The 72089-nt window shown below is 25.4% G+C and overlaps 1 protein-coding gene across 1 annotated transcript; it reads right to left on the minus strand.

Moving 5' to 3' along the window:
• Positions 1-9411: 9411 nt before the first annotated feature.
• LOC145835235 (retroviral integration site protein Fli-1 homolog) lies at positions 9412-37725 on the minus strand. The gene is made up of 7 exons (XM_082942796.1): positions 37634-37725; positions 36848-37008; positions 12200-12322; positions 11808-11978; positions 10227-10316; positions 9791-9892; positions 9412-9464 (listed from the first exon to the last, which is right to left on the minus strand). The coding sequence occupies exons 1-7, from the start codon at positions 37723-37725 to the stop codon at positions 9412-9414; spliced, it is 792 nt and encodes a 263-aa protein (XP_082798922.1).
• Between the last annotated feature and the right edge of the window lie 34364 nt (positions 37726-72089).

Genomic DNA, 72089 nt, shown 5'->3' on the forward strand with positions numbered 1-72089 from the left:
TTCACAATGTGTAAACTTCGTGTGTAATGAATTTGCTGAAGTCGTTCTATTTCTATTTTGTTTTTATGCTACATTTCGATTACTTCTTATTCTAAACTAATAACAAAATTAAAGTAATAAAATTCCTTGAAAATATATTAACAATACAGATTGCAACAAATTGTTTTGTTTTATTTAATGTAGTTTTAAATGCAACTTTTTGTTAAAACACAAGTGCTGATTAAATGGACGTTTATCTTTTAATTTAATTTCTTAGAGTTCGAATGACTAATAATGATTTTTTTAAATCTTTACGTTCAGTTGAAAATGTCTTCAGCATTTTTTTCTTTTATTTAGGTTATTTTTCTTCACAGACTCCGTTTTACACAAGCCGATTGCTAAAATGTGTTGTCTATGTTGTTTTTATTTATATGTCTTGATAAAGTGTTAGCTATATTAGTGATTTTAATAAATTTCACTCTAGTGTATACGTGTTGTCTGTATATAAGGTGAACAGTAACTTAAAAAGAAAGTTTGGATTTTTCTATTAATAGAAAGTAAATAAAGTTCATAGTAACAACTAAGTGTAGAATATTAAATTTTAGGAAAAATAAATGTAAACCACTTCATTTTACATTCTTAATCATACTATAAATGTTGTTATTTCACATTAATAAGTAAGCAAAATTATAATGTTTATAATTTTGGTTATTGAAACAAAAACAAAGTTAACGCTAGTTAACGTTTTTATTTATGTGTGAAAAGGTTAACATACTTGCTTTATGACGTAACAAAAAGCATGGACCTCTTAAAAATAATTGTCGACTCATCCTCATCAGACAGGCATGAAGGCAGTCAAAATAATTAAAGTTCATGGAATTAGTAAAAAAATTGTTCATCACCAAGACATAGGTAGACCATTTCAATCATTGACGAACCTAATTGTTTTCTTTTAGAGTTAAAAGTAGCTAGCAATCTTAGTAAATAAAGTAAATAATATGATAATAATAATAAATAAAGTAAGCAATTATAGCTTACTTTAAATTTACAAACTCTTTGACTTTTATAGCTTTTTTCTTTCATTATACTCTACTGTCAGGTATTTAATTAAAATTACCATTAGTTGTTCAGCTTAGCAAACAAGCTTTTTCACTAGTGGTTTATTTAAATTACTTTTTAGTTGGACAAGTTAACAAACTATGCTGATAGATCATTCTTATAAGAGAAAGTTTTGTTCAATTTAAATATTGATTTTTTCTGCATTGATTAATCTCTTCTAAGTAGAAAAAATAAGTGTATAAAGATTACAGAGGATTTTACAAGTCTTTCTTATTTTTCCAATTGGTACAAGGCTGTTTTTTATGTCATTAAACACTCAAGTCTTCGAAAAATTAGCGTTTAAAAACTTTTAATAAGCTATCTTAATTAGGCAGTTCTACTACATATACAAACCAAATTTATCTTTTAGTAAACATAATTCATTTTAAATTATAATTAATAAGTCTATAAGTTGCATACTTTCAATAAGTAAATCATTTCTTAACTAAAATAGTATATATCAGATTAAGAGTTCTTGTTATCAGTTAAAGTTTGTAAAATATCATTCACCAAGCAAATGTTGTTCACAAAGTTATTTTTATATAAGACCACTAAAACATTCTCCTTGATTTCAAAATTTTAAAACTCAAAATCTAGTCGAGTAAACTTAAGTTTTTTTTTAAAGTGTTTTGATGAATTGAATTCTAATATAAATATAAAAGCTTTGTATACAGTAGTAATCAAAAACCTTGCCCGCAGATCGAATCTGACCCGACCGGAACTATGTGGCTTGTGACGTATTTTTAGGTTAAAAAATGTTAATGAAAATATTACAGTTTTATCGCATGTTTGAAAAAATGCTTCTAGTGTATCAGTTATTTAAAAGATAATAAAACTACAACAAACAGTTTTTTAAAAGATGTTTTAACTACAAGTTTGCGTCAAAAAATAGTCCCATTAAAAAAAAAGGTTTAAATTTACATTGTTATGTGAGTATTTTTTCTAAGAAAAACTGTACCGTAATCTACAACAATCTACAGACGCTGACCTAGATCTAGTCTTATAAAAATATATAACATCTTATAAAAGAAAATTGTCAAATATTTATAGAAAAAATATTAAATGCTATGACTGTGAAAATTATACTTAGTTTTTAACAATTTGTTTTATTATCTCATAACTTATATTAAAACTTACCAACCATCGCGCAAGCATTAACTTTTTTTTTTGTTGTTTTTGTTTAAGGCTTTATAAAGTTTATTAGTTTATTTATGATTTCGGTCGGTCTATGTTAATTTTCGTAAGAAAAGTAAATGATAATAGTAAACATTTTTAACACTTTTCTTGTTAACTTTTTGTTTTCATTATTTCAGACATGACAAAAAACGCTAAAAGTAAATACAATAAATTTAGTTTAGGCACATTTAAAACTTTTGAAATTTATCTAGTAAAGGGTTTTCTAGTTATTATAATTATAACACGTATCAGTTAACTTAACGTATATCAAATTATAATCTACATATGATATATATTGAATGCCAAGTTGTTTTTTTTTTAATGAATACAAAACTGATGTTTATACTAATAAAAACTTATCAATATTTTTCAAGCCGTGTTAGCCTCCAAGCTAAAATACAAAAAAATCTTATTGATACAAAGCTGTACAATTTTTTTTATAAGGTACAAAGCTGTTTGCCCTTTCATAAATTAGCTATGATCTGGCTTGTTATAACTGCAATGAGTTAGTCTGTAAAATGCAAGCTATAAAAGAAAATACAGCAGGCCGTTGATTTTAAAAATAAAACCATCTTTTGTTATAAAAACATTAATTTCATTGAGGTTTTTACGCAAATGTACCGAAAAGTTTGGGGAAATCACCGCCCGGTTTGAGAATATTCCCTGAATCGAAACTTTATATTTAAAACTAATGAGAAACTATTCATTTAGCACTAAAAACGAAAATAAGACTTATTATCGGCACTTTTGCAAATGTTTAATTTCTGATTAAGTTTATATATTCTGACGGATATGTTGTTACTTTTAATGTACTTTAGATGTGACAGCATCTGATTGTGACTAAATAAGTTATTCAAAACTCATATGTTGTTTGTAAAGTGCTTTAGAATACGATTTTAACAGCGTAAAGTATTACACTACTATTTGAATTATTTATCTTTTTGATACTATTTGTCTAATTCAAATAGCATACACGTTTAAAATACTTCTTTCAAATGTTTATAAAAACACGTACATTCCAAAAATTTACTATGCTAATTAGGTAGTTCGAAAAAATAACAACTTTTGAAATTAAAAAAAAAACTTTGAAAATTTTTGTTTTTAAAAACTTGTTGTAGTTTGTAATACAATTTAAACCAAGTTTAGGAAAAATTGTAAATAAATTTATTAATCAAAATTTTGTGCACCCTTAAATGAGTTTCGCGTATCCTTAAAATTTCGTGCACGCCATAAATAGTTTGAATTGGACACTGGTACACTAGTGTACACTAGTGTGCACCAGTGACACCTTGACGGTCACTGGTATAGAATATAACAGAATTAAAAAAATAGTTAACGTAATAAGATCTAACTGCGTACTAAACAACTTTAAATTTAAATACAGCAAAAACATTTCCTTTTTCATACTTTATTTTAGCGTTTTTTGAATTTCAATTAACCTTTAATTTAACCTTTAATATTAATTTATGTTGAGCAAACATGTGATAAAGATGTAACATAATTAATTTATAATCGTACTAAATTTATTTATTACATTTTACTGCCGAATATAAAGATTTGTTAATGAAACAGAAGCCATTAGACAAAAAAAAAACCAAATCATTAATTTTTCTTGCTAGAAGTGGATAAACAAAAAGTAAATGTTTATATAAAAAAAACAAGGTGTTTGTAGTATAATAACGATGTTTTCCGATCATCATGCAAATATTAAACTTAGATCATATTTATATCTTGCTAAAAATTAGTAAATATGCTAATAAGAAAAAAAATTGTTTTATTTAATATGCATTTATATAGTTTTGTAAACTTTCAATTACTACTTTTAATAAAATTCAGTTTTTTTTTACACAGGTTGTAATTTATTGTTAACATAAATATATACAACATATAAATGTGCATTTTACTTTGTGTTAGTTTTAAAATTACATGTTACATTTTAACGAACACAAGTGATGTACAATATTTCAAGTATAACAATGACAAGTTATAAACTAGTTAAGAAACCAAATACTTCCATAAACAAAAAAATCAAGTTAAATTCAAGTTAAAAACTTAGATTATAAATCATCGACAATTGAGTAAATTAATGCTTAATGCATGGTAACAAAAACTAGTAGAAGTTATAAATGTTTTTCTGTATATTTTTTGTTGCAGTCATTTTTATCTGAATAAGTATAACTTTTTACTTACAAATTTATAAACATAAAATTTAAAAATGTTTAACAGTCTAGCGCTTGCAACATTTATTCAGTCACCTTAGCTTTTAATGACATTTTTTCGTACAATTTTTTCAATGTAGTGTTTCGAAAAACTGAATACTTTTGTTTGGAACAGTCAATAGAAATAGTGCAATTGTTTTTAGTTTTCAAGTAGCTAACTAAGTATTTGAGTGCTTCAATTGCTGCATCTTTTCTTTCATTTGGAAGTGTCTCTAACATACCATCAAGGTCAAGATTTGTCATTCGATTTTCCGTAGCTGCATTAATATTTCTATCAGCACAATTTATTCTTGCAGAATTTGCTTTGACTTTTAATTTTGTTTCTGATTTCTTAACATTACCTTTTACTTTTAAAAGTACATTTGAATTGGATTTAGCTAATATTTTCCGGGTATATTTTTTTCTTGTTGTTTCACCAATAATGGTATTTTCATCTTCATTCGGAATAATGTCAAATGATATAGTCAGATTGTTTTTATTCTCTATGAAATCAATTAATTTGAGAAGCCCTTTAATTTCATCATCTTTTTTAACCGGAAGAACATCTTCTAGATCATCATTAATAAGCGGAGCATCTACAAAAGTTCGATTTTCTTCTGTATCGTCAGATTGTTCAGAAAAGTCCTCTTCTAGACCAGAATTTCTGTTAGCTACTTGTAGTTGATCAGTATTTCCTGATAGTTTTTCTTCCTCTGAAAAGATTGAGTCACGAATTTCATTCCACACCTTTTCAGCATCCTTATAATGCTCTGAATGTTTATTTGGTAACATTGCAGCTTTATATTCAGGATCTTGATATGAAAATCCATCCATTCTGTCCAGCAGTCGGTAAAACTTTCTGTCGGAAATTTCGGCAAATATTTTGTTTGATTCTTTGCACTGCTCATCTGAAGACATTGCAGAAATTTTTGTTATTTCAGAGTAAATGAAGATGCTATGAAAATGTATGGACTGTATGTAACTTTTGATACACAAATAAATAACTTCAAAAACGTTTCAAAGTAAGTCAGTAATATAAAACAAAAGACATACCGGAATTTTATCAGAGCTATAAAAATTTCAAATAAAAGATCACTCTTTTATTGAAATACTATGGTATTGAAATCTTAAATTTGACAAATATATTTAACAACAAGCTGTTTAAGCATCTTTTTGTAAATAACTGAACATATCTTATAAATAAACCAGAGTTTTTAATTTTATTTAAAAAGTAGCATTCATTATTTAATTGCATTAAAACCGTCTAAAATTAGACTAACTGTTATAATATTCTATGAGTTAGTTAGTACTTTGGTCTAAACTAAACACTACTTAAAGTGTTTTCAACTTTATTATTTTTCCGTGCCTAAAATAGTTAAATTTACAAATACTTGATCAAATGCATAACTGATAACAAAACTGTTGAACCTAGAAATGAATTACAAATTAAATAAATAAGTCTTTAGTTTATTTTATAAAATAATAAAAAGCAAAATTTAACAACACAAAAACTATTTTGTTGTTGTTTATTACCCAAATGATTTGTAATTTTTTTTATACAAAACTACTATTTACCTAATGTTTAAGAAATAAAATTTTAGATACTATATTGATTATAAAGTTGAAGTATAGAGTGATATCAAACTATTTATTTTCCAAATGATTTTCATTAACTGAATACAACAAAAACAAATACTAAAAACAATTAAATATATTATCTAGACTACTTTAAAATGTATAAACGTTTATACTATTAAGTTTATGTAACTAAAAACAACATTTGCACTATGCTATAATGAATGACGTACAGTTTGTTTGTCTAAAGCCAGGTTTCTGTAGAATTTGATAGTTTTTAAGAAAACATTTAAATACAGATTATTTTGTTCAAATTGAACTGTTTATAAACGATTGTCAATTTTTAATTAAAACGGAATAACCCATCCGTAGCAAACATTTAAGTGTTTGATAGTAATAATAAGTATGTAAATTCACTTTTAAAATTTTAAAAAGAAAACTAATAAAACAATTAAAGAAAGACGATGTTTGTAACGTTATGTAAATGTCAATAACTCGTTTTAAATTTTAGTAGGTAATTAAATTGTTGTACACTTTTAACTGCACAAATTTAAAAGTAATTATTTTGTATACTCTTATAATGTATTGAAAAGAGGTCACTCCCTGGGCATAAGAACAGTTATTAACAACCAGGAGCATCGCGTGGGATAGAGCACGTAAAAAATTAATAAACATAATTATAATATAAACCTGTTATTTTTTTAATAAACGCTAGTTTACAAATGATTTTTAGTAAGTATATTATATCTGTTATTTTAGATTACTTTTTAAAAATACAAACTAAGGGATTTTTTTGATAACTCTAAATTTTTGCACTACCTAACAAACACCAAGCGTTGCTACTATAATAAACTACAATTTTATTGTCGTTTAATATATACTATAAATTATTACATAGTTTTTATTTGCCTTTCGTTCTAACTAACATTGTTTAATATGTTCATATGTATCGACGGGTAGCTGTCAAATTTGTATGAGCGTACAAAATTTTACGAGGGACAAAATTGCTTAGAAAATATTTTTTACGAGTTGATTTTTCTTTTTTTTATGTTTAGTTTTTTTTTATCATCACTATTAACTTTAGCCCTTACCCTCGTTCGATAACTTATTTTTAAATGTTTAATTTTTTTTACACTTTCACTGATACCTCTAACCCTTACCCTCGATCGGTAGCTTTTGATTTCTTTTATTTAATTAGTTATTTTTTATTGTTTTTTTTTATTAATAATATATTTTATTAGTTTTTTTTTTAATTTCATTTTTACTATCACTTTTACCCCTTACCTTTACCCTCGATCAGTAACTTTTTTTCTTTTTAATGTTTTGTTTATTCATCTTTTTTTTTACACATATTTTCTCTCGTGGAAAAATGACCCTCTGTGCAAATTTGTAATATAACAAATATAACTAAAAAGGAAAATTCTATATCATTGAGAAGTTTAAAACATTATAATTTTCTAAAGCTACATTTTGTAATTAGTAAAGTATTTCCTAAATTAAAAAATTGACTACTTGTGATTTATAAGTCTTTTTAAATTGGCCTACTTTTAAATAAAGCATAAACTTTTTTGAACACGTTTTCAAAATATTCAGCTAATATCAGTTGTATTAAAAAGTTGTGGGTAAAATGTACTGCCTTCCATTAACTTCACTTGTCCTCCTTTAACTCCTACTTGTCCTCCGTTAACTCCTACTTGGTCCCTACCTCCTAAATGGTCACTTTCTACTCTAGGGAAATACCCGTATGAGTCTCGGAAACCACTTGGTTTGAAGCCTGTTGAAAAATTTATTGTTTCAGTTGCAACACTGAAAATAGGGTTGTAGAAAACCGATACACGAAGTTTCAAAATTAAAAAAATATATACGTACCTGCAGACATACTGCTTCTATTATAACCTTGAGAGCTCGCTAATAAGGACTGCTTGGCAAACTCATGATAGTTGTAAGAATTAATATACGGGTAATTGTACATGTTATCATGATTGTGTTGGTTACTAGTATTCCCACCAACAGAAGGTAGCACAAATATTGTGTTGAAATTGAATTTGTATGTGTACCGCTTTCTGGTTACTTTCGTCATAATGCCTTTGTCGTAGTAGTACCTGAAAACATTTTTAGTGCAAATTTTATAACGTTTCTATATGCTTTATGACATTACAAGTTGTATGTTAAAGTATTAATATCTTTATATAATATAGACATCTGTATAAATTAAATATAACTAGTTTTTTTTTTAAGTTTTGTTCAACAGCACTAGACAATTTGAATTGGAGCTAAGTATTTATTTGGTTATATAAATAAACAATAGGTTTATACCACCGTTTCGTACATGAGATACATTACCTCATATACTCATCAGTAAAGCTAAAGTTTATTAACAATGTTTAACAGAAATTTAGAATTAGAAAATTTTGTTAGTATTATGACGTAGTAATAATGAAAGTTTTTGTACAGCAAGTTAAGTTTGAAAAATACACTGATCTTTGAAAAGTATTGAAAGATTGTATTAGAAAAATTATTAAACTGTTCGTGTGCGTGGTTTAATTTTAATTAAAACACTAAATCAAAATAAAATTAAGCCGCAAACACATAAGTAAAACTTTTCTGATGAGTACATAAGGTAATGTATCTCACATACGAAACGGTGGTATGAACCTTTTTTTATATAATTTAAATATATATATATATATTTAGTTATATATAATCTTGGTTAATTAACCATTTTTTTTAAACTGTTTACACAGTAATTAACTTCATTCAAATTTACAAAACATCTTTATAGGCTAGATCGAACAAAAATATAATAATTAAAATAAAAAGTGTTGACAAATAATAATGAAAACTAAAAAAGTTATTTTACTTTTAGGGTGTGATTTTTATTTGCAAATAAAGTGAAAATTCTATAAATTTATTTTTAAACAACTTTGGAAATCTACATAAAAATTATAAATATGTATATAGTTTTATATATTTTTACAGCTCAAAATTTTCTATGAGCATAAAACTGTTGTAGATTTTTATTGTTAAATTTTACTTTGATCAAAATTTGTAAATAGACAAAGTTCTTCATTAACATGTTTATCTTAGTTTTGCAAAATTTACATCAAAAATAATTTTATAACTTTGTTATTTCCTTTTTACCTCTAATCAATTTATCATCAATCAGTTAATACAACGTTTGTTCACTAAAATATATCATACATAACAAATGTTTACCTTATATATGATCATATAAAATTAGCTATCTATATTGTGTACGTTGTATACATTTTTGTAAAACAGCAGGAGTATCACCGATTATTATTACAATATAAAGCTTATATGTTAACCTCAAAGCTCTGCTAAGCTTTTCATAATTCATATTGGGTTTTTTCTTCTTCTCTCCCTAACTTTTTGCAACATCCTCAGGATCATGTATCTTGAACTCACCGTCTATTCCTGTTTAAATAAAGAAACTAAATTAGGTAAAAAAAATTTAGAAAAAATATTTGGATCTGATATCTTTAATTGTATGTAAGTACTTGTGTAGTTGATAAACTTTAGTAAAATAAAATTAAGTTAGCTGAAAAAGAAATCAAGATTAGACTATTAGAAAACTTTTTCAGCAAAATAGCCTACATAATAAGAGGGTATTTAAAAAAAAGATCATTGTACTTTTAAAAGGAAAAAGAAATAGAAATAATGTCGCATGCACTTTTATGGAATTTGTAAATAAAAAATAGTTGCTTTAATAATAGTACAAAAACAATCAAAAATTTAATTACCTTCCCAAGCTATAGAAGATGAGTTAGACGGATCGCTCAAAAGTTCCAGTAAAAATTGCCACAATTGTATCTGAGCATTTCCTTTGTTGCTAAATCTTCTATCTGTTTAACAAAATTGCTTTCTTTATGTTTTTGTGCAAACCAAATAAAACAAATCGTCAAAATGAACAAATAATTTTATCATCAAGTTCAAAGTAAGATTTTAAAAGTTAATTTGAGATTTTAAGTTTAAAAAAGATAAAGAACAATAATTATCTTAAGTTATTTTATGCTCCTATCGCTATAGAAAAACTATTTTTTTTACATACACCGTATTTATTCAAAAATAAAAGTAGTTTAGTTTTAACGTAAAAAATTTATTTAGACAGCAAAAAATATTTAATTAGTTATACAATTTTATGGATTTTTTAAAGTAGTCTTTTTATATCAAACATACCAGTGTGTTTGAATTTAGCGTAAGCATCAACTTCCAAATCCTTGTTCAACAAATTTGCTGAACTACATTTTGTTTGTTGAGCGGTATTATCTGTTACAAAAAACATCATAAAGTGTGTATTGGCTTTATTACATTATGTAGTTTGTTTCATTTAAACATTTCCACTTATGCAGACCACTTGTTCAATAAATCCAAAAAAAAAATTAAAGTTACTGGTGTTTTAGCGATATAAAAAAACCCAACTCAATGTGAAGCAACAAGGCACTATGTTTTTTAAAATGGGTTACAACTTGTGTTAAGTAGATATGGAAGGCAATTTATAGTTTGAACATTAGTATAAAAACAAAACCTTATTAACTCAGAACTATACTAAGTAGAGTTCAATATATATTTTAATTTGATACAATGTTAGATAGATGTGTGTATATAACAGGGGCGTGTTTTGACTGGTTTCCTGTGAACCCCCTGAAAAAAATGAAAAAAAATGAAAAAACGATTCTTAGAATATCACTAAAAACGTTCTTTATTGACTTTGGTCGGTTTTTTGATAAACTTTGAATAATGAATGTTGAATTTATAACACTTAAAGGTTATAATTTTTTATAACAAAAATTCTCGTTTTTCCCCAGCTAAAATCGATTTCAAATAAAATTTTAATTGTGACGTGATAATAGGTAAAAGTTTTTAAGTACCATATTTTTTCTGGAAAACTTTTTATTACGATTTACTAAGTCAATCATTTGAGAAGTATATATTATATTTCTACATAAGTTTGTACATATATACTTCATAATATTACTTTGTGTTTGTTAATTAACTCAGTTTAGCTAAAAAATGTAAAGGCTTTTATTTTTAACAGTTTAAATTAGTTTATTTTACAAGTTTTAGTAAGTTTTAATTTTAAAATCTTTTTAAAAACTTTGATTTTTATATTGATCCATTGTTATAAAATACATCTTTAATTGGTTACAAATTTAGAACTTGGCTTAGTTTGTTAATGTTAATTGTTATTAATTTTTCATTTGCTCTCGTTATAATTATTAGCTTGACTATTTTGACTGGAACTATTTAACTAGGTAATTTGTTATCATTGAGCATACTTTTCTATTATTTAGACAAGTTTGTTACTAATTTTAAGTGGTTCTATTTTCTTTAGTATCTTAAGTAAAAAAGCTTTCATTCCACATGTTAGCTCCATAATGTAAGGAATTTTTCTTACATTGTATATAATAACAGCACAGAATTTTTTTGTTGATGTATAAATATATTTTTTTTCAAATATTTTAGTTGTAAAGTTTAATTGTCTCATTTTAGATAGAATTTTTCATTTTAGAGTCTAAATTTTGACTGTAATTTTTTTTTTCTTTTTTTTTCATTTGTAACTCATTATAAATTCGCAACTCAATGATCGAGAAGTCTTTTTGCGTATCCAGGTCCTTAAACCAAAACATTTTGAGCAATTTTTCGTTTTTGCTCAATAAACCACTACTGTCCATTAAGCATTTAAAAGTTTTTCTGACACACAAACAAAAACATGCGGATTTTTTATTTTTTCGTATACGTGTTATTTAAAACACTAACTGTAGTTTCCATTGACCACTCTGCTTCTCTCTACAGAATTTTGGTAACAACTTAGGGAATTTCCCTTGCTTGAAACCGGTGTAAATGCGCTAAATCTCCGCTCAACTAGACTTTGAAGATGTGAAATTGCAGGTGATGAATTTGGAAGAAATTGTTGCTTTGTTGTTATATCTTAAACAAGTTACATTTTGTTACTTTCTTAAACTATTAAAATGCTACTACCTGTATTTTTATGCAAACTATCTAGTTTATATAATTGTACAGTACAAAAGAACTTTTGGCTACATAACAAATTTTTTCCTATTGGAAAAAAAAATCTCAAAAACTCTTATTTACACATTTGCACATTAGAAGCTAAAAGTTATTAATTTTTAATTATAACTACAACTTACTTGATTTCTCAACTCCTCTCAAAAAATTCAGATGATCAACAAAAATTCTTCCCGACTTCTCATCTTTGGTGATATCAATAAAATCTTCTTTTGTCAATTCGCACAAACTCTCCCCGACAAAACCTTCAAACAATTGTGATGTCAATTAAACTTCAGTTGACTATGAAAAGAGAGACTACTAAAGTCTGATAGATTTTTTTCAAACAGAGATGGCCATCTAGAAAGAGTTTTTTTTTACCAAAACCTGATTTAAACACTTTAAACGGCCAAACTTTAGAACTTAAAATTAAAAATGGGAATCTGAAATGAGAAACAGTGATACCCTAAAAAAATATTTTTTTAAATGCATCTAGCCCCTGACCACTTAAAGGGTAAAGTAAAAGAAATTTTAAGTTTAGATATTAATAGTTTCAAACACCATTGCAGAAATAATTGTTATGCAGATCAGCACTACACAAAGGAAGTAGCTAGAAATATGAGCTGTAGTAATTTCAGATATAATAAACAAAGGTCTAAACCAAACTACTTTTATAAGAACCAAGGACATATTGATCCAAACCAAAATACTTTCCCACATGAAGGTAATAATAGAACAGTAAAACACTGTAATTTTGCAAACAAAAAAAACTTTTTCAGTTCATTCAACCAGAAAGGCACTAAAATTCTAATATGGCACTAAAATAATATTGTAGCTAATGTAAGTGCACATTACAAAGAATAGATTAAGACTAGTTGTAATATGCTGACAAGATGTTTTAAATAAAAAATTAAATAATATTATTACATGAAGAGAAAATATTGAGTTTATGAAAGTTCTGGTAGCTCTAACAAGTAAGTTGCAATGAAGGATTTAAAAGAAAAGACAAGCTTAAATAAAATTAGTGAGAGTTATACATGCGATAAAACTTTAGGAAATTTTTTTTTTATTTCCAACTCAATTTTTTTAATTTTTTTTATTAAGTTTGAAAATGTTAAACATTTTTAGACAAACATTAATTATTAACTGTTTATATATTTACTAACAATAAGTTCACTGCAAAATTTATTTCATAAAAGAAAACACATTTTTAGTTATGAGCGGTTTATGTCTTTGTGCTAGGATAATTTTTTATTTAAGCCATACTTGAGTTTACAGGTAGCTGATTACTTTTATTTGAAACATTTATGACACAATAAGAAAGGCCATAATTTTCAAAGATGTAAATTGGTTTATATGTATACTAAATAAAAACATACCAACGGATAATTAAACAAAAAGGTTCTGTAAAATTTTTGAGTTAAAATGCAAGTTAAAAAACTCATACAACAATTGTCAAAACTATGTATGAAATTATTTAAATAGGTACAAAAAAATTAAAAAAAAAAAATGGCAATAAGTATATTTTAAACATTCGACAAAATAGTTACTTAGTTTTGCATTTTTATAATTTATTTGAAATTGAAATAATATCAGCAAAAACTAAAAATCTGTTACATTTGCTAGGCAAAACTTAGTTTTGTTATAAAAAATGCTCAATACTTCTGTAAAATAGAACAAAATTCATAAAAAACAAAGCTGTAATGATAACAAATTTTGAAAAAATAATAATGTTTGTATAATATAATTGAACAAACTAACTTTTTCCCATGGAAAAATACAATGTTCACTTGTTGGTTTAATGGAAGTATTTTATACCTGTGAGTAATTAGCATATTATTAGATTAATTTACTTAAGTAGATCTCACATTAAAATATGAGCAGAAAATTTTAAAACAAATTAATATTTAAGTAGAAACAATCACAAATTATTTAATATTTATAATAGCAAGCATGAAAATTTTACTCTTATTAGTAATATTTTTATTTATGTAAAAACTTTTTTGAAAGTCTATATACAAAATCTTCACCACAAAAAAGTAAGTATTCTATGTTGTTACAAACTTTAAAAATGTTTAACTTTCAATTAACATATTTGCTACACTTTTTTTGCAACAGATGATGCATGAAGTATTTTACAAATGAATAGTTTTTTAAAACCATTAATAATATAACTACCTACTGATGCGTGTATAATTAGATTATATTGATATCCTACTACAAAAATAAAACACTAACATAGAAAAGTATTGAACATGTAAAATAATTAAAAATATTAAGTTTTTTGATAATTTTTTACTTTAGTTTTTATTAACAGCAGATGGTGCATGAACTTTTTAATAAATGAATAATTTTTTAAACAGTATAAAATTTATTTACCTACTGATGTGTGTATAATTGGATTATATTGATATCCGACTACAAAAACCAAACAATAACATATTAAAAGAAAATGTAACGGAGTTTTTTGTTATAAAGATTTTCTTATAAACTTTATAATGGTTTAAACGTACAAAAAAACATTATTGTGTAAAACAGGAATTTTAAATTCACTGCATTAAGTAATATGATAACCTTATTTTATATTATAACTTGTAAATCTTATAGCTTTTGATACAATTTATTTAAACAATGGTCTATTTTGTATATTTATAACAATTAAATTAACAAAATAAACTAAAGATTAAGCGTTAAAAAATGTGTTAAAACAACAATATTTTAGTTGAAACTAAAAAAAAAATTGCACAAAAATTTTAACATAAATACTTACCAAAGTAAAATTAAAATAGCATTAGTGCACTTTGAAGACTACAAACTAATATTTCTTTTGTCGGATTGATTTTGTTATATATAAGCTACGTATATGGTTTCTCCTTATAATCTCTTTAAACTTTTTTATTATTATAACCTAAGGGCTTACTATAAAAAGTTGAACAAATACGGCTATAGGTAATGATAAGAAAAATACTAAATATATATATTTTTTTCTTCTTTTATTTTTCATTCAACTATTTATTTTTATCTTTAAATAAGTTTTTGTGAACATACAATAAAAATCTTTGAAAAATAGCTTATGAAAAGTATAATACTCTATAGTTTGCTGTAAACTAAAGGCTTACACAGCTTTTGGACGTTGGTTTTAATTATGACGAATGAAGTACATTTTTTATTTTGTATTAAAAGTTAGCAGCACTCGTTAGAACGTGTACAAAAAAACACTGTACAATGTTTAAAAAGTAAAATGTTAATTTTATTATAACTGTGCAAAAAAGGGTGTACTTTTTATATTTATAACAACAAAAGTAACAAAATAAACAAAATATTAAGCGTAAAAAACAGTTTAAGTTACATACCAAAGTTCAAGCTTAAAAAATAGTTAACAATTTTTCACAAATATTTTAATGAAAGCTTATAAAAATAAATTTGATAGGTTTTACATAAAATAATGGTTACTTAGACATTAGGAAAAAAATCTTAAATAAGACTTATTTCAAAACTACATTACATTATTTTTTTAAGAAGATTTTAACTCTTTGTATACTGGTAATACTAGTAAATTAAGTTTTAAAAACTGTTTTAAAACTGCACATTTAGGTATTAAATTTAAAATTTAATAAGTTTTTTTGATTTAATAGATTACAGTAATACTAACAAATAAGGCTCCAAGTATATATATTGCTATTTCGTAAACAGTTTTAAATGCTGATGCAACAACATATCCTAATAAAAAAGTAAAGAACTATTGAATTTGTTTATAAGTGTTTTTTATGTATAATAAATGGTCTGGTTACATCAAAGCGAAAAAAGAGCAGTAGAAAATAAAATACAAAACTTAAATAAAAAATTTCAGCTAATGTAAGTGCATAATACCATAAAAATATTAACAGAGTTTTGATAATCTGACAAAATAATTTTAGTAAAGAATGAATCAATAAGATTACATGAAGAGAAAATATTGAGTTTTTGAAAGTTCTGGTAGCTTTAACAAGTAAGTTGCAATAAAGGATCTAAAAGAAAAGTTTTTAAAAACGAAGTAGTACTTTAAAACTGCAGTAAGTAATTTGATAGATTTATCTAATAAAAGAACTTGTAATTGTTATAGCTTTCAAAACAACTTATTTAAACAAGATTTAATTTGTATATCTGTAACTAACATAACAACAAAATAAGCAAAAGATTTAGCAAAAAAAAAACAGTTTAAACAACAATAGTTTAGTTCAAGCTTAAAAGTTAAGAAAAAAATTTTACAGAAATCTTTTGATAAAAACCATTACTAAAACACAAGTTAAAATAGCACTCTAGCATAAGAGACTACAAATTAATAAAGTTTTTTTTTTGAACTGGTATTTTTATATAGAAGCTACGTATATGGTTTCTTATTTCATCAGTTTATAAGCTCTATATAAATTTTTATTATCACTACCTTTGGGCTTAATGTTAAAAATTATAACACCGCTTATGGTAATGATTAAACATTTTTTTTTCTTTTCTTTTAGTTTTCATTCTATTATTTATTTTTAATTATTAAACAAATTTTTATGAACATATTTAAATGATTAAAATTACAGTGTAAGACTTAGAAAAACACTTATTGTAAACTATAAAATTCTATACTTTGCTGTAAAACAAAGGCTTATGCAGTCTTTGAAACTTGGTTTTAATTACAACGAATCAAATACAGCTTTTGTTCATCAATAAAAATTAGTAGCACACCTCAGTACATGAATATAAAAACGCTGTATAATTATAGATGGGGAAATAATGCTATAAGTACACAATGAAAATTATTGTTTAGTAACCTAATTTTACCATATGTACGAGGGTTGGAGCCATGAGAAAATGATATTGTCTATAACATTAGCAATTTAAAAAAAATAAAAATAAATTCCGTTAATAATTTTTAAGTAGAGTTTCTTGATAAAAATGTAAACAAAGTAATAATTTTTCATTTATTTAAATTACTGTACTTTTGAATTTATTTATAAATATTTATTATAAATGCACTAAAATTAGTTTTTAAGTAAAAAATATGTATACATCAACGTTAGTTAATGAAAATTATCAACTCAAACTTTCGTTTTTTTAAACGAAGAAAAAAGGATTATATTTTGTTCTAGCATGGCTGGAATGCTACAAAACTCAATATACCATGTATATTTAAAAAATTCTTTGAAAAGAAGTATTATTTATAACGAATTTTGGTTACAATTTAGTGCTATAGTTCAAATTTCTGTTTTAATTTAGTATTAATATTGGCAGAAAGAACATTATGACACAGCAAACAATTACAATTTACCATGATATCTACTACTAATGTATCAAAATAAGTAGTTCGGTAAACTAAAAAATAAAAACTCTGCCTTCTGGTTTCTTTAAGAATATCGTTGAAGATGCTGGTATTGAGTAAACTATAAATTCTTAATCAATGTAAGTTATTGTCATTTATAATTTATAAAATTTTAAAGTAAGACTGATTAGGTAAGACACAATAAAAAAAAAGAACGAGCGTGTCAGGTCAAATTGTATTGTTAATGGATATATTTTTCGTTTAATATTTTGCAAATATTTTTTTTTACTTTGCTACGGAGGTTGGGGAAATAATATAATCCAAACTGATTCGATTTTTTTATCAACGCTCAACATTGAATTTTTTATTTTAATGAAATCATTTTGAAAAGTACAAAACATGTCTCCAATGACTATAAAGCACAACATTCTAATAGATATTATTTGAAAAATTAAAAACTAACGGTTTTCTCATAGCTATCAACCAAACTCTGCAGACAAAATATTTATCCTTAGCATGTTCAGTAATCAGACTTACACATAAAAAAAAAATTATAATATTACCAACAATTATTTTTAAGGTAAAGGTTGTTAGTATCTTTGAAAACTTTTTGTATATCGCACAACAATCTTTAGAATTTATTAAATATTAACTGTCGTGCTAAATATGGCGTTTATTTGATTTACTTATTTAACTACAAAATTTGTACTAACTCGAAAAACACTTTGCCTATAATTAAAAAAACACAAAAAAAATTCAATTTTTTTTGAAAATGTATTAAGCAAAAACTCAAATAAACTTAGTTTTATAACAAGTTTGAAAAGTTTACCTAAAACAAATTTTAAAATACCTAGCAAAAAGTAATTTTAGAGGTTTTTCATAAAAATGTATACTTATTTAATTAGAAAACAAACTTGATCAGAACTTTTTAGAAACTACATTACACAATTAAAAAAAAATGTTTCATGTGTTTCGTCATTTAAGGTTATTAGTAAATTAAACCTTTAGAGTTTGTAATACAGCCAAATAGTTTATATTTAAATGTATAATTTAATGAAGTTTCTTTTACTTATTAGATTCTAATAATATCAATAACGCCTAAAACTAACTTTTAATATTTGTCAAAAGTTTTTAATACTGATGTATCAGTTATATTAAGAAAAGTTAAGAAATTGTAAAATATCCTCTTTAATGAGATACATAATGATCAGATTACGAAATGATCAAATAACAAGCTTTAAAGCGTCTGGGAAGCTCGAATAAGGATTAAAATGAAATATTAAAAAAAAAGAATAACTGGAAAGAAAATCAGTTAAAGTTAAAGCCTTGATAAAATTTTGTATAGTTTTTTAACTCTAATATCAATATCATGAAAAATTCTTATTTGGTTTATAAAGTTCCATAATTTAGACCAATTTAAAATCGTAGTTTTGCAAATATTTCCAGACAATAAAATCTTTGCATAAAATTCGTTTCAAGAACCTCTACATTCTAAGTGATTTAGGGGATTTGTGCAAAGCTTAATTTTAATAATGACTGGTAACATAGGATAATGATAAAATAGGTGGGTTTACAAGTAACTTTATAATTTTATTTAAGACATTTATGATAAAATGAAAAGCAAAAATTTTAATAAAAATAAAAATTAGTTTATCTGTATATAAAGCAAATACATGCCTCAATACTTCAATCAAGATTGTTTGAACTTTTTATGTAAAAAAAAGTTAAAAAATAACTCAAGCACAACGTTTTCTGATTATTATAAAACTAAATTTAATTAGTACAAAAGTTTAGAATAGAATAAATCATAAAGTATAATCTAAACACTTACAATATAGTTAGTTAATTTCACATTGTAAAAGTTTATGTTAAAAGAAATGAGCAAAAAAAAAATTATTACATTACTTAACAAACTTACTTGTTATAAAACTCTTATTTATTTTTATATTAAAACATTTATTATAGATTCAAAAACTAACTTTTTATTTCCGAGATTAAGTTGTAATTATCTCTTGGTGTGATTGAAACAGTATTTAATTGTGAGTAAAGAGCTCATTGTTAGACTATTTTATCTTTAATTTACTTTAGATCTAATTTTCTTTTCTTTTTATCAACAAAAAAGAAAGTGCTTGAAATGTTTGGTTCTGAATCCAGGTGTACGAAAGACATTTTGTTTATTGTTCTATTGGATACGTTTCACTATCATGACTAGGACAATGATAATAGAGTATAAGCAGAAAACTTTAAAACCAAAGGTATTTAAGTAAAAATATCGAACATTTTTTAGTACTTTTGAATTTCAAACAATATTTATTCAGAACTCCAAGCATCAAAAACTTTTTGTTATTAAAAACTTTTTTATTCATGCAGTAGATTTTTTTAGGTTTATGTGCGAAGTGTACAATACTTTAAAAAAACATGCATGTATTATTGTGTTTAATTACTAACTTTGAAATGAAAACAACTTGAAATTCACAAGTTATCTAGTTTTTTTTTTATAACAGATGGTACATGAATTTGTTTTTAAATAGCAAGTTTTTTAAATAATAGGCAACTTAATTTCCTTGTGGAGCATTTATGACTAAATCTTTAACTACAGTCACTAACATGAAAAAATACTAGACAGGTAAATATCTTTGAGAGTTTTGCTTCTTAGTTTTATAATAATTTTTGCCTACAAAAAAATATATTGTGTAGAGAATTTTAAATTTTACTCAAAGCAGTAAATAATTTGACAAATTTATTTATAATTTAACTTGTAAATCCAATCAATTTAAATATAACTTATTTAAATAAAGATGTATTTTGTACGTTTATAACAGTTAAAATAATTAAGTAAAAAAAATAATCTCACTTAAAATAACAATTTAAACAAAAGTATTTAAATTCAAGCTAAAACTATTATTAAAAAATGTGACTGTTTTTTAAACAAACACTTAATAAAATGTAAATAAATGACATAAGTGTATCTTAGAGATTAAAATAATTAACAATGATTGTTTTTTGGCCAGTGTAATACATATATAAGATAAATAATATTCTCCGCACATCAGTTTCTAAGCTCTTCAAGTTTTTTTAGTAACATTACTTGAGGGCTTTCTGATAAACATTCCAACTAATACCACACACGGATTTGATTAAACAAATTTTAATGATTAATTTTTTTTCTTTTCTTTTTACTTTTATTTTGATCATCTATTTTTAAGTTTAGAGTATATGTTTTTAAAAAATATCAACAAATTTATATCAAACTAAAAACACTTTGAAAAATAACTTTAGTAAACTTTTTTTCTGTATTGACTGCTGAAAGTAAAATTCCTAAAATATCAAAATCATAAGATGCAAAATATTCAAAGTTACTAAAGAAAGGAAAGTTATTGTTGTACTTTCAGCATTTTTTTTTATTTCTTATACTATTAATAGAAGTATAAACTAATTTTATGCCTACTTGTTAAGGCAAACGTAAAATATTTATAACATTTAATAAATATAAAAACAATAATTGCAACTCAAATTTTTTTTTTAATATAATTTATTAATTCTATTTAGCTTATTAGACTGATTTAAGTGATGAGGGATTGTAAACTTTCAAATATGCAAGAAAGGACACTTTTGCACGAAGAGACTTTTTCGTGATTACAAATATACACTAGGGGTTATTTACGCACAAGGAAAATTTTTCCACAGTTTTAATTTTAACGAAGCATCATTTTTTGCACAAGACTTTTAGAAAATTTATTTATTTATTTTTGTCACACTTTTACTACTAATCTCTACTCTCAGTCGGAAACTTTTTTCTCGATTTTTTATTTTTCTATGTGTAAATTTATTAATTATTTATTAATTTCTGTTTTTTTTTAAATCTCATAATATTTTAACGTCTCTTAGTTTTAATTTCGTTGTTACTTTTAGCCTAGGGATGGACATTGGGTTTTAAATCAGAAAAATTTAGTCCTAGGCGGGCTGAGGTATTTCGAACTAGTAAGTTACCGGATCTGGCCAGATAATCCCTTTTTAGATACGGTTCTGATCTTTAAAAAAGTTATTATCCTAATGCAGCCGGACACTAAATTTATAGATTTTGTTGACCAATATTTCGATTTCGTTTAATTTACAAAAATTTCTCAAGTATGACATTTTAATTAAAAACTTATCAAGTATTTACTTATGTTTATTATAGTCTTGGTAGAATTATAAATAATTATATAAATGAAATAATTTAATTGCTTAAAGTTAGTTGAGACAAATTTTGACGTATTAAGTGTATCATAAATTTGTAAATTTTTTTAGCTTTGAACTTTTCTATTATGACATTTACCAAAGTTTATCGTCACATCAAACTTATTGTCAGTTTAAACTATAAAGTTAATGTACACTTTTCCGTTGATGTCATATGATTTCATATCGTGATTGTTTTTTTTTTCAAATGATGCAAAACGCGTCATATAATTCTTACTGAGATTGGGAGAAAATAGATTTAACAACAACCTTTATGCCTTAACTACGAAATACTATTCATGTGGAAAATTACTCTTATCCATTTGTTAAGTATTCAGTTTGTTTATATGCCTAAACAAATTTATCATGAATGCAAAATCATAAAACCAATCCTTACTAGAAGACTGAAAAAAACTTCAATTTTTTCTTTCAACTTTAATAGTTGCCTAACTCCCGGCTTTAGGTCCAAAACGCAATTAAAAACTTTTCGTAAACTTTGATAAAATCTAAACCTGATCAGTAGAAAATAGTTGTCATCTACTTGTTGAAAAACAAAGAAAAAATCTATTTTTTTAAAAACTGATAAAAAAAATTAATTATTTAATCTGAAAAAATGTCACTTTTGAGTCATTCATTGTTTATTAATGTCATTGACATGGTAAAAAGTCAGATATAAGAAGTATCAAATTTAAAATAAAACAAAGTTTTAGGTAAAAAATAGTGTTTTTTTACGCGTGTGAAGTTTGCTTGGTAACGTTTTAAAGAATTTTAAACGAATGTCCAAACTTTAGATACAATTATTTTCCTTATCTTAATAGCTAAGAAGTTTTTTTTTTTAAATTTTAGAGAACGGTCTTTTGTCTTTAATTAAAAAAATTCATTGGATTGGGGCTTGACTTTTAGTATGGGCCCCCTAAGATAAACGGATTTTTTTATTAGTTTTTACTAAGCTCTAAATTAAAAATAAAACAATTTTTTTTTTAATAATCATTTTTATCATTGAATAAAAGTTTTTTTTTCAACTGTTAATATTTTATACTATTTAGCCTTATTCTAGAGTTCCTAATTCTGGAATACGGCTAAATAGTACGAAAAATTTTTTTATCGATTTTCACTTAGCTCGAATTAAAAAAAAATTGAATTATACATACTTTTTTTTTACAAGTGAACAATTTATAATTTTTTTTTTCAACTATTAATGTTTTGTTTTATTTGGCATTATTTCAGAATTTGTAAATCTAGTATAAGGCTAAATAATACAAAATTTTTTAAGTTAAAAAAAAAAAGTTTATTAAATAATAAATATAAATATTAAAACAAAATATTTTTTTTTTTAATTTCGAACTTAGTAAAAATTGATAAAAAAAACTCATTTTTTCTTAGGGGCTCAATATTAAAAGTCAAGCTTCAATCTAATGGATTTTTTTTTGAACACAAAGGACCATTTTTTAAAATAAATTAAAAAAATAATTTAGCTATTAAGATTAAAAAAAAAATTGGATCTAGAGTTTGCACATTTTTTTAAATTCTTGAAAAACGTTACCAAGCTAACTTGACACTCGTGTTTTTATAACTATACATAAAATTTAAAAATAAATTTAGCATGTTTTTGTAATCTAATTATTACATTTTGTTTTGTGAAATATTCATACAAACTTTAATATAAAATACATAATGTCAGGCCTCAAATTGGTCCTTTTCCTCAATGCTACCTTGTTCTATTGAAGTTTTAAAAATGATTAAGGGCTGGTCATTTTTACTCTATAGGCCGGATCCGTCTTGCGGGCATAGGATCCAACGTTCCGTATCCCTATTCTAGCCCATAATCTCGGTCTGTAACTTTATTTATTAAATAATTTATTTATTTTTAGTTAGTATGGACAATAATTTCTATAATAATTTTTTTATTACTATCACTGTTACCCCTAACTCTCGGCTGGTAACTTATTAATCTTCATTATTGTTTTATTCATTAATTTTTTTTTTACTTAACTTACAATAACTTTCTTTTCATGCATAAAACCTTTCGAGCAAAAGTGAGTTTCCTTGCAAAAAATTAGTTTTTGTAAAAAATTACCTCACGTGCAAAAATGTGTTCATGCAAAATTGTCCTTTTGTGTAAAATTTTTTTTTGCAAAAGTGTGTTTTCTTTCATATTTGACCCGTTTTATATTTATTTTACTCCAGCGTAAAAATGACCCTTTGTGCCAAACGAACTATTTGTGAAAAAATGTATTCGTTAAAAATTTTCTTAGTGCAAAAGTGTTTTATGTGCAAAATTGTCCCTTTTTGCATGTTTTAGGAGTCATCATATTTTCATAGCAGATAAAAAACTAACTGTAAAGCAATGTACTCGAAGCTTTTAATAATAACTTTTTGGGATCAAATTAAAATGCACGAAGTAATTTTTGCTCGAACGGTCAATTTTTTACGGAGGGTATTTATTGCAGGAGAATAAAAAACACAAGAGAGTAAAAATTAAAACTAAAAAAAAATAATAAATTAATATAAATGAAGAAAAAATAAATTACTGACTGATGGTTAGGGGTACCATTGACTGTAAAAATAAATAATAAAAATTAATATTTTCAATAAAAAAATTATAACAAAAACAAAATAAAAACAAAAATAAGTTACTGCCTGAAGTTGAGCGTTAGGGGTAAAAGTGATAATAAAAAAAACTGAACAACCAAAAACCAATAAGATTAAATAAAAATAAGTAAAAAATTAATTAAAAAAAAATGAAAGGTTTATCATACCAATTCAACCATCAGACCATAAGCTTCGGTAGACTGAGACCGGTTAAGTCCTTATTAGGGTTCATAAGTCAGTCTCAACCAAAAAAAAAAATTGCAGTCTTAAATCTAAAAATAGTTTATCATGGTTTTATTACACGAAGCAATCTTTTGCTAGTATTGACCAGTGACGTCTGCAATGTCTTTTGTCGTGAAACGTTTAATACATTGTCCACTAGGCAAGACATCTGCTATGCTCTCATTAAATACAATCAACAAAAACATTAGCGAAAGTCTGCAGTGCAGAAGCTAAGACTTTCCTATGCCGTGAGCAAAGCTCAAGTTTATCAAAAAATTCATGAAAAAAGCATGACAAACCGTTTGTAGATTGAAGACTATAAATTTTTTGTTTGTGACTGATCAATGAGTCCTAATAAGGACGAAATTGGTCTCAGTCTATCAAAGCTTGTGATCTGATGTTCGAATTAGTAAGACCTTTAGTTAAACCTGAGCTTGTATTACAGCATACGAAATGCTTCTCCTCTGCAGACTTTTTCCAATGATTTTGTTGATAAATATAAATCAAAATAAAAAAAAAGTTACGGACCGAAGGTAAGCGTTAAAGCTACCAGTGGAAGTAAAGATTAAATCTACATTAAAAAAAAGACTAAAAAAAAATTCAATCCAGGCAAAAGTTTCTTAGTGCAAAAATGACCCTTAGTGCAAAAATAACCCTTAGTGCAAAGTAGTGTGTGTCTTGCCAAACAAGAACTTTTTTCCTTTAAATATGCACCAGTTTTTCTGGCAAGTTTAATGGTTCACTGAGCACAAAATAAAGTTGTTTTGGAATTAAAGTAATAACAACCAAAAAACAAAGTTGAAAAACAACTTGGAAGTTAAAAATATCATAAACTATTCAGAGTAATGTAGAATACATTTGTATTTTACCTCATAGTTTAAAAACAAATTAATATCACTAAATTTATGAAATATTTATTTATTCCCAAAAGACTAAACTTTGTACAACAGTCATAAAGTTACAATCACACAATCAACAAAATTTTGTAACCCTAAAGTAATAATATATAGTTATTTTGTTTAGAGATAAAAAAAAAAAAGAAAAAAAAAGAACTATTTTTCAAAAACTGTAGACCAACAATTTTTTATAGTACAATAATTCTATTTTGCTTTTTTAATTTATAGAACCTTTTGAACTTATTTTCATTGTACTTTTTTTTATTTTGAACTTTAAAAACTGTGAAAAGTAATTTCTAGCAAGGACACAAAGTTCATTATGATAAAATCGACTTTTAAAAGGGGCATAAACCCCCTATGATCAGAAAACATGTGAGTTAATAGTATGATGTACTTTTTCTTTTTAGAATTCTTTTTTTGTGTCCATTTACTATGGTTGAAGCTAGTTGATTTGTTGTAATTAGTTTTTTAATTAATTAAAAAACTATTTTCAAACAGACATACAGTTAGAAACACAAATCAACAGTATTTTTAGTCATAAGTAAAAAGAAAAAAATCAATATTTTTGAGAAAACTATGACGAAAAATTTTCTACTGCCAGGTTTGGAACCAATCAACCGTTCATTAAAAAAATGACTAGCGTACTAGACTACTCAGCAAACATGACTTTCGTAAGACAGCAAGTTTTGCGTTTAGAAATTTAAAAATTTTGCTTTTGATAAAAAAATCATTTATTGTGGTTATACTTCATACAAAACTTTTATTTCAAAAGTAAACCAATTTATGTTGTTTGTAATTAAAAAAAAAACTTAAACTAAGATATATCATTGAAACTAGTATAAAATTTTCAAATAATTTCTACTTTCAACTAACTTCTTATTTTATACTATTATCTTTCACATTTAGGTCATTGTTCAACTGTTTAGTTCACTAGAAGTTGCTCACCAATAGAAGCTGATTGCTAAGATTGGTATAATTAATTGGGGAAGTTAAATATAAGGGTAAGTGGTATATGCAACAGAGTGGACTTTTTTTCCTTGTGAATTACTGCTAATACTTAAATGAATACAAGCGTAAAAACATTGGGTTTATTTTTTTACATATTTATATTTTATTGTCATCAAACCTAAAGACACGCAAATTAAGAAGCTGTTTAGTAAACCAAAAATTAAAAATACATTTTATATTTGATTAACCACAAATAAAGTTCAGTTTGTTTTTGTAACTTAACTTACTATTTAATAAAGCTGTTCCTTTGGATACTTTTTTGGGTTAAATGTTTAATTTACTGTTATATAAGTAAGTATAAAGTGTAAATTTAAAAAATAAAAAAGTTCTCTTAAATGCAACTTCGTTGATGAAATAAACTTAAACATAATATTTAAGTTTTTCGTAAGTTTATATTAATTTAAATTTACCTGTGTGTAGTATTTATAGTACTGGTAGTATGTATTAAATAATACTACTGTGCTTAAAATAAAAAGTTTTTGGCATTTAATTTAACTACTTTATATATGTTTTAGATTATTATTTGAATCTAATTTTCACAATCATCAAATAAATGAGGTGAGGATTTGATCATTATGAAAAATATTTCTAATAGCATAAAATTTTAATAAAAACTACTAAAGTCTGAACAGATCTTTGTATCTATCTGGCCTTTTAATTGCTAAATATGTTTTGATATTTCAAGTATTTATGCTTAAAAGTATTTTTTTGTTTGAAGTATTAATTTTTAGTGTGTAATTAGATTAACATTTTTATTAGTCAGGTAGTTATAGGTTAACTAAAAACTGAAAATAGATTTAAAATTTAACTATCTAACACTAGTTTTTTTTTTAATAATATCTACTTGAAAAATAATTGTAAAAAATTAAAATTATATGTTTTTTAAATAAATTAAATTAAGTAATTTTTAATCGTTCGAGTAACTATAAAGAAAATAAATTATAGGATCGGTTATTCTTGTTTATCAAGTTAAAATATTATAAATATAAAAAAAAAAATTTATTAGTTAATTTAATTTTTAACTAAATAAAATTAAAGTGTTTCAAAAAAAATTATTACTAGATTTTTAGTATCTTCTTCTATAAATAAAAAAAGCGATTTTATATAAAACAACATAGAAAAAATAAATAGAAAATTTAGTAAATAAATTGTTTTGTAAGACGTATACATTATACATAATCGTTTTTTCAATTTAAAATTTAAACTAAAAAGTTAAGATTTTTTAAATTGATTGTATCTTTTTATTTATTAGCTTTATTTGTTTTTTGTTTACATACCTTCATTAGTTATTTTGAAAATTAACGATATTTTATCATTCACTTTTTTTTTTCTGTTGCTCAATAGACTTATTAGCTTACATATTGTCATTAATTAATTTGATTTGAACTTTGAAAAATAGTACTTAACAGCATGTTTAGTACCCAGTGATGCTAAGTGAACCTGAAAAAACTAGTGGGTATTTAAAAGAAAAAAGTTCGCGTTTGGCAAGACACCCCAAAATAGTACCATCGTGCATAATTGACACCTATCCATTATTCATGTATGGTTAAACAGGGAACTGATAAAATAAACAAGTAAACGTTTTGTTTTTTTGCTTGTAGGGTCATATATGCACAAAAACAGACTTTTGCCCAAAAAATTATTCTTGCACAAAGACACTTTTGGAAGAAGGGTCATTTTTGAACAAAGGGTCATTAAATCGATAAAGAATAAAATCGATATATAATATATTTAAAATAATTATATTAATTATTATTAAAACAAAAAGAAGAAAAAATAAGTTTCCGACCGAGGTTAAGGGTTTTACAGTAACATTAAAAGTAAAATGGCAATTATTGAAAAATAATAATAAAAAACAAAAAGATTAAAAACAAACTTTTAAGAAAGCAAAAAAAAAAAGAAAAAGTTACCTGCCAAGGTTACAAGAAAAAAAAATAAAATAAAAAACCTACAAAGTAAAGTAAAAAAAAATAACTAATTTTTTTTATCTGTGCAAATGGGAACTTTGAGGTAAAAAGGTATTCGTGCAAAAAAGTCCCTTCGTGTATATTTGAATTCTACTCGGTTAAACTTGGTTGGGAGTGTAGTATGCACAAAGGGACATTTTTGCAGGAAGGGTCACTTTCGAACCAAGATAAATTTTTGCAGAGATTAGTAAATTTTTTAAGTTTATTCATTTATTTTGATTCCATTATAATTGATTTTTTTTACTATCATTATAACCCTTAACCATTGGCCTTGGTCGGTATTATATTTTATTTGTTTTTTTATGACTTATTTTTCATTATTTATTTTCATGTTATTATTTTTATTTTTTATTTTTACTAGTTTTTATTTATTTTGTTTTTTCCATCACTAATACCCCAAACGCTTACTCTTAGTTGGTAACAATGGTTTTTTTTTTTTTTTTTTTTTGATACTTTATTTTCTTGCCTTTTAAATTTTAGTTATCATTTTTACAAACACTGTAACTCCGAACCCTCAGTAAGCATTTTTTTTTAGTTTATCAATTTATACTTTATTATATTATCTTTTAAAACTTTTTTCTTCTTTCTATTTTTATTATTTTTTACTCTTGCAAAAAAAGTTATTTTTGTGAAAAATTGTCTTTGTGCACATGTAATCATTTCTGCAAATGTCTTCATGCAAAAATGTCCCTTTATGCAAAAAAAATTCTCGTGCTCAAGTACTTTTCTGCATATTTGACACCATATGATTATATATATATGTTGGAACAAAATAACCAGTAATTATACAATAAGTTACACAAGACATGCAATTTCAAACTACTAAATATATTTCGAGCAATTCTCTTCAGTAGAGTACAATGGTAACAAATGACAAGATTTTACACACTTTATTATTTGAATTAATTTGTTATACCTAAGGTTAGTGGATGATTGTTTAGTTTTAGTTAGGTGCAAGAAAATTATGGATAAATTCTTTAATATTTTGAATAATGCTCACGAATCTATAATCTTCATAATAGAAAAAGAAAACAATGATAAACTTGCATTTTTAGACATAAAAATTAAACGAAATGAAAATAGATTTCTAACTTCGGTGTACAAAAAAGAAAACTTTTACAGGATGTTACTTAAATTTTCAATCAAACTGCAGCTAAAGAAAAAAGTAAATTTAATAAGAATTTTGTGTCATCGGGCACACAAAATTTGTTCCCCACAGTTGCTACTAAATGAAATCAAACAAATCAAAACACTACTAAACAAAAACGGTTACCCAAAAGAGTTTGTTAACAAAACAATTCATTATCATGTGAAAAATTTAGATACAATAAAGACAATAGGACCGGAAACATGTGTAGTTACTTTAAAAATTCCATTTCTAAATAAAAGCTCAGAGATGTTAAAAAATAAACTTAGACAATTAGTAAGAAATACTTATCATGCAGCGAGCCTTAGAATTGTTTTTACCTCTAAGCCTCTAATAAAACAAGGTGGTAAGGATCCAGTATCAAAATTAAGTAAAAGTATGGTAATCTACCAGTACAGTTGCTGTTGTACAGCAAGTTATATTGGATTAACAACCAGACATCTATGGAAGAGAATAAAAAAAAACACATACAATGTCTAGAGAATTTTTGTCTGTCAGATAAGAAATATGATATGCCAGTAAAGGTTTTAAACGCATCTAAACGATTATCTATTTAAGAACTTTTAGTTAACAATCCAACTTGTTGAAACAATTATAGTATAGATAGATTTAAAGTTATTAAAATTTGTAGTAATGTTTTCGATTTGATTAAATTAAAAGCCATTTGTATTTTTTTAAGGAAACCTGTTTTATGTAAGCAAAAAGATTTTGACTATACTGTTTCTTCACTTTCGTAACATTTTATAAGGATTGATTTTATTTACGTTTAGTTTTACTGTATATCGATTATAACGTAAATGAACTTTTTAATTTCAACTATTACTAATTGCTTTTGTCTTTCATTAATTTCTTGATTATTTTATGATTACTTGGTTACTATATAAGTGTGTAAAATCTTGATGTTTGTTAGCATTGTACTCTACTGAAGAGAATTGCTCGAAATATATTTAATGATTTTTAAATTGCGTATCTTGTGTAGCTTTACAAATACATATGCAAATTGCTTTTTATTATTTTGATTAATGAAAATTGTCCAAAATAATTCAAAAAAAAGTTTTTTTTAATGTTATTAATCCCTTAGTTTTCTTGGTTTAACTAAGAAACATACCATTAAATAACATCAAAATTAATATAAGAAACAATTGGCCTTTACCAAAAGTCTTGAAAATATTACCCATAAGTTTACTACTAAATTGAATAAAAAATAAATAAAACTATAAAAGTTAGCTTTAAAAATTTATAGCTTTAAATTTTTTTCTAATCATACTAAAGATGTAAACAGATCAAAACAATCATTTGTAGCAAACTTAAAAAAATTTTTTTTTTAACTAATACAAGATGAAAATATTCCTAAATGATTCTTTATTTTTTTATAAACAAGATTTTGAAATATAAGATATCATTTTGAACACAAAGTAATCTGATATAAACGAATTTTCCAAAATTTAACGTATTTTTTATAATTCTTAAAGTTGTTAAGGATTTTTTTTTGGTTTTACTGGTGTAAGTTTTTGAGCAGGTTAATTTTCGAGAACGAACCTTTTTTTAAATATACATTGTGAAACATCTTTAGTGTTTATTATAAGCAAAAAAAATTTTTGTGATCACGAGTGCGAGTAAATTTTACAGTTAAAAAGAGATACATTTTTAAAACATTTTCCACTAAGTTCTTTATAAAATAGCAACTGGTTTTGAAAAGTAAAGCGCCTTGTCAAAATGTGTTTTATGTAAATTTGAACGACTTTACGACCATAAATAAAAACTTTACGACCATAAATAAAAACTTTGTTTAAAGCTATTTGAAGCATCAATTTAGGTTCATTTCTTCTGAAAAAATAATGTATATCATTTGACTTTACTAAACTTGACTTCAAAGATTTAAAGTGTATTTCAAACATAAAGAAAGACGTTTTAGCTTAAACTTAAAACTTGACTTAAAATTTTTTTTGGTGAATTTTTACAACCTTAAATAAAAAACATCTGTAAAATTATTTTGATCACTGGATTAAAGTTCACTAATCTATTTTCTTGAATAAATATCTTTTAACCAATCAAACGTTACCTTAAATTCTAAATTCAAACTTAGTTGCTATAAGTTTGCTTAAAATTGTTCCGAAAAGTGTTGCTCTAAAAGTGACTTTGAACTAATCATTTTATTGATTAGCAAATTGTAAAGACCTAAAAGTTTTACATTTGGCTAATCAAGTATTTTAAGCTCGAGTAAATTAACTTGATTTATAGCAAATAAAAAAAAATTACGGTTAAAAAAAATATATATAAATAAAATGTTAATGCTGCATGATGCATCAAAATGAAAATTATTAATATTTCCACAGTAAGAATGTTAAACGCTTCGACATATTGTTTTTATATCTTGTTTTCAACTAAATCGTTTAGATTAAGCAATATTATTATAAGGTTAATGTTTTATGTTCTAAAAAATTATTAATAAGTTTTAATACATTGAAGTTGTTTTAACAATAAATTTTTAAAGAGCTTCACAATTAAATAATTAGTAAAAAAATACTGGATAATATTTTACCGGTGATAAGATCTAAAACAGGGCTTCTTCAATGAAAATTCACTTGAAGTCCTTGAATGGTTTAACAATATTAAAAATAAGAAACTATATGCTTTCATGAAATTTGATGTCGTAGATTTTTACCCTAGCATTTCCAAAGAACTCTTAACAAAGTCTATTGAATTTGCGAGAAAATTTATTGGTATCAGTGATGATCAAGTTGAAACTATTTTTCACTCATGTAAAACTATCCTATTTTTCAATAATGAATGCTGGATAAAAAAGAATTCTGCTCATGATCTTTTTGACATCCCAATGGGAAGCTTTCATGGAGCAGAGATTTGTGAACTGGTTGGATTATTTATCCTAAATGAGATTATTAATGATAAGAAGATCGAAATATCCAATTGCGGCCTTTATCGAGATGACGGTTTACTTATAGTGAAAAAACGATCACCAAGATTTATTGATCAACTGAGAAAATCTCTAACGAAAGTATTTCAGCAACATAACTTAAAAGTGACAATTGAACTCAGCACACAGAGGGTGGATTTTTTGGACATAACTATGGACCTGGAAAAAGACGAATACCTTCCATTTAGAAAAGAAAATGCTAAGAATATTTATATGAACTTTAATTCAAACCATCCATACCCAATAAAAAAAGAAATCCCATCAATGATACAAAAAAGGTTATCATCACTATCCAAAACTAAAGACATATTTGACAAGATAAAAGATCCGTATGAAAAAACCTTAGAAAACAGTGGCTTTAAAACAAAACTATCATATGTTCACAGTAATACTATTGGAAAAAGTAGAAGAAAATTAAGGAAAAAGAAAGTTTTTTACTTCAATCCTCCTTTTAGTAATTCTATAAAGACGAATATAGGGAAAGAATTCCTAAAATTAGTATCCAGACATTTTCCCAAATCAGGCTTTTATGGTTCTATATTTAATAGAAACACAATTAAGATTTCATATTCTTGCATGTCCAACTTTGAAAAAGAATTGTCCAATCACAACCAGAAACTACTTCAAAACTCAAATGATACAACTGAAAAAAACCGCAAATTATGCAATTGTAGATCAAAAAACAATTGTCCAGTTAAAGGTGAATGTCTTACCAAAGGAGTTATTTACAAAGCAACAGTCATGTATAACAAAAAAGAACATATTTATATTGGTTCAACTGGGAGAAAATTTAAAAATAGATTTTACGAACATACACAATCCTTTAATGATGTAAAGAAGAAAGAAAGCACAAGATTAAGTAGATTCATTCACAAAATAAAGAATAGTAACCCTGATTGGAAAAATATGATAAAATGGGAAATTGTTCATCGCAGTAACCAAAACAAGCCCAGTAAAATTTGCACCCTATGTAACTTAGAAAGACTCGAAATTGCATTTGCGGATAAAAACAAAATTTTAAACTTGAGATCAGAACTGGTGGAAAAATGTAGACATTTTACAAAATTTTATTTAAAGTCTTAATTTGCTAGATTTAAGTTTAATCTACCTTTGTTTTCATTATATAGTTTTGTTTTTATCGTTTGATTTTTGTTATGATTGTATTTACGTTAATTATAATTTATCTTGCTGAATATTACTAAAATTCAATTAGTTAATTAATCACCTAATCAACTAATTACTTATCTAAAACTATATAAAATGTTTGTCCGTTGCAACTTATTAGTTTGTTTACTTTTACTTGTGATCATCGCACTAGCGTGAAACAATTGTTAAGTAATAAACTTTTTAACAATTTAACTTTTGTCATAATTGTAAGTTTTAATACCTTTGTTTTTTGATATTTGAACTTTTCATAATGTTGTTTGTGAGCAAAGCTGTTACAAACTGAAAGATTGTTAATTTTTATTTTCAAACTTAAACGACCTTTGAAATGATCTAACGTTTGAATTTCTCTCGATTATCACTATATTTTTTTTCTTTTTTACTTTTTGGGCAGTACAAAAGGAACCGTCGCATGTAAAACTTTATTTTCAGTTAAGAAGCAAGTAGAGTAGGATTTTTTTTTTGGTTTATTCTTTTAATAGTCGGTGCTTACGGCGAGAAAACCCACATAAATTGCAAATACAAGCTACCCTTTTGCAGTGCAAGCGTTAAGAGCCATTTTTACATTTACGGGCCACATCGATGTTCGACAGAAGGAGATGAAGTCCAACAAATTGAAGTTGACGTCAAAAAGACATCAACATGTATGCGTTCATGTGCTGTAAGAGAGAAGAGAAATATGACTGTACGCTTTTTTTTTTCTGGGGCTGTCAATCTTGTTTTTTAGAGTCTATGCTAGCGTTAGCACCAACAAATGTTTTAGACTTTCCAATTTCCCTTAGGCGCATTAGTACCGGTAAACAAAATGCTCTAAATACGTCAAAAATTCTTATACCTAAGTTTGATTCGCCAATTACAAACATTATATAGGTCGAAAACTTTGAACTAACGTATCCAAAGGTGATCGCAGACGTTATTTCAGGCCAAATATCTCATGTAAGCCTCCCCAGGATCGTTTGCATAAACTATTCGACAATAATGACCTGTTTAAGTGCTAGCTGGAGTTTAATTTCACCAAAAGTTGACACTTTCAAATGTCACAACCAAAAAAATAAAAAGTATCCATTGATGGAAGTATTTCCTTTGGAGACGGTCACTTATACAAATTCAAAAGGCACATATCGTAACAAAAAGATTTATACGATATAAAAAATTGCAGCAACCTGCCTTTGTAACGACCTAGAAAAAACCGTATGTATCTAAACTATATATTATAATTTTTTTATTGAACGATAAAAAAACCGTTCAAAAAGTTAGGTCAAAAAACCTGGTTTAGAAAGGAACATTTCGGTTATCGAGTCGTACATCACATGCTTATAAAATTTCTTACGAGCTATTGCACGTAGATTTTTTATCATTTAAATATTTAAGTTTTTAGTAATAAAACTATCAGTTAAACAAAAAGAAAAATGAAAGAAAATAAAACTAAACAAAATTAATTGAATTTTTTGTTTTATAACGTACTATGAATCTTGTTCAGTAACATATGACCTAAAATATATATATACAACTTTAAGTAAACTTTTAAAAGTAGATAAACAACACTAATAACAAACGTGTGAATACTTGAATTATAAGTAATAACTTCTTTAAAGGAAGTAAATGTAATACGCTTAAATTTTTACAAAAAATAAGTTTTTTTAAGTGTTTTTATTAAAAAGGTAAATTTTATTTTAAATAATAATTTAACTTGAACAGTAAAAACTATTTTACAGTTAAATAGTTAAATAAATCATTGTAATTTTTGATTTTAAAAAAGAAGTAATTTTTACAATAACTGAAATTAACTTTTATAAAATATGAAGATAAATACTATAAAATTTCAGCTTTTAATAAGAAAAAAGGATAAACAACTATTATAATTTATTTACTATTTATAACTAATTATAAATATTTAACTTAAGTTTGCTTAGAACAGTTATCTTAGCTTACTATTTAAAAACTTTATTTTTCTGCTGACGTAAAACATCTATAACTACTTTTCTACATTTGTATACTAAAAAAAATAAAGTTTTTAAGTATTCTGAACTTAATTTAAAATAGTAATCCTAAAAAATAATCTTAAGATATAAACATATAGAAAATGCTAAAACCTAGGCTAAACCTATGTTAATGTGACCAAACAAATCAATTTTCGAGCAAAAAAAAACAAAATTATAAAAAATTAATAGAATTATGGATATTAAATAACAAAAACTATCAACTCCAAAAACAAAGTAAACAGACGAGTAAGAATGATCACTAATGACCTTGAGAATTACTATTTAAAAGATAACTTTTAAGTTCATCCTGGAACTTTCGAAAATGACTTATATTTTTAAGATATACTTTTAGCTTAATCCATAACATACTTCCATGGTAGGATTGCGATTTATGACCTATTTTGCTGTTTAGTCTAGGTAGGAAAAAATTTGTTTCTGAAGACCTCGTATGATAATTATGGATATTTTTACACTTTTATAGTAATTTTTAAAATTATCTGGTAATAAACTATTGTTAAACTTAAAAATAAACAGACCTATTTTATATAGATATAGACTTTTAACATCTAGTATTATTTTCTTAGTTTTTTATTCTCTTACACTGTCATCATATTTTTTATATTGTATACATCTAAATGCTTTGTTTATGAGAACATTGATATCATTTATACAAATTTTTATTTGTTCTTCCATAGCACAACAAGCCATATCTAACATTGCTGATAAATAAAGAAATAAAGATTAAATATAATGTTTTTTCATTCAAGAAATGTCTTGTTTTATATAATACACCCAACGTGTTTTGTAACTTTGTTTTTATAGTTTCTATGTGTTCTGTCCATTTTAAACTTATGTCTATAATTATTCCCATATATTTATAGCTATATGTGTTTGTTATAACTGTTTTACCTATTTTAACATTAAGTTCTATATTTTTCCAAAAACTATTTTTTGATTGGTGTAGAATCATGCTTTTAGTTTTATTAAGGTTTAGTTTAAGTTTGTTTTCCATAAGCCAATCTGATACCTTTTTTAGTTCTGTGTTAAAAGTTTTACTGTCATTTAGGTATGTGTCTTTTGTGAATGTTTTGTATAATATTGTATGATCTGCAAAGTTGAGGACTTTAAGACTAGTACTATTTTGTAAGTCATTTATGTTTATACGGATTAACTATGTTCCTAATAATGAGCCTTGTGGTTCCCTAACTTCACATTTTTCACAGGTTGACTTTAAAGCTAGTGGGTATATAATACATTTAAAAGTTTGTATTTTTTGTTATTAAAATCTCCGCCAGGTAGCGCGATAGGGTCAATACTTACTTGGCCACGTAATCTCTTTTAAAAATGTAAACAAATTTTAAAATGCATTTTACTTCTACTGATGTACTTAGGGCTACTGGGGTCTCTAGTTTCATGTATAACCGCCTCAGCAGTTTTGAAAGGAGCTAAATTAGCAGTAGCTTCGGGGCCAACTTTATCTTTAGTTGCTACCTCGGTCTGCGACCGAGTGAAAGAGTGTGTAAGAGCTATTACCCTATTCATTTTAATTATAATTTAAGTTTATTTATAGGCTACCAAGTATCTATATGCTTTATTATATAATACAATCAATTACACGATAAGAAAATTCTTGCAGTTCACAATTCTAGTTGGGCTGTAACAGATGGTTGCTCGTACAGTTTACTGTTTCAGAAAGTATAGACTTATACTTCCTCGTTGACATCGAATGTAGAGCGCGCTAAATAAAAAGATATAATATTCAAAAAAAAAAAAATTAGAAATAAAAGTAACAAGTTTATGCCACCAAATGCGTGGGCTTATGGGTCAAGTTCAATGTTCAAATTGATCCAAGCTGGAAGTTGTTGCTGCTTGTCTGCTGCAGTATGCGTAGGCTTATGAGTATGGCACGTTAACAACTCAAATCAAGTTGTACGCCCCGTCGACGTTGCTATAGTAGGTATAGAAAATGTATATAGAACAAGATATAAAAACTACGAAGTTATGGAGTTAAGTACAAAGTAAATGTTTCAGATAAATACCTGAATAAGAATGTTTCGCCGGAGATCATCTAGATTTTCGAAAATGGCGAATTACACTCAGAGCGCCAAGAGAAGGTTTTCCGGGAGTTTAGAGCTAGCTTTTCAAAGATGGCGGCTTACGCTTCGGACTTTAAACTGGCGTAGTGATGCTTCTTGTTAACGTCGAAATCCAAATGATCTGCCTTATCGTTTGCTCTGCTGTTTATATACATCTTTCTTACATAACAATCGCCTGGTCAAACATGGTTGCATGATGTAACATGCTGATTAAAGCATGAAACCCGGCGTGATCGGTACTTAATTCTACATGGCAAAAATGCGTCAAATAGCGGCTGTTATTATTTTTCTAAACAATGTTTTTAGAAACAAAAGTGCTTTTATTATTTAAAGAACTATTAGTAAAAGAAAGGGATTTAAATATGAAACTATTTATTAACTCGACTTTTAGACTATCGAAACGAAAATAATAAAATTTTCACGTCAATGTTTAACACTACTTTCTAGTCGTAACAATAGCTTTTTTTTTTGGTCTTCAGAAATTATTTGTTTTGTTATCGTTTATTCGCAGTTTTATGTCACATTTATACTATATTAATTAAGTTTATTAATGATTTCATTTAAATTATAGCTAATGATATGAGTTCCGAAAACCAGGAAACCCATTCCCTAATATTGTAAGTAACCTATTGACAACAGGTTTAAAAAGGTCTAAACGCTTAGCAGAAACAATAAACGCAGACAGAGCATCTTCTTCACCTAATAGCTACCACAAAGAATCTACAAGTTCTAGCTCACTTCCCCCTAACTTAGACGCGCAACCTTCAGTAGATATTAACAGTAAACAGTACCCTTTAGGTCTACAACTAAAGTACTGTTTTTGTCAAGACTAATCAAACTGTTCAAATATACGAAAAATATTTGTCTAATTTTTTACAGTTATGTGAAATCGGATATCCTATAAAATTTTCAAAAAGCAAAACATAAAAAATTTTTTTTTTGAAACTGACGCTTCCTCTTGAAATGTAAGAGAATAAAAAAAGTAAATTTAAAGAGGTTCTTGAACTATTGAAGTGTTTGTGTCAGCTCAACCAGAAATTAATGCTTTTTAGAAATTTACATTTTTTGTATAACAAAAGAGAAAATAAAAAAAACTAGTCATGCAACAAGTTGAATTAAAAAGTATGTGGTGTTAAAAATGTTCTAAGAAAATGCATCAACTTTTGATTTAATCAAATATACTCTCTAAGTTAAAAAATGCACGATTAAATGCCTGTGATTGACAAATATACAAAAAATGAAAAAAAAAATCATATAGTAATTCTAACATTTTCTGAAATTAAATCAAGAAGATTTAAATATATGAACCTTTTTTGTAATATCATAAATCAGAAAAAAAAATAGCCTGCAACATAAAAGACAAATTAAAAAAACTAATTGTAATAATTTTTTTGTATTCAATTCTTTTTAATTTGTGCAAAACTGTCTTCGCGTAGATGTATCTTTGTGCAAAAATGACCCCTCGTCAAAAATATCCATTCTTAACATATTTGACACCTACCCAACTTAGGATAGTTGTCTTTTTTCTATAAAAATCTCTGCATAGCTTAGGCTTCTTAATAATCTCAGAACTGGTTTTTTCTATTTTGAATAAGATTTATTATGTCTAGTTTCAACATTTTGTTATTTCATAACCAATTTATTTCAATAACTTTGAAGACTTGTCTTTATAATATTTGAAAATTTTCAAGATGGTTCAGACAGTTAAAGGTCACTCAGGAGAGTTTTTTGACTCAAAGAGTGGCAAGGCAACCCTGTGTAATCAGTAGATTTTAACCATGAAAAGCTAGTTTTAAAGTACCAAATTTGATAGTGTAGTTAAAGATGGCTCATGCAAAGTTTAAATTAAAGTGACTCTTAATGGCCATAATGGGGTACTACTTTTTTTAGTTTACTTTTATTTCAAAGCTAAAATATTTAAAATATGATATGCATAAAAAAGAAAAAAAAAGTTCTGTTTTGTTGTTAAGATATAGTCTATGTATTTTTTTTAATTTGTTAATTACCTTAGAACTTAGTTTAGTTAAAGTACAGTGAACTATACTTTATAATAACACTGGTAAATATTTTCCATTAGCACTTTTTATGGGTACTATTTTATGGGCACTATTATATGGGTAGAATTGCTGCAATGAAGTCTGCCCATAACTTGATGTGGTGTCATTAAAACTATGGGTACTATTGAGATGTTGCTGCAATTAAATGAAAAATAAAACAGTGTCTAGGCCTTATATAATTATTATGGATAGTTTTTGTAGTTAAGATTTTATAAACATATTAGTAGGAAAAAACTTTAATAAAAATAAACTAATTGTTTGATTTATATGTACATTTACTTAAATTATACATTACATGGTCAGGAAATCAGGAAAAGTCGGGAAAAATAAAAAAATACTACAAAAGTCAGGAAAAGTCAGGAAATTGATTAATTAAAAAAAAAGTTAGATTTGTCAGTTTAAATTTTCAAATTTCCTTGTTTTCCAAAGCCTTCAAATGGTAAAAATTAATTAAAAATTCTTTTAAGTCAGAAAAAAATTCCAAAATTTTCTTAGAAATTTACAAAATTATTAAAAATTCAATGCCTTCATCTAGTAAAAGTTAGTAAAATATCTTTTAAATAACTGTAAAAATGTTCTATTAATATATTGATCAAGTACCCTACTTGATCAAGCAGGTTTTGTAAGATTTTTAGCATTGATGATCTGTAGCAATGACAATTTTATAGTGAAACTTTGATAACCACACAAAAGTTTAATAGCAAGTGGTGTTCATGTACTCTGTCACTGTCAAATATGAAAGAAAAGCACTCACTGTACATATGAATGGATCTAGACATAAAAATAAAAGGCCAGGAGCTCACCAAATCTAATAATTTTTCTATATTACTTGATCAAGCTCCAGTAAAGTAAGTGATGAGAGCAGCAGCAGAGTAGCAAGTTGTGAGAGCAGTGGTGTAAGCCCATCAATAGGTTTGGTAAGTAAGTCACAAACCACAACTACTAAAATTTTATGGGCAATACACACTGTCAAGCACAATTACTCAGCCAGTTTGTGTAACAAACTGGCAGAGCTGAATAAATAAATTACTGACAGTGCAATAGCACAGTCATGTCAGATGCCCCGAACAAAATTATCATTTATAATAAACGTTGGTCTTAAACCACACTTCGAAAACATCTTGCTGGAATAATAATGGAAAAGTTGTATTTATTAAGTAATAATATATTTACTTTGCTGATAGAGCTGTTTATTGTAAATACATCAATCGTACACAGATGGTTTAAGTGATGTAATTGAAGGTTGATGATTGAATGTTGTTTTAACCTGTATTAAAATTAGATTGAAAGCTTTGTATAGTTTCATTTGTTAAACTATGTATTTTAGAATAAGTTTTAATTAAGTGTTTAATTTAGAAAAGTCAGGAAAAAGTCAGGAAATTTTCTTCAGCTTGATCTGTGGCAACTATCAAGTAGTGGCTTGGCCTTGTGTACTATTTTATGAGTACTATTTTATGTGTATAATTGCTTTAATCAATTCTGCCCATAATTTGATAACATTTTATTTAAATAATGAAATGAAAAAAAAATAGTGTCTAGGCCTTATATAAATATTATGGATAGTTTTTGTAGATAACATTTTTTAAACAAAAAAATAAAAATTAACTAGTTGTTTGATTTGTATGTACATTTATTTAATTTTTATTTTGTAAAATAAAAAAAATAGTGGCTAGACTTATTAAAAGATTATGGATAATTTTTTTATAAGATTTAAAAAAGAAAAATAAATAAAAACTGAATACATTTAACCTAATTGTTTGATTTAAAAGTTTTTCTTTTAATTTATATTTTTCAAACTAAGCAAAGTAATGGATTGGCATATATAAATATTTTGGATAGTTTTTGTAATTAAGATTTTATAAACAAAATAAAAAAGTTAAACCTGAACACACATAAACAAATAGTTTGATTTATAATTGTATATATTAAATTTATTTTTGGTAAACTTATACAAGTAGTGGTCTTATGTGTACCATTTTATGGGCACTATTTTAAAATTTTAAGAAAATTCTTAATTATTAAATTTTGACAAAATATAATTTAAATAAATTTACATATAAATCAACGATTAGTTTATTTGGTTTAAGTTATTTGTTATTTTTTTGTTAATAAAATCTTAACTACAAAAACTATCCATAATACTTATATAACGCCTAGACATTTTTTTTTTTCATTTCATAATTTAAATGAAATGACATCAAATTATGGGCAGAATTGATTGAAGCAATTCTACACATTATATAGTGCTCATAAAATTGTACACATAAGGCCAAGCCACTACTTCCATAAGTTTACTAAATATATATTAAAATATATATATATATATAAGTTAAACATTTGATTTGAGTCTATACAAGTTTTTGTTTATTTTTCTTTATCAAATCTTAACAAAAATTATTATCCATAGTCTTTTAATAAGTCTAGCCATTATTTTTTACAGTTTACAAAATATAATTTAAGTAAATGTACATAGAAATCAAACAATTAGTTTTTACGTTGTTTTTTATTTTATGTTTATAAAATCTTAACTACAAAAACTATCCATAATATTTATATAAGGCCTAGACACTATTTTATTTTTCATTTAATGCAGCAACATCTCAATTATACCCATGGTTTTAATGACATCACATCAAATTATGAGCAGATTTCATGCAGCAATTCTGCCCATATAGTAGTGCCCATAAAATAGTACATATTAAAAGACCGACCCACCTATTACATAAACAGTTAAAATGTAATTAGAATGTTTTATAAGAATATGTTTACAAAGTTTCATACACATCATAATGAAGTATTAAATAAGTAATGTATTAATATTTTAGACAAAGTGTGATAGAAAACTAAGAATTTTAATATGCAGAACCGATAAAGTTGACGAATTAAAAGAACTAAATTTCTACAGGTTTAGTTAGCAGGACAAATTGAATGTAAAGTTACAAGGGAGACTAACACTAACAGTTTAGTTAAGTAAACTTTCTAAAGTCATGGTAAAAATATATATGAACTTAAAAAAAATCATGAAAAAGATTTGCTTTGTTCAAGTAAGTTGGTTATTTCTTTTTTTTCTATGTCAATTATTTAATAAAGGTCCTAGAAGTAGTTTTGTGAAGTCTAGTTTTAATAATATTGGTTGTGTTGCTGTGAGAATGAGAGAACATGATAGTACTAAGGGTTATAAAGATAGTTTAGTTAGTCTTAAGTTTAATCAAAATTAGGTGCTAAGGAATATTTAGTATTTGCTCAAAATAAGTCAAATTCAAATTGTAAATAAAAAAGTAAAGGATAACTTGAAACTTTAAGGTATGTTATAAAGATTGTGATTATATTAGATTTTCCTGAGCTATAATTTAGGGCAGATAGTAAAGGGTTTTTTCTGTAAACAAGTAGGTGTTTCCAGACATTTTTAGATATCTTAGAACCTTTTGCAGATAATTACTCAACGCTAATGTAGTAGAGTGTCCCTCCCTAAATACAAATTGAGAAGAATTCAAAATATTTAACTTAGTAAAAAAAAACTTGTATAAACGACTATATATAGCTTTATTACAACTTTGTCAATTTTGATAAAGGTGAAATTGGTCAATAGCATTCTCGAAGTGTTTTTTAACTTGCTTTAAATATATGTATAACTTAAGCTAGTTTTAAAAAAAATTGGTAACTATCTTTCTAAAATGCTTGTTTAGTTAGTTCATTAATAATTAGAGCTATATGATAGTTTATTTTCGTTAAGATTTTAACAGAAATATTATTTACACCGCTAGCTTTATCTGAACTTAAAAATTTTATGATACTAATTATTTCTTTTTCATGTACATCAAACCAGAAAAAATTGTTAAAGTTGTTTTTTTGGAATTTTAATACAGTAGTTAGCTAAATTTCCTGTTTTGAACGTGTTTGTTTTCCAATATTAGCAAAAAAAGGGTTCAAACTTTTTTACAATTTCATCTTGATTAACAAAAGATTTTTCATTTATTTCACGTTTATGAGGGTTTTTTTTTTGTCTGTTTGTAATATTATTAATTACGTTCCAAGTCTCTGCTGAATCTTTCTTACAACTTTCAAGTTTTTTTTTTTTAAATACTTTATTTTCGAAGTTGTATAAATTTTGTTAATTTGTTTTTTCAAACTTTATATTTTTAATTGGTGTATGTTACTAGTGGTCTTTCTGCATAATGTTTTGTAAAGGTTGTTTTTATGCCTAATAGCTTTAAGAATACCTTTTGTAATCCAGGGATTTGACTTAAGTTTTGATTTAGGTTTTAAACGTTTTTTTATAAGAATATTTTTATCACTTATATCTTTGATTTTATCTATTAAACTAAGCATTCAAACTTTGACTGTATTGATTCTTTAAAATTGATAATTTTATACATTTGAAATTTATTGAAAGTTTTAGAAGTACCAATCATTAGTTTTTGAGGATTAATTTTACAAAAGTCTTTGTAAAAAAGCTTACCATACATTGTTATATTACGTTTACCATATATGGTTACTTTACACATATTGAGATCATATACGGTGATGTTTGACGTGTTTAAGTAAACTTTTTTAGCTATTGTAATTTATAAGTTACATTTTTTCTTTGCGTTCATTTAGGGTTTAATTTAGTAAAAATTAACAATCAAGTCAATCTAGTTCAATCAAGAAGTCACACAATGAAGTTGAAATGAGTCCGGCTTTTATTGTCTTTTGTTTATGAGAAATTTGTTTTTTAAGAACAAAGGTTTGTATACTTCAGTTAAATTTATAATATATAGATTTATTTGAATATGTGATTTAGGACTTTTGATGCGAAAAAGTAAGATTTGTGTAAGTGTCCTGAACTGATTTAGCTTTTATCTATAAAAAAATTAACAGAAAGTAAAAGTTATTTATTAATTAAGTAATTGACGATCTAATGCATTTTAGGTTCGAATTAATAAGTAAAAGAAAAGAAAGAGTGTAAGAAGAAGTTGAAGGTAATGCTATCAATGAAATTAAAAATCTGTTAAGTTCGGGATATTGAAATTTCGCAATTAACTTCAAAAAAGTTCAATAACATTGCAAAAAGTAAATATTGCAGTTTAGTAGAAAAAATAACAAATAGTTTTTTATGAGAATTAATAAAACTTTAAGGTTTGATAATGAAAAGAAAAAAATAAATTGCAATTGAGCACATTTGTTTGAAAAACGGAAAGATAACCTCTAAGACTTAAGTAAGTGACCTTTTTTTTCTTATTTGAAAATAGTTTTTTCATATATTGGCATGTATTTTTAAACTACTCGTTAAGTTTCTTATAGCCTCTTGGTTAATATTTTTTTCTAAATAAAACAATGCATTTATCATAATACTGTCATTTACTGAAATGTTGTTAAAGTTACAGATTTTGTCTAAATTTACAACAAAATTATTATAGATTTGTATTTAGTAATCTACGCCTCGCACATATTCAACTGTAATTTTTAATACTAGTCAGAATATTTCTGAAGTTTTGTCTCATTTTGGTAAGATTTTCTTAAAAGCCTGTAGATTAGACCTTAAAAATTAAATATATACAAAATTTAGACATAATGTAAATGATATTCCTTTGCTTTGAGGCAAGACTATATAAAAAAAAGATAAAAAAAAAATATCAAAGTACTTGAGAGAAAACTAATCAAAATATATTAAATCGTCATTTAATTTCATTTTGCTTCTAATTTTACACTGTGTAAATATACATAAGTAATTTTGTAAGATTTATACAAGCTTTTAATGCCTGCAATTAGAAGGAGTTTGTTAATCTAAGTTTAATGGAACACTAAACTCTTAAAAGATGTATGCAATTTGTAGTAATTTTTATGTACAGTAGACTTTGTGAGTACTGGTGTTAAATCTGGGTTTCTTAGTTTTACTGCTGATTTAAAGTGAGGCTAACATTTTAGTGTAAACATCAGAGCTAAGTTTAAAAAATTATAAAAATTAGGTACAGTTTAAACTATATAGTCAACTAGGAATATATAAACTACTGTTTTAACTCAATGCAGTTTAGCATTTAACTTAAAAAATCTACTTAATTTAAAATACGCAGCTTAACAGGTTACTTATTTATGTGTGTCTAAATTGAAGCAGTTAGAAATAATGACAAGAGTAAAAAAAATTGTTTTTAATATTAAACAAAAAATTCTTGCTTTATTTTATATTGTATAAGAAAAATTAATTTTTTTTTTGGAAATAGTCTTTTTTTTTTATTTTATTAAAAGTTTTTTATAACTTTAACTATTTTCCTTGTTCACAGTAACATTAAAAAAAATAAAAACTAATTTAGTTGACGTAAAAGTACAATTCTAAGTTTAAATCTTAAATTTAACTTAGCGTCATAGTAGAGAAGACACTGAAAATTTTTGATTAATTTTTGAATAATAAATGTTCATTTAACTAAGCAAAAACCTATATTTAAAAAAAAAAATTTAAGTTTACTATTTTACTATTTCTATCTTCTATTATTTTATTTATTTTGGTATTTAATTAACAACATTTTCAAAGCATTCAAGTTATATAAAGTATGTTTGTTAAATTTTGAAGAGAAAATCTTATAAAAAAAACTAGAAGTTTATATAAGATTATAAAAATTTTGGGTAAAAAGCAAAAAAAGACAGAGTTATGAATCGTTGGTGAGGAGATATGAATTACACTAATTTTTTGTATTTGCTTATTACATTCTATTTGAATAAGCTGTTGTTAGCGTCTAATGAACTTCTCTGCAGGGAAACGGAATAACGCGATAAAAGTTAGACAAGAAATTAGTATTTCAAAAGTGGACATGTTTGTTTAAAGACTTAAAAAGAAACCCAGTCGGCAACTGAGCTTAATTGTTGATTTAAAATAGTACTGATTACCTCAGCAAATTTACTCTGTTGCTCTAAAATTTGAACAATGGTTTCCATTTTACAACTGTATAATCCAACAATTGGCGAAATTATTTTTTCGTGCAATAAGTGGACGTTAGTAAGTAAGTCAAGAATAACTTGTTTACACTAAACATTCTTTGGTTTGTAATAAAGGCAAGTGGTTATTATAATGAGCTCATAAGTCCTAGTAAACTGCGTTAGTCTCTTAGCAAATGTGTAGATTAGGGTAGGTAACGTTTTAATCTGCAGGCCAGGTGTGGAAAACACTATCGATTTGCAAGCTTGACCAAATCAAATAGTTTACGAAATCTGCTCGATTACCAAGTTCATTAAAAAATACAATTATTCTTAATAGAACGCCCCTGATTATGAAACAAACTTAAGCAGTTTTAAACCATTTAATTATATCAAGTAAAAATATTGTTCTTAAAAGCTTAATTGTCAATTCAACAGTTTAAATTTTACACATTGACGCTGTTTCAAATTTTAAAAATTATACGAGCGTAAGCTGCTTCTATCAAAGTTTACTTGCCATATTTGAGAGTAATACATAAAATAGAAAGATAATAACAGATAACATATTATTACATAAGTTTTACACCCTTTTTTTCTTGAAAAAGAAAAAGAGCAAAGAGAAATTGAGTTAAAATTAATCAAGCGTTGCGAGCTAACATAAAAGTGCTAGCTCAGTTACATTTTCTGTTTGTTTTGTACTGTCAGACATTTTATTAAGCATTTTTTTGCATAAAATAGTGCTAGTTCTAGTTTAAATAAGGTCTTAGTATCAGATTTTGGCGTTGTAGTTTCATTTAAAGCAGTTAAATGCTGTTTAATGTTTGTTTTTTTGATTCATAAAGGAAAATCTTGGTTCAAAAAGTTTTCTGAATCATTTTATTTTAGGTTGGTCTTGTTTTTTTTTTTAATTTCTTGATAATGTTACTACAATGTTTCTATAAATGTTAATTATTCTTGTCATATAACCTGTTTGCTTTTATTTAAACATATAGTAATAAGAAAGCTGTAAAGCGTTGTATTTAATTAAAGGAAAAAATTGAATAATTAAACTGTATTAGATTAGAAACTCATTGATATTTTTTTTAATTATTTCAATAACATTTATTTATTGGTGAATGTGCAGTTCAAAGCTTATTTGGTTTACAAAACCTTTTTAGCTTATCATTGAATTATACATTTATTGCTTGTATTTACATTAAACACGCTTTTCACCCATTTAACAGAAAAGTAAACATTTAGATTACGAAAAGTTGTATAACATATATCTATTTAAGGTCTATAATTCAAAATAAAAGTAGCCGCATCGTATTTATTACAGGTGTAATTCTCTGAAATTTACCTACAAAAATTAGTATACTAAAAACGGGCTTTGAAGTTAAACTATAAGTATGTAAATATTCATTTTAACTAGCTTTCCTACTTAATAAAGTGAGAAAATTTTGTATCTGCTGTAAAATTTCTCAAGGTAAGTTCACTAAAAAATAAGCTTAGAGTGCAGATAATGTTTCTGTAAACAGAAATACTTCATACAGCTAAAATATGATAGTTTAGTTCAAATTAATTTCAATTACATGGCCTCTTCTAGACAAAACATACTAGTAAGTTTTTAGTTTAGTTTTGGTAATATGGTATAAATTAAATTTTTGACTAAAATATTATTTTTTAAATGTTTTGACTGCTGACTCAGCAAATATTAGGGGGAACACCGTCACATTACAATCGGAGTCCTATTTGTTTAATTAGTTTATTCATTTAGCTGTTAAGTTAGTTTAAGTTTAAAATGATTAGCTAGCAAATAGTTTAAGCACATTAGTTATAAAACTATAGTTTGTGAATTTTCGAGTAAAAGAGAAACTAATATTTTGTTTTAGTTTTAATGAGTTTTAATATTGACTTGAATTACATGACATGAAGAATCATTAGTCTAGTCAGCATCTATTTTGAAACTAAACTCTTTTGAAAATAAAGCCTTTTGAAATTAATGTGTTTCGCTCAAACTATTTTTATTGTTTCATGAAATCCTTAGCTTGAATAAATTTTAAGCTTATTTGTTTCAAAAGAGAATTGTTCTTTTTTTAAGAACTAGCGAGTTAATTGATATAAAAAAAAGTCAGTTTTAATGTTACATCAGCTTATAATGAAGCTTTCATGTATCTATGTAAGCTTTTAAAGGTTTATTTTACATTCTATTAAACTATACAAGAAAGGAAAAAAGATTATTCCAGTGTGTATATATAGATTTAACTTACTTGACAAAAAGGTGCATGAGCAAAACTATTAATATTTTGTTGTAAAAAATAAATGAAGTTTAAACGGAACAACAAAGTTAAGTACCTATTGTTTATTAACAAATGTGTATAGTAAATGTTAATTGATTATCTTATAGATATACTTTATGTCTTTGAATAGAATACAGTTTGAATTGATTATAACTTGTTAATAACTTAAATTTACAGAAGCCTTTTGGTGAACAACAAAAAAAAGCTCAAAAATTTGATCCAAGGCGACAAAGATACTTTTATTTGTCAAATAGCAATCATTTTTATTTTCAACTGTACGAGATGTACAAATACGACAATATTTAGTTTTTGAGTAAGTTTTAAATAATTTTTTTTAATTTTATTTTTTAAATTTTAAATAAGCTAATATATTCCTGATAAGTTTAATGTTAATGTATGAAGTTTGTTTATTTCTTCAGTTTTGTTTGTTATAAACTTACAATATTTAACCTAGATAAAATTTATTGTATTAAAAATTCACTATATATTAGTAACATTATAAAATAACTTTATCTTATATTTCAAAGCTATGCCTTACAAAATAAATTATTTCTAGATAAAGAAAATTATATAAGTAATTAAAAGTATTGAATTTTTATGATTTTTTACATGTTGAATACTTCATTATGTTAGTGTTTGCTTTTTGTAGTTAGATATAAATAAAACTAAATTATACATGCATCAGAATGTAACTAAATTATATTTGTTTGAAAAATTATTCATTTATAATAAAGTTAATGCATCATCTTTTATAAAGTCTGGTTAGTGTACCAACTAAAGGTGTTATGTATTTTTGTATGTTAAACCAACTGAAAATTTAACATGTGTTTAATATTTTATTATGATATAGTTTACGCATCAGTAGGTAATTAAATTATCTATTGTTTTAAAAACTGGTCATTTATGAAAGTTTCATGCATCATCTGTAATATATAAAGTCTGGTTAATTTGCCAACTAAAGGTATTGTTTATTTAAGTACATAACTACATTAAGAATATTTCACATATTTACATTTCTAAATGTTAGTATTTGTTATGTGTTTGTTATGTGTTATGTAGTTTGATATCAGTATAGTTTAATTTTACGCGCATCAGTAATTACATTACCTATTGTTTTAAAATTTATTCATTTATAAAATATTACATCCGTTGTATATAAAAACTAGATAACTTGTGAACTAAAAGTTATGTTATTTTCTAAAAGTGTAATTAATTGAAAAAATACACACTTAAAAAAAGGTATTTATTGCTTAAGTATGTTAGTTTTTTAATTTAATTTGTAGTTTCTTAAAAAAAATAACACAAAGTTTATTTTTTTCCAAGTACCAAAAATACTAGATCTAAAGAAAATTTTAAAAGTACTAAGCTAACAATTTCTTAACTCACAGGTAAAAGGAGATTAATGAAGCCAAGTGATGAATATCGTTAATCTATGGAAAAAAGGTTAGATTACTTATCTAAAATGTGTAAATACTTCAATTATTTTTTTAGTTAGAAAATTTTTTGTGAGTTGAACCTTGTTAATAAATTTGGAGATTTTCTTTTACAGGCAATTATACTTTATAACAATCAATTTAGTTACTGTTTACTTTAATATGATTTGTTTATCAAATGTGGTAGGTGTCGAGTTTTTTGTTTCCATTTTACTTTTTAATTACTATTACAATGCAACAGTGGCGTAGCTTGGTATTTTGGTCAGGGGGTGTGCAAATTTTTTCTCAAAAAATCCCCTTATTTAAAATTTCTTGGCCGCAGATTTTTCGGGGTCAATTTTCTCGGAAATTTAAAAAAATATTAAAAATCTATCTCCTACTTCATTTTTCAAGCAATCGTCTTCAAATTTTAGAAAATGATTCTTACATTACAAGAAAATAACGTTACTTATGAATTTAGATGATTAAATTTAAAAAAAAATTAAAAAAAATAATAATAAGTCTTTTTTTTCAACAAAAATAAATTTTACAACAAATTTTTAAAATTACAAGTAATGTTTTTTTGTTATTGTATAAAGAATAAACTGTTAAAGTTTAAAGAAGATTGCCAGAAAAATGTAAGAGGAGATAGATTTTAAACAAACTAGCCTTTTTTCGCTGTTTTAGTTATCCCTTCCAATAGGTAACCTATTATGCGGCCCGACTTTGACTGGTCATATCTGAAAAAATAATTATAATTTTTGAAAACAATAAAAAGAATCTTAAAGCTTAAAAAAAAATCTTTTAAGTAAGATCAACTTCTAAAAAACATGGCTTAACTCCCCTATGGCCTTAAACTACAAATAAATAGTCAACTAAGTATAACAATTAACACCTCAAAACATTTTTCTCTTTGCAATTTCTAAATAATGTTCAATAACTATTTTACATCAACAAAAAAGAATTGTATTAAACACAAAATAACTCATACTTTTAGTTTGTTGCAGCTTTTAATATACTATCTTTATCTTTTATATAAAAATGTTAAATTTTCAGTATTAAAATTGAAAATTTTTAATTTTTAATTTTTAGTAGGAGAAATCTAAAGAGCTAGTTTTTTTTTTAACTTTTATATTTTTATCTATATTACAATATAAAACTGTAAAAATAAATCTTAATAAATGAAGAAAATCTGAAATATAAACATAAAAACTTCATACCACTTCATACCACTACCGAAAGCACTTAAGTTTTAAATAAAGTTTATAATGAAAAAATTTGTTTGTCTTGTAGTAAAATGGTACTTAATTACATTAAAAGGTCTAAATTTATCTGACTTTTGAAATAAGTGTTACTCAATGTTTTCCTATTGTTTGATAATCCATTATTTTATGTAAAACCTCACAAATTACATCGCGCAAAGTGGTCAAACTTCAGTTTCAGCTAAAAATTCAAAACTTTGTTTTTACAAAGACTATTCAAATTTAAGCTTGGGAGTTCTTTAGAAAAAATAATTTTTAGTTTTTATTGATGGTTTATTTTTTGTGATAATCAAAGTTGTTGTACTCAATCAAAAGAAACAAGTAAAAATCATATTTTCCACGACAATTAACTTCAACTTTATTTTGAACAACTTGCAAAACTCACATATGGCAAACAAAAATTAAATACTGACAAGCTTGTTATAAAAAATGTCTGATGCTAGTTTAATAAATTGATCTCCAAATTTTACACCGTCCAATCTGACTACAAAACATGCTTAGGCTTCATATTTGTCTTCAGAGTTTAATTATAGTTAGGTGCAAATATACTTGCTTTTTAGTTACAGAATTTTTGAGATATCATAAACTATTATGTTTCACATTTTTTAAAGGCAATTTATTTAGTAAACCTGTAGAAATCAAGACATTAAATTAACTCAACAACTGTCCAAGTTTTAAATAAGAAAGTCAACTATAGACTGAACCAGGAACAGTTGAAAGTGAAAAACAAATTAGAAGCAGCTTGGGTTAGTTATCCTTAAATCAACTTAACCTCTTCTCATGTACTGAGCCACTATTTTAAATTGTCTGAAATCAATAAAACCTATATATGAAGTTCATTTCAGTTCAATTAAGACTTTTACGCTACCCTTTTGGTGAAACCTAAGTTAATTAAGTTATTTTCTTTATATAAATTAGAGATTCCTTTTTTTATGAACGATCCCTTGGCAGAACCTTAGAACTTTGAAAATATTTTTTTAAAGTTATTCTAGATATATAACTATTTTGCTTATTTTTTTCTTTTTAATTAAAAGCAAAGTTTATTAGTGTAAAAACAGATGAATAATGAAGTTAAAACCTTGGAAAATTTAAGTGTCGCTGGCAGTATAAATTTTATAAAATATTAATACGGGCAAGTTATAAAAGTTTTTCTTTTTAATTTCTATGTAAATAACTAAAACTAAATAAAAATGCTTCAAAAACATGTATTTTCTTCAAAAATTATAATTGTATAAAGATTTGATATTTTTTTATAAACAAAATTAATTTCATTGTAAAATGCTTGTCTTGATTTAATGATAAAGCGACAAAAACAATCTTACAGCAAAATACTTTTCTTGAGTTAACAATGAAGTAACAAGGTTAAATTCATTGATTGTGTTTTCTAAGAAAAGTATACAAGTAAACACCCTTTAACTTTATTATTTTATTGTTATCGTACTCTACAAATGTATTTTAATTACTTACATACTATATAATGTAGTATATTTTCAAATCCTTTTTAAAACTTTGATTTGGTTAGTAACATTTAATAGTACTGTAATGATATTGCTTATTTATAAGTAGTATGTATATAATAGAAGTACTAAATTCAGATAACTGTGTGTAAAGTTTATGACATTTTACTGATTAATCATAAATTAAAACTAGGTTTAGAAAAGTGTGAAAAGAGTAATGTAAATTTTATATTAAAGATACTTTATATGACTTAGCCCACATTATTAAACTTCTTAAACTTATACTAAATTATATTCTTACTAAAATTAGTTAAACCTCACACAGACAAGTATCTAAACTAAAATTTCCACTAGCTTTATTTTTCTTAGTAGCTTGACAACAATTAAAGAAAATTGAACTAAAATGGATTGTGTTTATAAAATAAATAGTTATTTTTAAAGACTTATTATCCGTTTGTATACAAAACAACTTCGTACAATTAGCAACTTTGAATATAAAACTAGGGTAGCTGTCTAAATTGCGCGAGCGTACAAAATTGCACGAGGGAACAAAATTGCACGAAAACACAAAATTGCACTAAGATACTTTTGCACGAAGACTAATTTGCACGAGAGCACAAAATTGCACTAAGATAAAATTGCACGTAGACAAAATTGCACGAAGGTTCACTTTTGCACGAATACACTTTTGCACGAGGGTACATTTTTGCACGAGCAGACAATGATGCACGCAGACACTTATGCACGAAGGGTCATTTTTGCACGAGTGACAATTTAGCACGGAGGGTCAATTTTGCACGAGTTTTGTTTCCTACCCAGGGACGGGTCAAAATTGCGCGTAGACATTTTTGCACGAGGGGACAAAATTGCACGAGAAAACTCTTTTGCACGAAAAAATGTGTATTAAAATATATTTAAAAAAAATCAGAATTAAAAAAATTAATAACTAAATAATGGAAAAATACGAAAAAAAACTATACAATATTTAAAAAATAAAAAAATAAGTAAAAAATATTAGGTAAAAATTTAAAAAAAAATCAAAAATAAAAAAGTAAATAAATATTAAGTAAAAAAAAAAAATCAATTAATAAATAAAATGATAGTAACTAGAAAAAAAAAAAATATAATTTTAAATTAAAAAAAAATTAAGAAAAAAATAAATATTAAATGTTAAATAGATTAAAGTAAATAATGAAAGAAGTCAAAATTAAAAAATCAAATAACTAAATATAAATAAATTTTGAAAAAATCAAAGAAAAAATAAGACTTTTAAAAATTAATAATTAAATAATAAATACATTAAATAAAAGTCCAAAACAAAAGTTAATAAAACAATTAAAAAAAGTTAAAATAAATGAAACAAATAATGAAAAAAGTTTAAAAGAAATACGAATAATTTAAATAATAATGAACAAATTAAATAGTAAACAAAAATCAATCAAAAAAAAATTATGAAAATAAAAATAAAACTAGATTATAAAGTTAGATTCTAACTGTTATAAAAATATAATTACCAAAACGAAATTTATTTATACTAATAATTTTTTTTTGTTAAAAATAGAAATTAAGTGATTCTAGCTGTTATATTATTGTGTTTGTTTTATTTTAGTCAAAAGCTTGTATCACCTTTTTCTTCTATAAAAGTAAGAAGAAAATTGCTTCTGCCAGTGCTTTTGCTTAAGTCTTGGTTAGATAAAGAGAAAAAACAGAGCAGGAGAAACTTAAGATATAATTAGAGTAAAACGCGTGCAAATAGTAATGCAACTAAGATAAAGTTTAGACAAATAGAAAATAATGATATATGAATTATGTTTAAAAGGTTTATAAAAAAAAAACTAAAAAAAAAATTTAAATATAGTTTATGGAAGTACACAGCCATAACAGAACTTTCTGTACAATGCACAATAAAAATTTCATCAGACGGATTTTCTTCTTTATAAATTTATTTAATTGATTCACTGTTTTGCATGCTCGTTTTTTCTTTGCAAAAGTATCTTCGTGCAATTTTGTCCCCTCGTGCAATTTTGTATGCTCGTGCAATTTTAACACCTACCCATGTAAATATTATTTATTTATTATTATTTTAATCTTGTTTTATTTCATATTGAAGTTTAGTATAATTTAATTTAAGTTCACATCAATACATGTTTCTTCTTTAATAAGGGATATATTTATTAAAACAAAACCCTATTTTTATTCTTATTAAAACTTTTTAAATTTTTTATTAGCTTTTAAACACAATAATTTAGTTTCAATTTAAAAAAAGCTAAATAAATTAAAAAAATAAATAATACTAATATAAATCAAAATAACTTAAAATCAACTACACTAATACATGCTTTTTTTTTTATAAAATATAAAGGTTTTAATATATTTCTTATTTAGTCATTTTAAGTTGGTAATTTTTTGTGCAAAATTGACCCTCCGTGCAAAACTGTCTGTCGTGCAAAATTGACCTTCCGTGCAAAATTGTAACTCGTGCAAAGTTGAGCTTCCGTGCAAATTAGTCTTCGTGCAATTTTGTCCCCTCGTGCAATTTTGTGCCTGCGTGCTAACTAGTCTTAGTGCAAAAGTATCTTCGTGCAATTTTGTACACTCGTGTAATTTTGTTCTCGTGCAATTTAGTCCCCACGTGCAATTTAGTAACCTCTTGCAATTTTGTCTTCGCGCATTTTAGACCCGTTCCCATAAAACTAACTAGTTATTTATACAGTAAGAAGGGACATATATAAGAAGAAATAGTTGTACCTTTGCATAAGTTGTTTATTATTTTAACGTTTTTAAGTACTATAATAACTATTGTTAATAATAAATTTGGCATTTATATTGTTAATACGACCACTGCGAAAAAAACTCTTTTAAAAATTGTTTTATTAAGTAACATTACACTTTCTTTTTTAAAGTAATTAGACTTAATACAAACAAATGCCATTAAATTTTTACCATACCAACAAAGTAAGAAGTAAATAATTTTAATTTAATTGTTAAATGCTGTAAAATAATCGATCAAGGCTTTACAATAAATAATTAATTAAGGTTTTAAAGTCTGCATTATAATATAAAGGACAACAACCTGTATGAGACTGTGGACAAACATAACATCATCCTAATTAAAATACCTTTTAATAGAAAGATGATAAGAAAATTAAAAGAAGAAAAAACACTAAAGGATAGTTTACTTTCTTACGTATATTTTTCCTTAACTTTAACAATATAGTTTTACAATAATTTTTTGATTTATTCTTTACAATCGAAGTAATATGGTTCAGTCAAATTAAAGCTTTAATCTAAACCTTTTATTAATTTATTTTTCAATGATGTAGTTTTTACATAAAATGTAGATTTTAAAATTACATTAACAAACTAGTATAAAATTCTTTTAAAAAGTATACGCTTAGTTTTATTAGTTAGTTTTTTATTATGTACTTTCAGCACAGAGATTGTCGATACAATACTTTGATATCTGAACCAGATTAATTAAAAAGATAAATAGGCCATTTCGCTAAACTTTAAAAGTTACCGATAAGATACAGCTTTTTAAAGTATACTTTCTTGAATATTATAATTTTTTTTTATTATAATTTTTACAAATAAAAAGTTATTTTTATTTGAGACTCCTTAAAAACAATCATAACTGATAGATTGGCGTAGTATTAACATAAGTTACGAGTGTCAATTTGATATTACTAGGAACTAGGTTCTAAAATAAACTAAATGGACAATTATCTTTAATAAGCTTTTTTTATAGCACCTTGTTTTTTTGTGAGATAAATAGTTTTCACTTATTTCAATTGCTAACTCGATTAGGTATAAAAAAACCCAAGTTATGAGAAAAATAAGCTCAAAAGTTTTTGTTTTCCCATTTGTTCTGCAGACTCTGTTAGCAAAGCTTTTCAAGATCTTGACTTAAGCATATAAAATTACTCACCTCATTTTTAGCAAAAATAAGGTGGTTACTTTTATCTTTTCTACGAAGGCAAGTCTAGGTCGGTAGCCTTTCATACGTCACAGTCAATTTTTCTAAATTTAAAATAGTTTGCTTGCCGCACTGTATACAATATAAAGTCCGAGGATCGTAGTAGCTCAACATATTTGTACTAGTCGATACAATAATACCTTTTTAGCCAAAAATGAAAAGTACTATGCAATAGTAGATCTTTAACTACAATGCTGGATTTTTATGATACTAGTAATGTTTATGTCTTAAATACTTCGTCTTCAAGTACTTATTAAACTTAATTGAACTAACTGATTTACTTACAAGTAGCTTACAGTACTAAAGTTAATAAGTATGGTCTTACTTAAAGTGACTTATTCTTAAGCTTTGAATAAAACACACTTTGAATTAATATTTGTTATAAAATATTTTTTATCGAAACTACAGAAAGAAATTGTAATAGTTAGGAAGCAAATAATCTATTATAATACAATTCCTGCAATATACCTACAACTTCGACAAAGTACAATATATTTTTCACTAAAAAAAAGAATACATTATTCAATGTAAATTATACTCAATAGGCTCGAACTTAACTTGTTGATGCGAACGATTGCCGATAGACAAACACGGATATACACGCATCGGAATAAGATTATCTCCTACGAAATAACAATGTTGTTTTAGGAATTAGATTTTTTTTTGAGAGGGCTTATCGAATGTTTTTACTCTTACTGAAAACTACTTATTTATTCACACGCTTTAAAATTATAAAATGAAATGTCGATTACATTACAGAGCACTCGTAAACAGCAATTATTAGTTTGAAAATCTTTTTTGCAATTCTTAAAAGAAAGACTGTTTTTTGATTTAAAAAGTAGCTACAATGTGCGTGTTGGGTCGTAGTTTTATGATTTTAGGGAATTTCACCGCAGGCCGCAGCTTGGTCTTGAGCCTTCTTTTACAAAACATACTCTTAAATAAATTTTAGGACTTGTTATCCAATACGATAAACACTAAAGCCATTTTGGCAATAAAAACTGTTCTAGAAGTTTCATACGGGCATATTGAAATTTATGTTGACGTAAGATGGTTAAGTGTCAAAAAAATGAAGGTTATGTTCAAAACTTATCTTACTGTATAGTCAGTTAGTTTGTTTGAAGTTTAATACATATCATTTTAAACAAATTAAAATCAAATAGAAGTCAAAAACATTTTCGTAAGTTTTAGGACAGTTTGTATTACGTTGTTTTCTATTAGGTTATTATTTTCATTGTTTACTAAACCTTTAAAGACTTCTATATAAAACATATATTTACCTATAAAAAAAAAATTAGTTTCAATGAACTTATTATAAAGTAAAAGTATCAAAAAATCTAGTAAATTTAATGTTAACGAGTAAAAACTAAATATTTCTTTAGTATGATACAAATTAAATAAGGTATTTAGTATATCTTGCTATGTATTTAAGTAAATATGATTAAAGTATTGGTGCTTTACAGCAGTAATATAGTTAACAGTTTACAATCTAGAAACTTTGTTTGTTTTTAAAACAACGAAGTTGTAGGTTTAATAAAGCTAGCGTTAAAAATTTTTAAGTATGTAAATATAAACCACATTGTATAATAATTAAATTAATAACTGTACATTTTTTTTTATGTACCATACAGCACAAATTTTAAAATATATCATAATGATGCTGGCTTTAAGTTGTAACAAAATCCCTTAATTTAAGGCACTAATAAAGTTAAATAATGATTTAGACAGTTGTCATTTCAAATCTGGGTTCTATATTTTTACAATTACAAAAATGCTATTTAAACTAGCTAGATTAGACTTCTTTTATTTTGTAAGTTAATGCTAGTTTTGGGATAAATACTGCGACAAAATAATTAGGTTTGTTTTTTCACTAACGGATTTATAACTCGCTTTTATTTACAAGAATAAAAATGCAAATTTACCTGATTAATCTTACTAACACAATAAATATCACAACAAACATATAAAGATTTAGTCTTGCACAAAAGTGTGTAAATAAACTAATTTACTAAGAATATTTAATAAGTGTTTATGTTTTAAAATTTCGTTATGTCTCTTTCTGCTAATAAAAATAAATTATTTGAAAACGTAATTTTAGACCTGTACACTCAAAGCATAATAAATAATGTACCTAAACAATTTATATTTTTAAAGTTTACTGTGTACAGAATATATTTAACAGTAGTTTAGTCTGTATAACTTTTTTAAAAGATTAAGGCCACTGCAATATTGCTCAGAGTAAACAAAAAGTGGTAACACTTTATAGATAGGTTAATCTTTTCTATCATAAAGATCTTTGAAAAGTATGTTTGACATAAAAGACTACTTTAACAATAAGAAAGCCTCTTTTTAAAATTAACACTGATGAAAATGAAAATTAACTTAGTTTCAGAGGTTCTAAGTATACAAGAAAAAAACAGAAGCCGATGATTTCAAACTCGATTATTTCTACCCTTATCATAACTAATTTGATCACTTCTAACCTGACAACTTCTGATCTGATTGTTTTTAACCCGATCATCCCAAACCCAATTACTTCTAACCAAATTATTTTTAAACTTAATAATTACTAACCCAGTAATATCTAACCCGATCATTTCTAACTTAATCATTTTGACCCGATCATATCTAACCCTAAAATTTCCAACTCAATCTAAAATATACCGATTGAGGGTAAGGATTAGGGGTAAGAGTCTGGAATAAATAAAATAAACATTAAGATTGATTAAAATTAATAAAAATATCAATTTAAATAAAAAGTTGTTCAACCCATGCAAAAGTGTATTTGTGCAAAAGTGACCCTTCGTGCAAAATAGACGCTGTAAAAAAGTGTCTTCGTGTAAAAATGTCTTCATGCAAAAGTCTCTTCGTGTAAAAATGTCTTCATGCAAAAGTCTCTTCGTTCAAAAGTGCATCTACATGCAACTTGACACTTACCCAAAAAATTTATAAAATGAAATAAATAAAAATAAATAAATAAAAAACTTAATAAAAACCAAACAAAAAAAATCCTAACCGAAGGTAAGGGTTGGGGTTACAGTTAAAGTAAACATTAAAGAAAATATTAACGAACAAAAAACAAATAAGAAAATAGAATTATCGGTCTAGGGTTAGGTACAAAAAAAAATCAATGAAAAACTAAAATTTTCAAATACGAAAAACGTTTCAACCCGTGCTTAAGTGTCTTCATGTAAAAACGACCCTTTGTGCAAAAGTTACATTTCGTACAAAAATGATGCCGTATCAAAATGTACCTTTTTGCAAAATTGACCCTTTTTAACAAAATGTCTTCTTGAAAATTTACCCTTTAAGAAAACCTTCCCTTTGTGAATATTTGAGAGTTTAAACTCCCTGATCAGTTAAATCAGTTATTTTTCTAATAAGTTAAAGTAAATAAGTAGAGGTCATAAAATTTAATGTTTAGTTACAAATTTTATTTTCATTTTTATTAAATGTCATAAATATTATACGCCTGCGTCAACATTTAGTCATAAAGTTTTCTACTATTGTAATTGATAGTAGAAGTAATCAAAAATAAGAAAAACTTGAAATGTGCTGATAACACAACAATTGTTTTTTATAATTTAAAATGTTTTGAATCTTTTGATTTTGATAACTTATGAGTTTTTATTTCAGCAGCCATTACATAAAAAAAAGTTTACTAGAATTATTATTCAAAATGTTTTAAATATATTTTGTAATTCATTGATAAGTTTTTAAAACATTCTAAACCAGGGGTCGGCAATTTGCGGCCAAAAAGTTCTGCGGCCCGCAAAGTACTTTTTATCAAAAATAATTTTCAAAAGCATTAAATAAAAGGTTTTGCTATAAAAACCAACAATTAGCCTTTTGATTTATTAGTTGCTCTTAACTAGTGGTATTATACTGCTTGTTTTGTAATACTTCGGTTTAGAATTATATTTTTGCAACTATGATTATATTTTGATAATTGCGGCCCTCTAAAACATTTTTTGTAAATAGTGCGACCCGCGAGCAATTTTTTCATTAAAAATTGGCCTGCAAGTTACAAAGGATGCCGACCCCTAATCTAAATTTAAAAAAGATGAACAAAATAAGGAGAAGAGTAAAAAAAAATAGTGTATAATTTTTGTTTTATCATTACTCTGAGCAGTATTTGTTAGCATTTTTAACAGTAAGCCCTTAGGTAATGACTAAGTTAAAACTTTTTGAGCTTATAAAGTGATGTAATGAGAAATATTATTTATAGCTTATATATTGTACTACTGTCCAAAATACAATCATTATTGGTTTTTTCTCTCTAAAATACACTAGTGTAATTTAATTTACATTTTGGTAAGTGTTTTTAGTAAAATATCCACACTTAATTTGTTTTATAATTTTTTATCTTGAACTTGAATACTGTTGTTAGAATAATTTTTCAAACATGTTTTTTTTTCATTGTTTTTTAATTAATTGTTATAAATGTACTATATACATCCTTGATTAACTAAATTATATTAAAAATTATTAGATATACAGGATACAGTATAAAATAAGTTCATCAAAATACTTACTGCAGTAAAGTTAAACTAAAAGTGATGTACGCAATTAGTTTTTTTTAGATAAAAACCATTATAATATTAATAAGTGGAACTCGTTTTTTTTAATTCTATCACCTGTCTAATATTTTATAATTTTAGAGTTTAGTTTTTGTAGTTTGATATCAAGAAACTTAAATTATACACGCATCAGTAGATAATGTAATTATCTTTGTTTTAAAATGCTGATAATTTAAAAAAATATCTTGCATCAACTGTTGCAAATAAAAACTAAAGTCCACTTTAGCTATAAAAACTGTTCTAGAAGTTTCATACAGTTAGAATTTAGTTTATATAGAAGATTTATTTGCCAAAGGATGAAAATTGTCTATAAGAAATTATTCTATCGTAGAGTCACCTAATTTGCTCAAAACTAATACATTTTAAGCAGTTTAACAAAAGTGACACTCATGCATAAGTGTCTTAGTGTAAAGATATTTTTTCGTGAAAAAGTGTCTCTTCGTGCAAAAATGTCTTCATGCATATTTGACCTGTTTCCCCAATAATATTATTGTATGCTAAAACTTTTTATTTAAGGTCTGTTATTAAGACTTTAACCAAATATTTAGATGTAGTATTATAGAATTCTTTAACAGCACTTAATAATCTTTTTGAAATAAAAAGGTTTAATCAAGATTATCACAATTAGATCAATATTTCTTTGTAAGATCGTTTTTAATCATTTCTAAACTCAAACAATTTAAGAAATCTTGAGACTAAACGCACTGTTTTTTTTTTAAGAAAAGTTAACTTATTTCAAGTACATTTTTGTCTTTTAGCAAAGATTTGTACTCAAAATTTTCTAGATAAGATAGATGAAAAGACTCAAAATCTATAAATCGTTTATCAGTTTGTTGGTTTTGTAGTTTTAATAAGTTATATTTTTGAAATACAATTTTAAAGTATACTTAATGTTCATCATATCAAAGAGTATAAGAAATTAAACATAGTTGTTAATATACAAAATAAAATTTTCTTTAAGTATTTGGTATCCGAGTAAAGTAATAATTATAATTAGCTGCTATATAATTTGTTTTTCTTCTACTAATTTAAATCAATATACTTTTTAACAGTTACATTCATTAGATCATTAGACCAAATAAGTTAGACTATTTAATAAAAACGTATTTTTTATAGATTAATTTTGGTTAGTTAAATAAATTATGGGAAAAAGAAGGTATTCGAGCTCCTCAAGTGAATCTGAATCTATGCAGGTATTTAGTTTACAACTTTTTTTCTTATTTGTTACTTTGTAACTCACTGAAAATTTTATTCTTTTTGTTTTATAGTAAGAGTTTTAAAGTGGTACTTTGATAAATTAAACGACGGCTTCCCTTGCTCATTTTCACAATCGCACTTAGCAGAAGTTATAAAATAATCTCTTCTCTTTGTAAGAGATCAACCCTTTTCTAATAAATTAACCATATATTTTACGTCCCTTTATTATTTTTTCCCTGATTGAAATGACAAGGAAAAATTTAGGCGACCATTCCGAGAAAATGCTTGGTCGTTTCGATAAGAAAAAACTTTTAAACCATCGAAGTATTGTATTTACTTTAATCAATAAAAAACTGTCAATTGAAACGAAAATTTAAATACATTTTCACTGCATTCAGGTAAAAATGCTTAATTAGAAGCTAGTCTAAAACTCAGAATAGTAAATATTTTTATTCAGCGGGCTAGATATTAGAGAGTTTAGTTCTTGGAGGGCCAAATCATTCTTATTTCAATTTAGTTCACTAAAGCTACTCAAGTGTCCAGCTATTTTTGACAAGTGTTTACTATATGTCATATTAGTTTATTGTCTTACTTTTGTTGCGTTACGCCGTTTCCCTAAAGAGCAGTTCATCATACGCTAAAAAAATCTGAAAAACAAAAGTATACAGAGCAATGAATTATGAAGTAAAAGTACACCTTAAAGTTAAATCAAAATAAAACTTTTAATGTGAATTATCATTAATACGTTGTTTACAAAAGTTACATTAGTTTAAATGAAATGTAGGTAAGTTTAATTTTAGTTAATCTGTTAACTATACATTTTATATATTAAGCTTTGAAAAAGTGCAAATAATAAGATTAAAACGGATTTTAAGAAAACAGAAATGGTCTTTTAAAGAAAAGATTGTAAATCAAAAACAAAAGTATATCCAATATAGTAAATATTTTTAGTCAGCGGGCTAGATATTAGAGAATTTAGTTCTTGGAGGGCCAAATCATTCTTATTTCAATTTAGTTCACTAAAGCTACTCAAGTGTCCAACTATTTTCGACAAGTGTTAACTATATGTCATATTAATTTATTGTCTTACTTTTGTTGCGTTACGCCGTTTCCCTAAAGAGCAGTTCATCACACGCTAAAAAAAGCTGAACAACAAAAGTATACACAAACATAAATATAACTAAACAATTAAATTAAATAGAATAAAACAAACTAACTTAATGCGATTAAAAAATAAACTAAAAAGATTCCCTTGGGCTATGAGGGCATTGTGTGACAAGTCCATTTCTCTTATTGAGGATTTTTCTTCGGTTAGCGTTTGCTATATACAGTCTTTCTAGGTTACATATTGAGCATATAAAGTTTGGTTTGAATCTGCTGTTGGTCTGTCTGAGTATTTTCCATTAAACTGTGTATTTTTTCGTCTTTTTCATACAATTTCCATATGTAGTTGGCGAGCTGTGTAAAGTTGGTAGGCTTCTTTTGTTGAGCTTTGGAAAAGATACTCTATGTTCGTCTAATCTGTTCTTGAAAGGTCTATGGGTGGATCCAATATATGACACTTTTTTGTTTTTATCAGATGAGATAATTGCTTCGTAGATTTTTTCTGATTCACATTTGTTCATGACTGGACATTGCTTTCTGTTTTTGCAATTGCACAGCTTCGCCTCTGTTGGTGGTTTTCAAGCAGCTTTTTATTGTGTCCACTTATGATCGTTTTACCATTTGGGGAACAACAATATGATATCTTGATGGAATTTCTGTTAAATATTTTGTATAGTTCTGTTGATTTCGGGAAGTGTTTGTCCAGCAGTCTTAAAAAGAGGTTTCCGAATTTTGTTTTAATTTATTCGCAAACGGTGGGTTGTAAAATATACACTATCCTTTTCTATTTTTTGCTTTGTTGTTATCAATTGTCGGATTATAATCGAGCTTATAGTGTAAACTGCTTTTGTTTAATCTATTTTCAATCATTTTTGGGATATTTTTGTTAATTTTTTTAGGATGGTTCGAAATTTTGTCAATAGAAATGGTTTTTGCGTTTGGCTTATATACGGGCAATAGTCATCAGTTAGGAGGTTTAAATGTATGTCCAAGAAATTAGTGGAAGTTTCACGTGCACTATTTGTATAATCAAATCCTATGTCTGATAATATTCTTGCTGTTTTATTTTTTATTTTGAAAATATTACTCTTACTTGTTTGTTTGATAATGTCAAGTCCATCATCTTTGTATATCAACATTGACAATGTATCAACTATCGTAAAAAATGATGTAGTAGGGATAAACCTACAAGATCACATACTTCAGCGCGATGAAATGAGCCCATAGGCACGTAGAAGTTGTCATTACTGTTGTTTTTTTTTCCACATAGTATTATCAAAGAAACTTGACTGACTTGCATGTGTGAATAATTGTATCTATTTTGAATTCTGTGAACTTTGAGCAAGGGTTGGAAAAATATATGTTGCCCTTTTTATATTAATTAACTATATGTTTTACTAACTATGTGTCGCCTTTTTAAATATGTTGAGCGTAATTTTCAAGTCTCTTGTAAATTGTACCAAAGATCTTTTTGTTTGCTGTTAATTTCAAATCCCAAAATATCAAATTAAGGTTATCAAAAATTTATCTAGGGGTTTAAATTTACATGCTTGCGTGCCGCAGTTTTACCTTTCATGGGCCGTACATAACTTAAACTTTGTAAAAGTTGACTTGACAGTCATTTGGCCCTTGGGCCGTACGTTGACCACCTTTATTTAGACTTTAGTGCATAATTGAAGTTTTTTTATAAAATAAAAAAGATTTGAAAGAATCAAGTTTATTTAATCAACAAATTTATAACAGTAACTTCTGTACTTTATTTTGTCTAAAGTATGTATACAATGAAGTTAGATAAATTCAACCTAATAGTTAAAAACTTAAGCATTATTTTGTTAAAATATTTTACAAAATCATAAAACTATATTTGATTTTTTCAAAAGTATTTTATAAAAATAGTAATAAAAACTGTAATTTTTTTTTTCATGCAGCCCCTCAAACGTGTGAAAACATGTTTTGAGTTTAAGTGGTCGGAATTCGCTATACAGGAGATTAACGATGCAAAATGTGTAAGTGAACTTAGTTAATAAAACTACAATTTGACATAAACTTTGTACCATTATTCATTACACATGTTTTTATGACAATTTTAATATTTTTCTTGTTATTATGGATCATTTAAACCACTACTAGTATGTAAACTAAAATAAAAATTTACGTCAATATTTTAGCCTTTTTTTTAAGTTCTGTTATTTTTTGTTTCACCGAAATTCTGATTTATACAGGATTGGGTTTCGGAATTTATCGAATTGATTGATGAAAATCTAATTCCCTGTAACACGAGTAACATTGTGCAAGTCGTACTTAGAAAGTTTGGAGAAAATATACGGAAAGGGTTTGTACATTTTATAAAACTAAACAAAACTAACTTTTAGAAACAGCTTAAAGTTACATTAATTTCAACTAATTTACGTTGAGAAATATAAATCTTTTGATAATTTTTTTTTTTTGTCAAGTTTCATTTAGGTTAACTCACAATTATAAATGTATATTTATTGTCTGTAAATTTCTTTCACAGTCATTACAACGATCCAGAAACGTTTGAAAGTGATGTAAAGCTGTTTCTTAGAAATTACACTAGATGGCGACGCTGTTCAATTGAAGAGTTTATAAGCAAGATCCGAACGTACTTTATCGACAGGTTAGTAAACCTCTGATGTGGAAAACGAGTTATTATTTATGTAGATATATTAATTTCAAAAATCTATTTTCATAATGACTTAAAACTAGACAAATATTTTTATTGTAAATACAAAATTTGAATGCTAACAAGGTGGGAGAGGAAAAACAGATATAAAGTCGTGGTGCCAAGGAAGGAAATTCTATCTCTGAATGCTGCTTCAAATGTGAATGAAAATTTGCCTGATACTCAAGAGATCAGCATCCCTTCAGCTTCTAATGAAATATTTCCACCAAAGAAACAACCTCTACTTCCGAGTGCTATTTCATATGTAAATAAGAATTTGCCTGATACTCAAAAGAACAGCATCCCTTCGACTGTTAATGAAACATCTCCAGTAAAAGTTACACCAAAACATGTGTCATGTAAGCTAAGTTTAAATTATTTGAGACTTTAAAGAAAGTTAATTGGTTTGAAAAGAGTTTTGTACTGCCAAAAATGTATTACAATTGTTTATTAAGCGATAAGACAACTTTAAATTTTTAACTAGTTTAAGAGTATTTGTTTAGATAAAGTTGTTTTCTTAATAGAGAAGAAAAAATGAAATAATATATTTTATTGACACTAAAAGATAAAACAGATCCAGTTTATCTGAATTAAAAATTTTTTTAAGAATTATATAACAAATTATCATGTTTTCTAATAGTTTATATTATATAGCCTAAAACATTTTTAAATTAACTAAGTGTCTGGATTCTTTAATATTTTTAAGTACTCTATCACTCTTTATCAAGATTCAGTTCGTATTTTGAAAAGTTTATTCAAGTCTTACTAACTAATAAAATCTTTAGTAAAATGCATCATGTACTTTCATTATTCTAAGTTTGTTAAAAAAAATTAACTATGGCATTTTAAAATATAATTTTAATAATAACAATAATTTTTTTTGAAAAATTTAAGTTTAACAAAATTACATCACAACAAAGTTTAATGCTGATAAAAAAACACTTGACTATGATCTAGATAAAAACTGACAAGGTCTAAAATCATCTTGAGTTGTGACGTCATAATTTCCTGATTGAAAGAAATTAAATCAGCTAGTTTAGTTTGAGAAAGGTTCATCGTGGTTGAGCCTGCCTGAATAGTCCTTATGAGGACAAAACTAGTTCGCATTGGTTGATGTTGGTGCGGCTCAGTTTTATGTTATTTATAATAGAAAACATGTTTAAGATTTTCTTAAAAATTTGTATAGAATATAACATAAATTGAATTTTAGCTACTGTGAAAAAAGCAAAAAAGAAGAAGGCAAAAGTAGAGTTTCCAAAAGGCATGAAAAACAGAGCCAATACTCACCGCTGTTACATGAATTCGGTTAGTTTTGTTTTAAATAATAAACTATACGAAATAACAGCTATTGAAATATATACTTATAGCAATTCTATATTTTTATCTTTTGCAAAAAAAAAATGTTTTGATAGTTTTTTTGACTTCAATTTTTTAGACCTTGCAAAGTATCTTTGCATGTCCAGTTTTAAACAAACTTTTGGAAAAGTTAAACGAGCAACGAAAAAGCATAACGATGGGAAACACAAGCACACTGTTAATAAACAACGTGTAAGTACTTGGTTTTATTTTAATAATTTATTGTTAATAAGTTGTTAACTCGTTTAAATCTACAGCTTGAGGCTTTATGAGGAACTGCAAACAAGTAAAAAGAAAGTTATTGAACCAAAATATTTTTACGACATGGTCATAGGGGATACAAGAAACGATTTAAAAAGTGTAAGTTGCATAATAAAGATTGATAAAAACAGTTATAAAATTTTTTAACATTTAGATATATAAATTTAAACATTGTTTAAATTTTCATTCACCTACATTACACAACTAGGTCACATATGTAAACAAAATTCTCAATACTTTAAGGTAAAAAATTGTAATGAAGGAAAAAAGTAAAACATTACAAAAAATTTTATCACTTAAACAGGGAACACAAGAAGATGCTCTCGTTTTCTTTAACTATTTGACAACCTATTTCGATGAAGAAGTAAGTTTGTTTGAATTTTTAAGTGTAAAACAATTATAACTTATAATTTTAATGATGAAGTTTTCTTAAAAAAGCTATAATAAAACGATATATTATTAGTACGTACCAGGAGCATCGCTTTGATTGGAGCAATGAAGCACATGCTTCATTAAAAAATAAAGCTGTTAAAGTTATTAGTTTTCATATAATCAATTGTTTACAAATTATTTACTTCAACTGCTTTAAGTTAAAAGTAGTTGTTTATTAAATTCTTAAAAGATAATTTAAATCAGACTCAGTTTTGGTCAAAGATCTCTTCAGTGCTAATTAAAACAAATCTAATTTAAGTAGTAGTCTGTTTGAATAAGATTTTTTTAAATAAGCACTGAAGAGGTCTTTGAATAAGCACTTTGACCGAAACTGAGTCTGCTTTAAAATATCTTGAAAGAATTTAATAACTACAATTTATCCTCTAGAAGTTGAGATCTTTCTATAAGTTTTCGAAAAATCAAGACATATAATATTAAGGGTTTTTGTTTAAAATTGTAAATTTTTCATAGTTATTGAAAAAAATGATGCTCATTGTCACTGGTATGTACCATTCTGTAAAAAATATAAAACGTAGTACTTTTACAGCTTAGACTTCACAACAAACATTTTTATGAGTCAAACATAAACAAAACTGAAGAATTTATTTCTTCATTTTATCTCTCAATAGAAGGCTGCAAAACAATGGAAGACGCGTTAAATTTGATGATATTCCCGCCAGAGGTACAATCAAGCTTACATTTGTATAAATAGTCAAAAATTTAAAAGTACTAAGCTTCATATGTTTCAGTAATGCAACATTTTTTCAGAATAACAAACAAGAACTGGTTGAAGTGCTTCCTAAAATCTTGGTTATTCAATTAAAAATATATCGCTACGAAAAAGAAACAAGCATTCAAACTAAGATCCTTGAAAAAGTTCATTTCAAAACTGAGCTTACCTTTAAAAGAGGTAATTGTGTAAATAAAAGATTTAGATAAAGCTGTTCTTATGTTAAAACACTTTGCATACAATTTTTTAGTTCAATTAAAGTATTTAGTAATCTAAGCAAAATAACATAAGCATTTGAATGTTACAAAAACTAGTAAGGTTAAATAGTTTGCTAAGGTAATTAAACAAATTGAATTAATAAAGTTAAACTATTCTAGTTTTATTTTGATTACAGTACGATACAGTAATACTTTGAACGTATAAGTTTTTCAAATCCTTCTGGTTTGCCTACGTCCAAGTAATCTTTTTGTTTTATCATTTATATAAATTTAAAGAAATTTAATTTAAAAATTCTGCAAAGGATTTATTTTAACACATTATTTTTGCTCGAAGCACTTTCAAACCGTCCTTAGCAATCAAGTAAAAACTTATTAGTTAGATTTTTAAATAAAAGATTTAATTTTACAAAACTCGTTAGTTTACAGAATAGGTAACAAAAAATAATTTGATACATTTTGCAACTTTAGAAAACCATTAAAAACTAATATAACAACCATATTATTTTTAATAAACAAGTTTAAAAACAACATACATTTTTTAGACCAACTGAAAGACGACTTAGCAGAACGCAGCAACGAAGAAATGAGAAAGTACAAGCTGTTTTCTGTGGTGTGGCATGATGGTCCTCAAGTCAACTCGGGTCACTACACCGCGGACATATTCAAAAAGGAACAGGGGTGGTTTAGTATGAACGATGATTATGTGTCCATGGCAGCAGAGCGGCAAGTCCTGAAGCGGGAAAACCGCCAAGCCTATATCTTATTTTATCAGAGATCCGATCTTTGTTAGGATAACTACAATCTCTTATATTTTATTCTATCAGAGATCCGATCTTTTTTAAATTAACAAAAATTCCATATATTTTATTCTACTAGAGATCCGATCATTGTTAAACTAGTTACAATCTAGTTTTTTCCACTTTTTAGATATTTGATCTATATAAAAATATTTACACTATTTTATACCTTCTTCTAACAAGTATATGATTCTTCTTAAACTAATTTTAATATGGTATATTCCAGTGGCGTAGCGTTGTACTTTGGTCAGGGGGTTCGCAATTTTTTTGCTCAAAAAATTTCCTTAACTAAAACTTTTGTATTTAGCTATAAAAAGTTCTTTTTATAAGTAATATATTTGAATTAAATTCATTAAGTAAAATAAGTTCGAAGTAACTGTTTTGAAAATACTTATATATTACAAAATTAAACAATAAAAAAAAAGTATAAGTTTCATTAGAATTACTTATACTTGCGCAAATTTAAACCTACTAAACAAAAAATGTGTTTATTACTTACAGTAAACTTTATATCTTTAAAAATGAGTAAATTCAATAAAACGAAAGTATCTGTTTTATTTACGAAAAAATATCAATTTTTTTTATATACAAAACAACAGTGATAACAACACCTCATTGCACATAATATAAATAAACTCACACATAAGTTAAAATAGACCAACTTTATAACTCTTAACACAATTTATTACAACTTTGTAAAGTAGTAAAAGATATTTTTTTAATTTAATTCATCTGATTGTATTTGTTAAAAAAAAAAAAATTATTTCTAATAGGCTGAAAGGCTTTTTCTTAAATTTTTAGAAAAATAAAGATCAGAAAACTAGCAATGGTATTAACATTTATTGTAGCATAAAAAAAAACTTGTAAAATCGTTTAATTTTCCTTTAATTGTGACGTATTTTTGTAAGCATTTGTAGAAAAATGTTTCATAAGGTTATACTACTGCGGTGCACTAATTAGTTGTGTAATTTTTGAGTCTAAATTCTTATGAAGTTAAGGAAGTTGAAAAGTTTTCCTTATGGAGTTTTTCATCAATTTTTCACACTTTCGCTTGCACGCCGATTCAGTATATCGGGTAATTTCCTTAACTTGTCACAAATTAGTATTAGTATTTCGTTTAACTTTTCGAGTACTAGATAAACAAAGTTGAAAAAAGGCAAATTAAGCAGAAAAATAAACTATAAAGGATAAAGATATTACAAAATTTATTTTACTTGCGCAAGTGTCCCTCCCCACGCTACGCCCCTGGTATATTCTTTTAAAGTATCACAATTAAAGTCTATTGTTTTCGTTTCTATCAAAGATATGATCTTTGTTAAACTGATTATGATATCGTATATTCTTTTCTACAAAAAGTAGATCTCTGTTGATAGAATAGCAACTCTTACTTACCCTTTTATATACGTGTTCAAAATCGTTAAGTCTGCTACTTTTTCTGAAGTTTTTTACACCCAAAAGATTAAGTGTGTTGAATTATTTATTTTTTCGCTTTAAGTTTCTTACTGTTTTATTTATATTTTTTGTTTGTGACATAAAAACAACATATTATGTACAGAGTGCATTAAAAAACTTTTAATTATGCCTCAATACTGCTGTTTTTAGAGAAACTAAATTATTTTTATTTTTAATTTATGTTTAGTTGCTCTTTATTTGAGTATGCTTGTTATTGTTAGTTTATAATTTAAAAGTACAAGTTGTTTGAATTTTTTTAGTAAAAAAAAAAACAAAAAAAGAAGTTTTTAATTCTAAATAACACTAATTCGTTTAATAGTTTTTATAGTGTTGTAAAAATACTAAATTTCTTCTAAGTCGTATACAGTAAAATAAATA

The sequence above is a fragment of the Thalia democratica genome, chromosome 4, assembly GCF_965202585.1.
Source record: "Thalia democratica chromosome 4, ktThaDemo2.hap1.1, whole genome shotgun sequence".
Classification (NCBI taxonomy): domain Eukaryota; kingdom Metazoa; phylum Chordata; class Thaliacea; order Salpida; family Salpidae; genus Thalia; species Thalia democratica.

What these genes read in the sequence shown, in the direction of transcription:
- LOC145835235 (XM_082942796.1), bottom strand. Translation starts at nt 37,725, where the DNA reads ATGTATATAAACAGCAGAGCAAACGATAAGGCAGATCATTTGGATTTC. An exon ending in CCCTAAGTACATCAGTAGAA is followed by an intron (nt 12,323 to 36,847) that starts GTAAAATGCATT and finishes AATTGTTTGAAG; the next exon opens with GTTTTGTCGGGGAGAGTTTG. An exon ending in AGTGGTCAATGGAAACTACA is followed by an intron (nt 10,317 to 11,807) that starts GTTAGTGTTTTA and finishes TTTTTGTAACAG; the next exon opens with ATAATACCGCTCAACAAACA.